At 40.5% G+C, this 72,089-nt stretch overlaps 1 protein-coding gene and 1 long non-coding RNA gene across 7 annotated transcripts in view; one reads left to right on the forward strand and one right to left on the reverse strand.

Annotated features, from left to right (window-relative positions):
- The window catches only part of LOC138165482 (uncharacterized), a 23,254-nt gene extending 18,379 nt beyond the window's left edge, over positions 1–4,875 (forward strand). The window contains exon 3 of the long non-coding RNA XR_011169368.1: positions 4,125–4,875. This is a non-coding gene — a long non-coding RNA (uncharacterized lncRNA). The remainder of the gene's footprint in view (positions 1–4,124) is intronic.
- A 14,574-nt stretch (positions 4,876–19,449) lies between these two features.
- LOC138165481 (cell division cycle 7-related protein kinase-like) lies at positions 19,450–46,905 on the reverse strand. Of its 6 annotated transcripts, none has more exons than XM_069093850.1 (12): positions 46,744–46,905; positions 45,838–46,012; positions 39,326–39,409; positions 37,700–37,835; positions 33,953–34,046; positions 33,717–33,859; positions 32,680–32,769; positions 31,770–31,863; positions 30,770–30,948; positions 25,384–25,466; positions 22,742–22,891; positions 19,450–21,245 (listed from the first exon to the last, which is right to left on the reverse strand). In XM_069093850.1, the coding sequence occupies exons 2-12, from the start codon at positions 45,929–45,931 to the stop codon at positions 20,872–20,874; spliced, it is 1,521 nt and encodes a 506-aa protein (XP_068949951.1). In that variant the 5' UTR covers positions 45,932–46,012; positions 46,744–46,905; the 3' UTR covers positions 19,450–20,871. The 6 variants fall into 6 exon arrangements, with proteins under 6 accessions (XP_068949951.1, XP_068949947.1, XP_068949950.1 ...); XM_069093846.1 differs by having other exon boundaries at positions 31,770–31,865; positions 32,523–32,769; XM_069093849.1 differs by having other exon boundaries at positions 31,770–31,865; positions 32,631–32,769; positions 46,744–46,904.
- Positions 46,906–72,089: the final 25,184 nt, after the last annotated feature.

Genomic DNA, 72,089 nt, shown 5'->3' on the forward strand with positions numbered 1-72,089 from the left:
AATGAGAGAAACATATCCTTACCTCCCTTTCTATCACCAGCACCCACCACAGTGCCTTATGCCTAGTCAGTGTTCAAGAGAAAAAAAGAGTTTGGTGGATCAGAATGAATAGAAGTGAAACCACATTAAAATTAGAACCAGGCACATGAAAGGTGTGACTATTCTTAGCATTTCAGAAGGCAGGAACCCATAGGGAGAGAAATCCAAACTTTGGTCTTTTGCTGGCCAAGGAGAGGGAGCTGGCAGGCTGGGAGATGACATCAGTAGGTGACCAAAAGTCCATGGAAAATTTAGCAAATGAAATTTGCCATTGGGGTCTGAGTTTGGAGGTTCTGAATAGTACTTCCTTAAAAAAGATACAGGACAAGAAGATATCTAAGGTCCTGACATGCTACAGCAAACCAGATTCTGCCAAAGCTGACTGATGACGTAAGGAGCTGGTGAGAAAAGAGATTTGAAGTAATAACACATATGTGTCTGAAAAAGGGTTTCAACAAAGTTGAGTCAAATCCAGGGCTGATGGTTCTGTGTGTGGTAGGTGCCAGCAGCACACTTGAAGGAAATGTTGGTGGAACACAGCTCAGATGCAGAAGACTGATCCAGAAATGAAGTCAAGATTAGGAGGGTGGAGGCAAGGAGATGGGGTGGAGAACAGGGCATCTGCAGACACGAATCAAAAGGCCTAAGAGACTATAATATTGGCAGCAGCCTCCAGTAAGGCTTGGCCAAAGACAGTCAAGGTACACAGCCACAGGAAGGAGAATGATTAGAGAAGTTACTACAGACATCAGCTTGAAGTCCAGCCACATGGGCTCCTCTCACAGGCCAGTCATTGTTCAGGGAAGTTCTCTGATCCTTGGTAGGTTAGATACCTCATAAAGACTCAAAATGAGCTCTGGGTAGGCAATCTGGATATACCTTAGAACTTCCCCAGAAATAGTAGGGGAGGGGAGGCAAGGGCACTCAGATGAGGCTGCTAAGGAAGGTGGATGGTAAGTAACCCAGCTGGGAGATGGAGAGCTCGGCTTAGAGGAAACCTGACAAAGGACTGAGGGCTAGGCAAAGTGAAATCATTTAAGCAAGTCATTTCCTATTCTTCTTTAAGTCGTTCTTGTCACTTCTCTGCTATCCCAGGATCAGTGAATATATTGATGAATGATTCTCAATTATGAATTAATGTAATTATCCAATAATCTAATCAATCAATTATCCAACAAATCATTCAAAAGAGGTATCATAGTATATGGACACATTCCCTGATCTCAAAGAGCTTTTGGGGAATAATATGAGCTCAATAACAATATGAGGTGTAACAGGGAATACATGATTTACCATAGGGATGAGACAGACAGTAAGTAAGATGAATTTCTTTCCAGTCATAATGTTTATTGACCATAAGAAAATATTAAAATAATAAATTGGCTGATTTGTTTTACATTTATCTATATGGTGGAAAGCACCATAGTGTAATGAATAAAACATTAGATTTGGAATCGAGACTTAGGTTCAAATCCCTACTTTATTGCTTACTATCCATAGTAGTGAACAAGTCATGCAAACTCTCTCTGAGCCTTCAGTTTCCTCAGCTTTAAAGGAGGGGGCAGAAGACAAGATATTCACTGAGGTGCCATTCCTTTTCCAAGTCTATGATTTATGGAAAGGAATTTTTAATTATTACCACCTTATTACTACACTAACTAAACACATATTTTTTCCATTGTAAATCTGTCATGAATGAGATCCTAAATCCCCCTCCCCCCCCCACTCTCACTGTGGGAGAAGAGTACAAGGAAATGAACCATTGAAGATCAGTCGGATAGAAGGTTGAAATGGTTAACTGTGTCATTGTAGCAGCAAGCACCCCAAGCGTCCTCAGAGTTGCTGCCACCACAGGTTCTTAGATCTGCTTTGATAAAGGAAAGGAACTCAAAATGGGTTAACAAGCTTACTTTAATCAGTCAGACATATACCGTTTACCTTGTTCAGGGGAAAAGGTCAGCACCCCGAACTTCAGAATATACAGACAGAATTATCAAGACAGAGAAACAGATCAAGTAGACAGCTTTCCAAACTGTCCAACCATTACATCCATACCAAATCAACATCTGGATTTTTCAAAGCCGAGGCAGGGTTCTCAACAACAGCTTCCCAGAGTTTCATCTGATCAAATCACAGAACACTTCTCAAAGTGAGCCCCCAAAACAAAGCTACACATCAGGGCTTATATAGCCTTCTCCTGGCTCAGAGAATATAACAACCTTCTAGACCCACTGGCCAATCACAAAGTATCTACTGAAAAACAAGCCTCCCAGCCCAGGCTCCAGGTGCACTTTAGCCTAGGGGCAGGGAAGATCTTAAACATTTACATTCCCATTACAGTCATGTACCAATATTGAATGAAGGTATTGTCTGTAGTCTAAGCTCTGTCAATAAGCTTGAAGACTTGGCTAGAACTGAGGCAGAAAGCAAGAGCTTGGTGAGAGGCACAACAGGAGAGGTCTGCTGGGGACCCTGGCTAAGACAAGGATGAAACTGGTCCATATCAGGGGACAATTAAAGTCCATTAATTTCAATGCTGGAAGGAACCAAATTGTCCAAAAAGAACTTGGTCCAGCCCTCAAGGGTGAAACTACAAATCCTAACAAGGGGCAAGTTCTGTTAGCTGATCAAGGAGAGACTGTCTAAGAAATGACCACCCCTGTGCATAATTGAGGTAGGGTGGAGACAGAGGTCATAGGAATTGAGAGAGCTGAGGAACTGGGAATCTAAAGCATTTGTGATAGAATCAGAGAATATTGATGTTCACCTTGCTGCTGTACCCTAAAAACCTTGCCAAGGGTCTCCTTGCCCTTTGACTTGTAGCTGAAACCTCCTTTATGTGTTGTCTCCCCATATTAAAGCTTGGCAGGTGTTGTAGTGGATAGTCCCTGGAGCCATGCTCCTGAGTTCAAATCTGGCCTCAGACATTTGCTAGCTGTGTGACCCCGGGCAAGTCACTTGACCTTGTTTGCCTCAATTTCCTCATTTGTAAAAAAGAGTTGGAGAAGGAAATGGTAAACCACTGCAGTATCTTTAAGGAAAAATCCCCAAGTGGGGTCACAAAGAGTCAGACAAGATGGAAACAATAAACTATAAATTAAAGCTTGGGCTCATCATTGACTCTTCACTACCTGGACTCTCCTCCATCCGAGCTGTTGCTAAGGCCTGCTGGTTTCATCTTGGCATCATCTTTCGAATACAGCCCCCTTCTCTCCTCTGACACTGCCCCGACTCTGGTGCAGGCCCTCAATGCTTCACTGCTGGGGGATCAGCCTGCCTCAAATCTCTCCCCAGCCCATCTTCCGTCACTAAAGCCATCTCCTAAAATGTTCTCATACCTGGAATTCTCTCCCTCATCTCCACCTCCTGACTTCTCACCTTCCCAGAAGCTTTCCGCACCTTCCCTTTGGTGATCATCTCTGATTTACCCTGTCTATGCCATGTTTGTACATAGTTGTTTCCATGGATTGTGAATTCCTTTAGTCTGTGTTGTTCAGTCCAACTCTTTGTGACCCCATCTGGAGTCTTCTTGGCAGAGATACTGGAGAGGTTTGCCATTTCCTTCTTTAGCTCATTTTACGGGTGAGGCAAACAGGGTGAAGTGACTTGCCCAGAGTCACACAGCTAGGAAGTGTCTGAGACAGATTTGAACTTGAGAAGATGAATCTTCCTGACTCCAGGCCCAGCCCTCTATCCACTATGGCGCCCCCTAGCTGTCCCTCCTCGAGGATAAGGACTGGTTTTTGTCTTTCTTGTGTCCCCAGGACTTAGCCCAGTGATTGGCCCACATAATAATAATGCTTATGGACTGACTGAAGTAAGGCAGGGGAAGAGGAAAAGGACTGACAGTTCCTCCATGTGTGTTTTTTCCCTCAGTGTTCCAGATGCCTGAGCTAATACTCATGATGAAAAACCACAGTCTTATTTGTACCTTGCTTGTCCCTTTAGCTTTTGTCTTTCCAGTCTCCCCAAAGGCGCATGTCTGAGCAGGGTGGCTACTGATGTTACCTCCTTGGTTTCTGTCCCAGTTATGCTGCTGTTCCTTGTGTTCTGGGGGAAAGTCTCAGTAACCCCTTCCTCTTCAGTGTTCTTTCTCCAGAGCTTTTCCTTTTTAACTGCCATGCTAGCAGAGAATTCTACCATCCAGTCTCAATCCCACGACAGCTTCTTCTCTTACTGAGCTGGGGAGATGCACAACATGGTACCAGCAGCTTTGGACCCCTTTCAAGGTCAGCAATCCAAGCTTTCCTGGGAGGATCTCACATTGGGGAAGAGGCAGAGTATCCTGGAAGTCCAAAGATGGTGACCACAATGATTTTTAGAGGAAGGAGTGAACTTTAAAGGGATAGAGCTGCTATTATTTAATAATAGAGAAGAGTTCCAGAGGGCACAGATGAAAATCCATGAAGATAGGGACTGGGTGATATGATTTGAGAATATATCTACCATGAAGTATTTGGATGGTCTTGATACAGGAGCTGAGATACCATATAATTTACCATTTTTAAAAAAAATAAAAGCATTAAAAGTACTCAATCACAAATTGGGAAAAGTGGAACAAATTATGGTGTATAAATATAATGGCATGCTATTGTTTATGCCATAAGAAATGACAAAATGGACAGTTTCAGAAAAACCTGGGAACACTTGTCTGGACTGATTCAGAACCGGGAGAACATTTATGTTATAACCACAATATAGCAAAACAACCTGAAAGACAACTCTTTTCAACTCAGTGACTGACCATGATTTCAGAGGACCAATGATGAAGAATACTACCCACTTCCTGATAGGGATGGACAAAATATGCAAAATAAAACATCTATTTTTGGATGTGGCCAATGTGGAAATTTGTTTTACTTGACTATGCATATTTGGTGCAAGGATTTGTTTTTCTTTTTTTCTCTTTTTCAATGGAAGTACAAAAGATAGAAAATAAGTGTCAACTGAAAATAAAGCTAGTGGAGCGGCCAGGTAGCACAGCGAGAAAGAGCACCGGCTCCAGTGTCGGGATGACCTGGGGATTGAATCCGGGCTCAGATACTTAGTACCACACCCAGAAATAACTGGCTGTGTAACCTTGAGCAAGTTACTTAACCCCAATTGCTTTAAAAAAAAAAAAAGAAAAGAAAGCTAGCATTTACATTTCATGGTTTACAAAATGCTTTACAGATTATTGCATTTGATTCTCACAACAACACTGGGAAGTAGATGCTATCATTATTCTTATTTTAAACAAATGAGGAAACTGAGGAAGACAGGTCGAATGACTCGCCTAGGGTCACATAGCTAGTTAATGTCTGAGGCTGGATTTGAACTCAGGTTTTCCTGACTCCAACCCTTTATCTTCAGATATATAAAGAAAACAAACAGGATCCTTAAAATGCAGATAGGCAATGCATTAAGCCATTCTCCAGAGGGGCCCCAAAGGAACAGGACAGAGGATACATGGGCATGTTTTAATGAGAGCTGAAAGAAGGGGAAAGATTGAGAGCTTAAAGACCTGCTTAGTGTTACTTTGTGCAGATCCTGGACAGCCAAGGGGAAGTCTTGGGATGAGGAGAGGGTGCTGGGCAGAGAGAGGAGAGGGAAAGAAAGCTTTAGAAAGAAACATTATTGACTTAATGATTTTTCCTGAGGCTAGTTCTCATAAGGGGGTCCTAAAGAGCAGGCCAGGTATAGACTACTTGGGAAGTGACTTCATCAGGTGAATCTAAATGCTGGGCAGATGTTGCCTTCACACTGAAGATCTAGACACTCCCTATGGGCAATCTTCCTCTATCAGTTTATATTTCTTGGAAGAAGGGGGTTGGGGTGCAGGGTAATTAACACTGTCCACATGCCTTCCTGGAGTCTCTTCTTAAATGCTGATTCAGTCCTTTGGAGTCTTTATGATTTGAGCGATAAGGTCACACTGATAGAATCCCACAATCTCAGAATGGAAAAGGTCGAGTCCAACCTTGGACTTGAACAAAAATCCTCACTACCAACTATTTTGATCCAATTGTTCTTAACAAACTATCTTAGTAAATACCTATTTCTAAAAGCTGCTTAAGTCTGACTGGCTAATGAAGCCAAGGATAGCAGGGGCAGCAAACCAGATGGGGTCTCGTAAGGGATAGTCCTGGAATCTGCAGTAGCCCTCGAGGTTACCCCCAGACCCTCGAGGGCAGAGTAGCCAGCTGCCCTCTGGAGCCCCAGGCACCAGGAGCGTATATTGAGAAATAGTTCCAGAGGGGCTTTATGAGTGAATGATAACTAAAAGATCTTGTGTGAAGGGTTTCTCTAAGGACCTCAAAATACTACATAATGTCACTTACTCCCCTCAGGTACTTTTGAGGTGGAAAGGAGAAATATAATTAAACCCTTCAAGTGTGTTATACTGGGGAGCCCAATCATGTCGCGTCAAATACTGCAGCATACTGTGCTCTTACTACATACAATATGCTAAGAAGGATGCTATTCTTGCTCCCTGGTGCCAATCTTTAGACAAGCTCTGCAAGTCACTTTCCTCATTCTTTTAATTTTTTTTTTCTTTTTGGAGGGCAATTAGGGTTAACTGACTTGCCCAAGGTCACAAAGCTAGTTTTTGTGTTAAATGTCTGAGGCCGGATCCGAACCCAGGTCCTTCTGATTCCAGGGCAGGTGCTATATTCACTATGCCACCTAGCCACCCCCATTCTCTCTTTTAAAAAAAATTTCTTTTAATATATCACTGCTTGGTCTATTTCCAAAGAAAATTGGGGAAAAAGGAAACGAATCTATATGTTCTAAAAGGTTTATAGCAGCTCTCTTTATGGTGGCAAAGAACCAGAAATTACAGGGACGCCCATGAACTGGGGAATGGCTGAACAAGTTGTGGTCTATGATTGCGATGGAATACTATTGTGCTATAAGAAATGATGTGTGTAACTATTTTAGAAAAACATGGAAAGATTTGCATGAAATGAAAGATTCGCATGAAAGAGAGAAATGAACAGAACCATGAGATTATTGTACACAGTAACAGCAAAATGTTGTCTTAAGAATGACTGAGAAAAGTCATTTTTGTCTATTAGAAATACCCAAATGAGCTGCTATCCACCTCAAGAGAAAGCACTGATAAGCAGAACAATTTTACGTACATACAAACACACGTATTTATTTGTCTAAAGGTAGGCACCTCTAAGGCAAACTAGGGGAGGGGAGGGAAGACACAAAAAGGAATTTACATGATAATTTTGTTGTATATTTGAAAGGAATAGCAAGTTATACCCAGCAGATCTGCAGTTTCATGTGCAATCACCTTTTTTATTGTACTATGTTACGGAAATGCTTATTTTATTCGATAAATTCTACTTTGCTTATTCTCACATTGAGAATACAGAGGCACAGACTGGTTAAGTGACTTGTATGATATCACACTGCAAGTCAGTCTCTGGCCCGAGGCTTGAATTGAATCAGGTTTCAATGTGGTTTCCAATGGACTTATTTCACTGGAGCGAGAGGAAAACTGAGAGGTGGATGAGGAAACTGAGGTAGTGTCGTGAAGGGACACACAAGGTCATACAGGTGCTGAGTAGCAGAAGTGGGATTCAGTTTATTCTAATGTTAAATCCAACATTCTTTACACTATACCTAAACCCTGCGGGGGTGGGGGGGAGGGGGGGAGGCAGGGAGAGCAGTGAATTGGATGAAGCTGAATGTGTTAGAAACCAGCTCCTTTCCCAAAAAAACACACAAACCTTCCAAAGCAACACCCCCTGCCTCACAACCATTTCCCTAAAGTTTACATCCAGCGGAAAGCCTCCTCAAAGCCAATTGGCAAGGGGTTCATTCTATACATAGAGTACTGGCAAGGGTTGAGATTCATGCGTAACTGTACGTGACCGGGTGTGTAAAGGAACACCATGTTCTTATTTCCACCCACTGCAGCCCAGCTGCCAATTTAAACATCTGCCACCCTCTGAAAGGGCCAATGGGAAGGCTTCGGGGACAGTGGGCTTAGCCAACACAACCTTGACACAGCTTTGGGAGTACTGCATGAACTTGGCCTGGAAGGAAACGGAAGGATGCCAGAAGGAAACTGGAACCCAGGCTGTGCTGCTGCCCAGACTACCTAAGGCATTTTTTTTCCAGTCCTGGAGAAGCTTCTGCACATCTGTAGGAAAGGGAAGGAAAACCACCTTGAGATTGCTTCTGGCTGGGATGAGGACAGAGTCCTGAGCTGATATCATCGCTGTGCATGGAGAGATGACTGGAATGTTTATAAATTCAGGGCTGTTGTTGAAGCACACAGTGGAGCGACACATTTTGACATTGAAAGAAGAAATCATAGCCTGGTTCCCAGACTGTATGACCTAGAAGAGCACTAAAGGGACAAATCAACAAAAGAGATAATAAATCTTTCTCAAATGTATGGTTTGGGACCTAGAATTATGACCCATCCTGTTGGTCTTCAAGGTTAAGAAGGAGGGAAATTCTCTGTATTCGGTGAAGTCAAACTGGTGGGAACAGAATAGCTAGACTTGGGTAGGAGGAAGACAGTGGATTTTAGGTAGAAAGAATGAGTGGGTGAGTTCCCACTTTTACCACCTGATAATTGACTGCCAAGAAAAAAGGTGGCCTCTTTCTTCCTAGAAATCTTTAAGAGGAAGTACAATTACGGTTCAGCCTTTGATTCCATCCCTTCTGATTTCCTTTGAGAACCCACCATTTCATTCCCCACTTCCACCCGTTTCTTTCCCACTTTCTCCCTCTCCCAGACAGTTGTTTCTAGCTGTGACCCATCAAATATCTTTGTCCAAATGGTATGAGTCTGGATTCAGAAGAAAAATGGCTTCACTGATTGATCATAAGGGAGAGGTTAGCCCTTAGCTTATAATTGCTAGCTTCAACCATCCCCATCAAATATTAATTTCACAGAAGATCATCACAAATAGCAAACACTTATCCACTTATTTAAGCAAAACTGCAAACAGGTATTAAAGAAGTTTCATAGATTAGAATATTCCAGGAAATAGCCAAGAGTAAATGAGCTCAGTAGCCAGGAGCAAGATTAAGATTCCAGTTTAAACTAAGGGAGATAAGGCACTCTTCCCCTAAAGAAGGTCCTCTTTCAGGAGTCTCTTGAATCGTAAGCATGGGAAGAAAGTTCTCATTCAGATCTACCATTCCCAGCATTTTTCTTCTTATCTCCTCCAAGGAGTTCTTCCAGGAGGGTTTAGAATCAACTAAAGTAGGTCCCTTGTGGCAGGAGCCTCGTGTGTTCAGCTTGTCTCAGCAAGTCAAGAGTCCCAGCTCCATCTGTCTGTGCAGAAGCGTGCAAATGAATCCAGGGATTCATCACATAACTTTCAGAACTCTCCTGTTTGTCTGCGATTGCTCTGGCCTTTTAGTTTAATGATCTCTTGGTGATGAAATATGTCTTTTTTTTTCTCAGTTTTTATTCTTCTTGATCTTACTTCATGACTGAAAACTATTAGGCACCCCTTCCTTCCCTGGTTTCCGTGACATTCTTTGATCTGGGTTCTTCCCCTACCTTTCTGACTGATCTTTCTCTGGTTCTGAACTCCTCGAATCACTTCTAAGAGTGGGTGTTCTGAACCCTGTGTCCTAGACCCTATGGTAGTCTCCATATATACTCCTTCTGTGGGTGAGTTTATATACTTTCATGAATTTATTCAGTCATTGCCCCAATGCAAATGACTTACAGATCCCTGCCTGCCATTTCAAACTCAACAACTTCAAAGTGAACTTCTTAAATCTTCCCCTCACCCTAAAATCTCTATTTGAATTCACGGCACCAGCAGCTTCCTTATCACTCAAGTTCTAACTTTTGGAGACATCTTTGACTCTCTCTTTTTCCTCACCCTCAATCCCCATATCTAACCAATTGTCATACTTCATCCAAAGCTTTCTTCATAACATCTCTTAATAAGTAACTGTCTCTTTTCATTTAAACTGCCATAATCCTAGTTCAGGGCATCTAGGTGGTACAGTGGATAAAGCACTGGGCCTGGAGTTAGGAGGACCTGAGTTCAAATGTGACCTCAGACATCAGTTGTGTGACCCTGGGCAAGTCACTTAACCTTGTTTGCCTCAGTTTTCTCATCTGTAAAATGAGGTAGAGAAGGAAATGGCAAATCACTCCAGTGTCTTTGCCAAGGAAACCCCAAACGGGGCCACAAAGAGTTAGACAGAACACTACCACCACCACCACTACTTCTAACACCTGGAATGCCTTCCCTTCTCATATCTAACTATTGGATTCATCCCACTCTTTCCAAGCTTATCTCAGCTGCTACATCCTCCAGGAAAGATTCCCAGTTCCCTCTGGATAACAGAGTACCATCCCTCCTCAACTTCTTGTAGATCAGAGTCTTCCTCTCAAGTCTCTGTACCACTTGCTTTCCAGATATCTTGAAGACCCCTTTTAGTTCAAGATCATAGCATTATGCAACTCTGTAGCCTAAGGCAAGCCATTTAACTTCTCACCCTGTGGCTTTATCTGTAAGGCAATCACTTCATAAAGAAAGGAGAAGCATTTTTGATAGAGGGACAGGCAGGTAACTGGTGCTTTGGACTTGAAACGGCCATGAAATGCAATGCAATTACAATTTGTTAAGTACTTACTGTAAGCCAGACACCGTCTAGAAGGTGTGATTAGAGGCAAAACGAAAAGTCCCTGTCTTTAAAAACTTGCATTCTACTAGGGGGAAATGAAAACAAATGAATCAATGCAAAATAAATGGGGTAGGTGATTAACACTAACTTGGTGGGGTGGGGGGGCCAGGAAAGGCCTGGTACAGGAGGTGGGCATTTGTGAAGTGAGCTAGGGATTCCAAGAGAGCAAAACATGAAAATAAAATAGTGATGCTCAGAGTGTGCAAAATCCCTTCCCTTTTTTGGTTTTTAAATGTAAAAACAGAATGGCACCCCTTTTATTGGACGGTATGTGTTTGAAGAGAGGCAGGGTAGTATAGTGCAAAGAGAGCTGGCCTCAGAGCCAAGAAGAACTGGGATCAAGTCCTACTCCTTAGTACTGCGAAGTGGTAGAGTGAACAGAGCCCTGGACCGGGAGTCAGGAGGACCTGAGTTCAATTCCAGCTTCAGACATTACCTAGCTTTATGATCCTGAATAAATTACTTAACCTCTGTCTATTGCTGTTTCTTCATCTGTAAAATAGGGTAGTAACACCTACCTCCCAGGGTTGTAATGAGGATAAAATGAGATTTTTGTAAAACATTTTGCAAATCTTAAAGCACTCTTACTATTATAATATTGACCCTATGATCCTGGACAAGTCATTTAAATGCTTCCAAGGCCCCCTGCCTCTAAGACTATAAATTACAGGGAAGGTATTCTGTATTGTCATAGGGATCTTTCTTTCTGGGAGTTCCCATACCAGTGAAATCATGGGTCCAGACCAAGAAAACAAAATAAAATTTGATGGGATCATTTAGCCCTGAAGAGTTTTGAAAACAAAATAAAATGACAGACAAGATTATTCACAAAGAACTAGACTTTTTCTTCATAGAATGCAGACAGATGTCAACAGGAATGATACCATTTCAAACTATTAGTAAAGATTACTTTTATACAACAGAGAGGGAAAGAGGGAGAGAGGGAGAGAAAATGGCTAGTTTTGTTTTTAATCAAACTATTTTTATTGAGTGCTATAGAAGACAACTGTCAGCAAAATGCCAAAAAGGAAAAAAAAAATCATTTTGATTGTGTATGGAAGTATTGAGATGAGTGAATGGAGACAATCAGATTTAGCCGGATTTTTTTTTTTTAAGACAGAACTTTGTACTTAAAAAAAAAAAAATCAGCAATGAGAGACTCCCCAATGTGCACATCTGTTCCTGATAAAATTTCTTAAGTATGTTTCTAGTTGGCGTCATTTCTCCATCATACACCACAACCCTCAGTGAGGTTACAGAGGGCCTTTGCCCTGGATTTACACAGAGGGCTTGAAGGAAACTCCCTCACATACAATCAGCAATCCACCATGAGAACATAGATAAGCAGCAACATGCAAAATCTGATTAGAAAAAAGGGAGAAATCCATCTGACTTCCTTTTTATTTGCTAATTTGTGGTTGCTTCATAAAACACACACATGCGCACACACACACACCCAACTCAGACGCTCACCAGCTGTGTACCCCAAGCAGGTCCAATCATTTGACCTTTCCTAGCCTCGGTTTCCTCATTTGTAAAATGAGGGGGCTCCACTTGATGGCCTCTTAGGGTCCTGCCAGCTCTAAATTCATGATGCCGTGATTCCCTGCCAAGTCCAAACAAACATTGCATAAATCCCTGACTGTTCTGGTTTCAGGATGTCCAGCACTTGTTCTCAGGTTACTTAGCTCATCCTCTAGGCTAATCTGTATTTCTTCATTGCTCCTTGACCTATGTAGGTTCAGGGCTTCCACTGCCTTTTGCCCTATTTGGAAGCCTGGGAGTATCACACATTAGATCAGTACAGCAAGCACATAGAACACACTGTGCCCTCAGTAATATCTTTAATCCACCTAAATATTCATATACTTGACAATTTTTCTGCCATCTTTCATGCTTTGCCATAACTCATTTTCCTTAGCTATATGTACACCTCCCAAGTTTGTTATAAGTTTGGTTACTCATCCTTGACTTTTCTTCTATGCAGATTTTTTTAAATGATAAGTTATTAACTTGAAATGCATATTATAGCTTCATAGGTAAGCCCAGGGATGAAGTCAAGCTTTCTTTTTCCATTATTGCTTTTCTATTGCTGCAAGTCAATATTGGGCAGTCTAAGCTCTCTCTCTATATATTATTTATATATGAATTAATATATTTGTTATATTATTTATTATAACATATTATATATAATATGTTATACTAAGTATATTGATTAAATATATTAATATAATACTAATATATCATACCAGTGCTCTCATTCATACTTACACATGGGGCAGGAAGGAGAAAGGTGTTCTATTGCTAAACCAGGCTGTTTCTCATGCCTGGGACGCCTTCCTGTCTCTCCTCTCGGAATCCTTACCTGCCTTCAAGGCTCAGCTCAAATGTTACCTTCTAAAAGACGTGATCCTCTTTCCTGATTCTTCACCAGAGGTTGTTAACTCGGGGGTCTGTGAACTTGTTTTTTAAATAATAATACATCTTGATAGTTATATTTCAATATAATTTGTTTCCTTCATAATTCTATGTACACATTTTATTTTATGCATTTAACAACCTTCTGGAAAAGGAGTCATGGGCTTCACCAGGTTGCCAAAGGAGTCTAAAACACACTAAAGAGTCAAGAACCCCTTTTATAATTGTCGGCGTCCCCCTCCCCCAATCACTCTGTATTTGCTTATCTTTATGCATTATGTACTCTCCATTAGAGCGCAAGCTACTTAAAAAAAAGGCTGTTTTCCTTTTTGCTTTTTTTGGGGGGGGCAGGGAGGGAGGGAAGGCAGGGCAATTGGGGTTAAGTGACTTGCCTGAGGTCACACAGCTAGTTTTTGTGTTGTGTCTTGAGGCCTTATTTGAACTCAGGTCCTCCTGACTCCAGGGCCTGTGCTCTGTTCCCTAAGCAACCTAACCTCCCTGCCCTTTTGGTCTTTATAACCCTAGAATCCAGCAAAGAACCTGGCATACAGTAATCATTTAATAAATGCTTGTTGAATGCCTAGTTGGTAGACATCTTTTTGCTTTTTTAAAAATTTGTTTCTCAGCCTATTATTCAGCTCATTTTCTATTTCTGTTTTAGCTCTTTTTATGTCATATCTCATATTTCAGAAAGAAGATGGGACCTGTATGATTCCTTGTTGAAAAGCTTTCTGTAATTTGACACACAGTAATAACCATTTCAGATGATTTCTCCAATAAATACAAAGGTGAAAATGTCCACTTTCCAGAACAGGATGACAATTCTAATATACCATCTATCATCATTAAAAAGCAGCAACCTGCCTTATTAAGAATGCCAGGGTGGGGGCTTAGGGGGAAGTTATAATTGACATTTTTGCCTGTTGTCAGATGGTTTTCTTTTAAGACCACAGACGGCAAAAAAGGAAAGGAGAAAGAAACAATGCATCTGGAAATACTGGCAGACAGTACTGCCTGCCAAATTTGGACAGTTTTTTTTAAAAAAGATAAATAACATTTCAGTGACATTCAGGGCCAAAATTACATAAACAGCAGAAATTACTAAGACATAGACCCCAGAGTTTTGTGGGTCTCAAAACTTTATGCAATCAATATTCTGACATCTACTAACTTTTTTTCACTCAAGTGACCGATGCCAAAAACTGTAAGATATTATCACTGGCGACTTTTGCTCTGATTTTGAAATAAGTTTGAATCTTTGGAACAACCATTTTCCAGTTGCATTTCTGTTTGGGTCTTTAATATGGCAGAAATCAGTACCTTATAAGGAAAAGTGTCATTAAAATGGCTACTTTTAAAGCATCACTTGTAGATGTTTCTATCAACAATCCTGCATATCTAGGCTTAATACATTTCAACAGAAACTATCTCAAACTAAGCAATTTAATCTCCAGGATAAATAACAAACAGAAAAAAAAATCCTGACAATGAAAAATCATTGAAGATGCATAATACATGATGTCAGAACTTGATCTTATTGTTCACCTTTTCCTATAAATGGGTTTTGTGCTTCAGGATTGTGAGTCTATTTTAAGGAGTTATTTGCCATTGGAGAAACGAGACACTTGGTGTCTCTGTGGTGAATAAAACTTTAAGCAGGTGTCTGGGATGGAGAATGGAAGTGACCTTAAGCATAAGGAAAAGGGTGAAGGTTCAGCCTTTGGAAGATTCACATCTGGAAGTTCCATTCATGATCCACATTGGAAGGCTTGTCTCATTTCTGATACACACAGTACCCATTAATTCAGAAGCAAGCTACTTGGCCAGTGGGGGAGCATCGAATCTAATGGAATATGGGGAAAAAAGTAGTGTTTCTGAAGTCATAGGTGCTGAGTGGGAAACCTGGCTTTGGTATTTGCTACCTATGTGACTTTATTTAATCTTTCCTAGATTTCAGTTTCCTCATCTACAAAATGTTGGGATCGTACCAGATGTTTTCTAAGGAGGAGATAAGGCAAGAGAGGAGAAAGGGCAATGTCCCAATGTTCAACAAAAAGGAGAAAAACTGAGTCTGAACTGAAGACCAGTGAGGTTGACTTTCATTCCTGGGAAAATTCAAAATAGATCATTAAAAAGAAGTTTAGTTAATATCTAGTAAAGAAAGTGGTGATTACTAGGAACCATCATAGTCAAGAACAGGTTGTGCCAAGCTAACTTTATTCCCTTTTTTGGAAAGGGTTAGAGGCATCATGATATCATGAATAGAAAACTGAGCTGGAAGGCCTGAGTTCAAATCCTGCCTCTGACACATACTGGCTGTATGACTTTGAACATAACTTCTCCATTTTCTGACCTCCTCCCTAAGACTATAAATGGCAAAGAAGTTGAGTTTCTTCACCTGAGAGTTCCCTGTACCAATGAAGTTCCTGTCTGCATCCCTTCTAACCTGGTAGATCAGGGCATGCTGTTGACATAATTTACCTAGATATTAGTAAAGCATTTCAACTGATCAGAGTATTTATTAAGTACCTACTGTGTTCTATGTACAAAGGATGAAACAATACCAATTCACAAAGACCTTACATTCTAATGGGGGAGTCAAGAATACTTAATGTAAATATTTACAGGATCAGATGAAGAAATACAAACATGCAAAGCAGTTCATTTGATAAAATACCTTACACTATTCTTGTGGAAAATATGGCAATATAAGCTACCATGATCACAGTTAGATTCAGAACTGGTTGTCTGGCCAAAGTCAAAGAAGGGTCATAAATGACTCAATATGAATTGAGCATGGGGAAAGGGTTGCTAGGTGGTGCAGTCAATAGGGCACTAGGTCTGGAGTCAGTTCTGCGTTCAAATCTGGCCTCAGACACTAGTTATGTGACCCTGGGCAAGTCACTGCACCCTGTTTGCCTCGTTTTCTTATCTGTAAAAATGAGCTAGAGAAGGAAAAAGCAGACCACTTGAGGGTCTTTGCCAAGAAAACCCCAAATGGGATCATCAAGAGTCTGAAACAATGGAACAACAGCAATGAACTTACTGGTTGCCCAGTGAAATGCCCGGAGGATCTGGGTTTGAACCTGTGTTCTTTAACATTCTAATCAGTGATTTGGCATACTTATGGAATCTGCAGAGGGCACAAAGCTAGGAGGAAGGAAATAAGTATTTGTTAAGGGTCTGCTCAGTGGCAGACACTGGGCTAAGTGCTTCACGGCTATCTCATTTGATCCTTACCAACTTTGCTATCATTATCCTCATTTTATAATTGGGGAAACTGAGGCAAACTGGGTTGTGGTTTTTTTTTTTTTTCATGACTTGCCCAGGGTCACACAGGTAGTGTGTCTGAGGCCATAGTTGAATTCAAGTTACCTGATTCCAGACCCAGCGCTATCTATCCACTGCCCAACCTAGCTGCTTGAATACCTAAGTAAGCTAACACACCAGATGACTGAAGATAGTAAGATTTTGACAAGCCAGATTATTGGACTGAATCTAATAAGAAATTCAGGAGGGACAGAGGTAAAGTCTTAGACTCAAGCTCAACTTCCCAAGTACAAGATGGAGAAGGTATGGGGAGACGGCATGTCTGAGAGATCTGGGGATTCTAAGAAACCATAAAGTCAGCGGTATTATGGGATATGTACCCCCCCCCTCAAAAAAAGCTAATGCTTTCTCAGTCATAAGGGCATACTTCCAGGAATAAAAAGGGAACAGGTCTATGTTCTGCCTGGGTCAGAGCACACCTGGAACACTGTGTTCTGTTCAGAGGACCACATTTTAAGAAGAGTAGAGAGCTCCCAGAGGAGGAACTTTCTTCTTTTTGTATTCTCGGTGGTTAGCACAGTGCCTGACTCATAGTAGGTGCTTAGTAAATGTTAATTGATTGATTACTATCGATTGAAGTCCAAAGTGGTTCAAGGAATGGGGGTGTTGAGGCTAGAGAAGTGAGGGTGGACAGAGATGATGCACGTGATCGATCTCTTTAAGCATTTGTTGAACTAAGTGCAAGAGATTGGACATGTTCATTTGTCCCCAGATGGGAAAATGAAGAATAAGTGTAAGATGGAGGAAATTTCAGCTTAATGCACCAGGAAACTTCCTCTTAGTGAGAGCCATTGAGAAGTGGAATGGATTGCTTCTGGAGGTAACGGATTTCTCCTCATTGGAGGTCTCCAAGTGGAAGTTGGCTATCACTTGGACATGTTGTAGTGGGTATTCAAATTCTATAATTCTGTCCCTTTGAACTCAAGATTGTATGCATTAATAACAATGTATATCACATTTTAAACAAGGCTTTCCCTTTACCTTAATTTCTATCCTTTCTTATTCATTAATATCCTGTTCTAACAATGACGTCAATGGAAAATTGAAAGAGCACTGGTGAATTTTAAACTTGAAACCCCTACTCAGATTTTGCTCAGTCCCCTGAGGTGGTGGGGAGGTTTTATTTTATCTAAAGCAGCAGTCTTCAAAGGGAAACCATGAGTCCTTGGGGTGCATGGCTTGACCCCCAAAGGGCATGTGATCCATCAGAGAATAGGAAGTTGGTCAAATCCCACACTCCCTCAAATATCCAACAGTGGACTTATCTCCATCACCCTACCCCCTTCAAAGTAGCAGTCCCACACTCCTCCCCCAGTGCTTTGGCCATGTAATCAGGACAGGCAGTCTGTGTGTGACCCAAAGACCTGAAGGGGTAAAACTCACCCCCCTACCGCCATCACAACAACTCAGTGCTCTGAGGCAATGGTCAGTCAGAGCCCCGAATTTTCATTTTGGGGGGTGGAAAAAAATTGCATAGAATGAGCAGGTAGTGAACTGATTTATGACTTTGCCCTCCTAACCTGCTCCTCTTCCAAACAGCCCGATTTCCTCAGAGAACACCACCAGCCTTCTAGCGTTCCCAGTTCACAACTTTCCTATCCCCTTGTTCTCTTCAAAGTTTTATTGCTATTTAGTTATGTCCAACTCTTCATGACCCCATTTGGGGTTTTCTTGGCAAAGATACTGGAGTGGTTTGCTGTTTCTTTCTCCAGTTCATTTTACAGATGAGGAAACTGAGGCAATCAGGGTTAAGTGATTTGCCCAGGGTTACACAGCTAGGAAGTGTAAAATTTTAAAAGGCTGCACCTCTGGTCATTCATGATAAAGTGTAGAGCTAACGGAGTAAGATAATTTTTTTTAGCAAAGGTCACAAGCTGAAAAGATTGTTCTGTTTTAGAGTAAGAGGCCTTGCAAAATTTGTATTTTAAATAAGTTTGTTAATTTCACTTTGTTTTAGAGGCAATTGGGGTTAAATGACTTGCCCAGGGTCACCCAGCTAATAAGTGTCTGAGGCCACATTTGAACTCTAGTCTTGACTCCCAAGTCCTGTATTCTATCTACTATGCCATCTTGCTGCCAACCTCCCAAATGCCAAATCTGATGGCTTTTTCTCAAGCCTCATTCTTCTCTGCTGCCTTTGATAACCACAAACTATCTTCTCTCTCATTCTGCCTATGTAATTCTCTCCACATCACTCATGTGTCATCTATTAAAAAAATAAAAACCTCAAAATTCTCACATCCACATGCTTGAAGAAAAAATTTGGAAACAGAATTTTCTAATCCATTTAAAAATCTTCCATTTGAAGTTTCAAAATATTTTACCATTATCTCACTTTTAGAATTTGTCAATATAGTATATATACATATTTTATAAAATGTGTGTGTGGTGTGTGTATATGTGAGAAAGGAAGGGAATAAGTATTAAGCACCTACTCAAACATTTGTGTAACTGATAAGGCGTGAATAAAAATATCTGGAGATCATTGGTTTAGTGTTAGCCTTTTCTTTAACTCTTTGTTGTCCCTTACCTTGTTCTGCAGTAAACATCCCTAAGGTCCAACGCATCTTTCCTATTCTGTGCTTTGGAAAATCTCCTGTATTTAATTTGCATTTCACGAACCATCAAGTGTATTTCAGCCAATTTTACTTTCTATTCCCCGTCCCCTCTCCCCCCATCAAATTAATCCCAGATATTTTTGGAGTGCTCAAAATAACAAAAAGCTCAATTTAACAAACGTGTAGCTTTTTTATTCATTCAACAGCTATTTATTGAGTCTGTGGGTTTTATTTTAGGGACAGGCCTTGCTTCAAGTCTGAATCTTCTGTGCCCTTGAAAAAGAGCAACCTCCTGCTTCTGAAAAATGCCTCAAAAACGTGAGTGAAGAAATGAACGAAATCCTCATCACTGCAACCTGCTGCCTGACTAAAGGGAGGCTCACAGGAAAAAGGCAGCAGGGGCAAGTACCCTTCACTTCCAATAAATAGTCCAGCAGCATTATAAAAATACTAAAAGTAACTCTTTATTAAATAGACATACAAATATATAATTTCACATTCAAAGGTGGTTTTTTTTTCTCAAAGAATTACCGCATGAGAAGACGTTAAGACCAATAAGGTGGTAGTTTCTGTAAACAACCCCCAGAGCTTAGTCATCCATTTGGGAACGAGACACATCCCCTAAGCTGTGAGTAAGATAGTCATTTCCTTGTTCAAACAAGGAAGGTTTCCTTCTTTCTCGTGGAGGTCTCATAATGAAACAAATACAAGGTAACTAGCAAGTGGGTAAATCCTGTGGATTCCTAAGCTCCAGCAGCATCCCTATCTCGTAACTCGGTGTGGAATCATCCACACTGGAACATAAACAAAATGTGCTGGGGCAGCCAGGTGGCTCAGCAAGTAAGAGCACCGGCCCCCAATGTCGGGATGGCCTGGGGATCAAATCCAGGCTCAGACACTTAGCACCACACCGAGAAATAACTGGCCATGTAACCTTGAGCAAGTTACTTAACCCCGATTGCTTAAAAAAAAAAATGTGCACAGATATGGGGTCCCTTCTGCCCTTCCCACCGGGGCCACGTCAGCGTTTCTCTTCACCTTTTCCTAGGTCATATGCCACTGGAGCCACCATATGTCAGAAGCAGGATAATGAAAACGTAGATGTCTGAGGCCTTTGGCTACCATCAGAAGAAAAAACGATGAAACTCAAAGGTTTTCATTGTGGTCCCATGGTCCTCCCACTTGCCATTCTGAGTTAACTCACTTCACCTCTTCATCTGTGATCACCAGTTTTGGACCTACATCTACTTCCGTCCATCACTAATGAATAACATACCCTGAGGTCCTGGTGACAAGTACCATATACACACCAAAAAGAATGTGTAATCTTGGGCATAGAGTAAGAAAAAACATTCTCAAGAAAAAGATGGCAATTGCCATGAAACACTTCCACAAAACAGAAAAATTATGACAATTTAAAATTGATATCTTACCAAATTAAAATTTTCTTCTTACTGACTTTAATTTCCATGAAAGGTGACCACGAATAAAGAAGCTTCACAGGCCAATTTCAGCTCAGTCTTTCAAATGAAAAGTTAACTTGCGAACCAATTAAATGCTTGTGTTCCTGTGACCTGGGTGTTGGAGGAACCACTTCTATCTCTACTCCAGTGGATCTGACCAGACAAGTCATGTGACCAGTCCATGGAACCATCCACAATCACTTCAGGGATATTTAAGTTCTAGCAGTTTTCTGATAAATGGCATAAAGACGATATGGAAAACATTATACTTGTTATGAGACCAAATTTTCCCCCATTACCTACTAGGGTCTGGTGTCTAATCAAAAGCTTCAGGGAATGACAATGAACTTATTTCCCATTAGACAACAACCAAATAAATGCCAAACTAAGTGTGGTGATCACAAACTCATCTCTTTGAAGAAAGGATGGACCAGTGCTTCCTGGGCAGTGATTCTTGTCGCTGGATTTAGATCTAAGAGTTTATCAAGCAGGTCATAAGCTTCATCAGGGACTCGATCCCAGCCTTTCAAACTGGCCTGATGCTCATTCATGGGAGTTTCTGAGACACCCCTGCTATCTTCATGAAGTGAGCTCCCTGGATGCTCCATGTGGAGAGGCAGCTTCAGTTTCTGGTCAGTTCTCAATGACAGAGTAGATTCATGAGCATGGTCATCTTGCTTTTCAACATCCAAACTGGGAGTGCCCCGAAGCCTCTCACAGAGGGTTCTGAGATTCTGCGCGGGGATTTCTTTGCTGCATAATACTGATTTGCCTAAAAGAGAAAATTGTCTCTAATTATTTGGATATGCCAGGACCGTTTCCCCCAAGGAAAGCCCATGTATGTAGCACTATTCAGGACGTTTACAAAGGAAACAAATACTGAATGAAGTTTAAAGAAGTGCATTGTAATAAGGTTGAGTTCTCTCTTCAGGGGGCAGGAGGTGTTCAGTGTGGGCTTGAATCATGCCTGACACCTATTAATTGTGTAACCATGGGCAAGTGTTTACTCTCAGGGTCTTTGCTTCTTCATCTATAAAATGGAGATGATGTCTGTAGTAAATACTTTACAGGGTGGTTGTGGGGATCAAATGAGATAATGTACATAAGTCTAAAAGAACTATATAAATGTCTAATTATTATTATAAGGAAGTAGAAGACAAGGTCATAGAATTATTAGAGCTTTAGAGCTGGAAGGACCTCAGAGGACATTTAGTACAACTCCCTCATTTTACAGATGAAAAAACCAAAGCCCAAGAAAACAGCAACTTGTCCAAGTTCATCTACATAGTATCAGATGTAGAATGTGCTGAAGGCCTAGGACTCCTGGGCTACAATAGTGAGAAGGCTTTATTAAGACCAATGACTTCCGAAAATCTCTTTGCTTTAAATCTGGCTGTGTAGACTAAAGGGCTACCTGCCTCGTACCCACCTGGCACCAGAGAACTCTCATAGATCTATAGGAACCCTGGCTTAGGAATCATTTCATCATATTCTCATCAGTCATCAATGATCTCTTAAAAACAATGAAGGAAGGGGCTTCTGTTCTCATCCCTAAGTAAAACTGAAGTCTGATGGATAAAAAGAATGTCATCATGCCATGCTGACAGGTCAGCGCTGTCACTTTGATAGTAAAAGCATGCTACCCACACTTTGCTCTGGACAGGCTCTCCCATATCCTAGAGTTATTCCGTGACTGGTGGTCTTACATTGGCTGAACTGAAAAATAATTTCAAACAGAAGATCTAGGAGAACAATCAGGAGGCTTATTTTATCCAACCCAAACAAAATGATAAACATTCATTTGAAGGCCTGCTAAGTCCTGTTTGCACCAGAATACTAAGAAGTTCAGTTTTGGGATGCTGACTCCCAAAATACAAATAAGCCACATTTAAGTGTAGAATACTATGTGCAAGTTACCTTATACAGTACAGGATATTTCCAAAAATATTTCTATTGGACTAAAAGTCTGCTCATAACTGTAGTGCAAATTTCTATATTTTATGTTTGTTGAACAAAATACACGCATTCTCCATTTACTTCATAAATGATCGGCCTTAGAAAAACAGTGGCTGTACCTTTTCAAAGATAATGGAATCTTGGAGGTTGCAGTTTCATGGCTCTTCATTTTATTTTCAACTTGTGGAAACTAAGATTTTACCTAAAATTACCTAAAATTGGGTATATCAAAACATTTTCAAGAACATGGCATATGCTAGGTTTTAAAGAATCATGTACTAATTTATTATCAGATAACTTAAATCTGCTTACCAAAAGTCTCAGCAGCCTGGATAGTTTCCCTGGATCCACGAACTGCCATAATCTGAGCCAAAGCAGTCAAATCATCACTTGCTTTGTAAAATGGATATCGCCCACTAAGCAAAGAGAGGAATATGACACCTGCAGACCACATGTCAATTGCTACAAACCAAAAAGAAACTTAAAATCACGCCATGATTTTGTCATCTGTATCCTCAGCTTAAAATACAAAGACACTTAGTTAAAATACAATCAATATTCCATTAAAAAATGATTAGCAGAAATCTGAAGGCGATCGAGGGGGACTTGAATAGATCAAGTTGTATAACCTGGAGAACACCTAAATTGTATAAAACAAACAGCCACTAGGGCAGAGATGCACTCCCCAGAAAAATGCCGTCTCTATATTGTTTTCACAATGGCACCCACCAGGTTGATGCTCAGCAGACCATGGTATTCCAAAAAAGATTCACGACCAGATAGTTATCACCAGGAGACACTGTTATTAACAATGTGGGGTTTTGTGTCTTTTTTAATAGCAGGAAGAATGTTGTTTCTGTTATAAAAAATAGTGTATTTTCAAGATGGCTAAAATGTGTTGTAAAAGGAGTGATTATGTTTGATCTTAATCTTTCTGGTTTATGTTCCATGAATTTCTTACAAATTTCTAGTGTACGCTCTAATATATTAAACTACCATTACCCAAATAACCCTGTGTTTAATTGAAAATAGTTTCTGCCCTCATAATTCACAGACCCAGAGCTGAGAAGATCCTTAGAGGCCATTGAGGCCAGCCAGAGACTGACCCTCTTGACTTCCCTAAGGGTCATGCAGCAAGTGACAGTGGGGAGATTGGAATTTGGACCATCAAACTTCAGAGCCAGATGCCCTTCCCTTGGACAGCACTGCCCCTCACAGCCAGTGCAATCAAATGCAGGTCTGCTTTTTAATCTAGACTTCAGTTTGGGGCCCTGGACTAAAAAGGAACCCAAACAGCTCCATATTTTCCAAGTATTTGGCTCTCTCTTTAGGATTCAGTTAGCGAAGCCTTAAAGAATAAATATTTTCAGTGTTTCTCCAACCAGGTCATTTTGTCTTTGTTATTTGCAAAATGTTGGGTCTTTGGGGCAGCCACGTGGTACAGCAGATAAGAGTACAAGGCCCAGAGTCGGGAAGATCTGAGTTCAAATCCAGCCCCAGACACTTGCTAACGGTGACTCTTAAGTCACTTAACCCTGTTTGTCTTAGTTTGCGCACCTATAAAATGTGGTAAAAGCAGCAGCTCCCTTCTAGGGTTGTGAGGATCAAGTGAGAGAGATATCTGTAAAGTGCTTATTAACACAGTGACTGGCACAGAGCAAGCATCACCATCACAGCAGCCTGCAAAATGCACCGGACACAAGTTTCTTTTGAGTAACTGGCTTAAAATGCAATGCAGGGTGGGCTGTGAGTGAGCAGGATCAAAGAAACTAATGTACAACAAAGAGCTTTTCAAACCTTAATTTCTATATTACTTGTTTGGAGGCATCATGATTTAGCAGGTTCAAATCCTGCCTCAGAGCCTTCCAAGCTGTGTGACCCTGGACAAGTCACCAAACGCTCTGTGTCTCAGCCAAGGCTGAACTCCAGGCCCTCTCAAAGGGGCCTGTAAATCTGTAATTGCAGAATCTCATTGGATGTCACTGAGCTGACCCACTTGTGCATATGGAAGCCAAAAAAAGACTGGCATCGGAGGTTCAGTTCCAATGCCACTGATTGTGTCCTTGGTCAACTCCCTTATGTTCTTTATCCAAAAAAATGGGGGTTATTCTGAACAACCTGACTTGCAAAATCAACATACGGAGTGTTTTCTAAATCCTAAAACAATACAGGAATGAGAGCCATTCATTTATTCACAGCTATTTTTCTATGGTAAAGGACAATACTCTTTCTTAGCAGGGGTTACCATCTAAATGTCTACCCTGGAATCTTAGAAGGGAATCAAAAACAAAGTAAATAGTGTAGAAAATATTGGAGAAAACTGCACTATTTCTTCTAAACCCCACACAGAACCTTCTATTACACAGTATATTTTTAAAACTACACCAACAACAAAATGAACCAGTCAAACCTGCATATTTTTCAAAACTACCAATCAGAAGAAAACCTGAAGTCTTTTTTTTTCCTGTTTGGAGGGGGGGAAGGCAGGGCAATTGGGTTGAGTGACTTGCCCAAGGTCACATGGCTAATGTTAAGTGTCTTCGGTTGGATTTGAACTCAGGTCCTCCTGACTCCAGGGTCACTGCTCTATTCACTGTGCCATCTAGCTGCCCCCTGAATAGTCTCTAAACCAAAATTTCACTTGTTCTGAATTCTGGATACAAACGTATTAACTTTTAATGTGAGGGCCAACTGTTCTTTTCACTGCAATCAATTTGTCAACAATATATTTCATGAATTCTATACAATGATGAAAAAAATTGTTATTAAGTACACAATATCTTTTCTTCAGAGATAATTTATTTAACAGAACTAATTACTTATGTAACTTAATGAAAAGCAAAAGGGGTCAAAATCCTAAATCACAAAATAATTCTAGTAAATACATAAAAAAAGAACCCAGCTAGACAGTAACAAATGTGGTGAACAGGTGTTTGATTTACAACATTACGCACCTGTAGTTTGATTAGGACACTTGGTCAAGACCTCTGGTGCTCTGAATCCTGGTGTACCAGCTCTGGGGGCAACTTGCTGCCGCCTGAGAAAAGAGAAAAAGACACTTCCAAATTAAGATTCTTGCAGTCTCAATTCCCACCTATTATTGTAAAGGTAAGTCTTCTATTACTGTACAATCTGTTTTCTAAGATTTCGTTCTCTTTTTAGAAGCATCTCAGATACTCAAAGCAGGCAGAACACAAATACTCTTCAATCTGGGAGGAAAAACTAACTCTGGTTATGAAATGTTTAAAAGCTCATTAATTAAGGTGAACACCCCAAACTTATTATTTTTGATTTGACGCAAACTAAGTCAACGTGACTAAGGCACAATCAGTGAACAAACGGTCTCATTCAACAGGGTAAGTAAGAAAGCTAGAGGAAATGTTAGTCTACTTAAGGAAACAAATTGAAGGAATTCCAGCCCAAGCCCTATGTAGTCCATAAAGAATTAGCTGGCCAACCAATCCCTCACTGACGTGCTCTAAAATTCTATGATATTTCTAATTTGTATTTTAGAATTGTGTATCTATAACCGGTTTCATGATTTGTGAATATTTTTTCTCTTTCTTGGGTACATGATAAGTTCCATGGGAGTAGAAGTTATCCCATAATTAACACTGTATCTCTTCCTTCTGCCCAGTACATAGTGAACAACTAAAAAATACTTGCTGAATATCTAACAGTATTTGCTGAAAATTGCAAAATGAAACATTTGATTTCTTGTGGTATAACTTATACTGATTTTTAACTAAAGCAAAGTAATTAATTCCTTATCATTCAATATGTGCACTCTTCAGGCCTCTTGTTTCTCTTTCCCCTGCTGCTAGCTTCCTGCTCACCTGTTTTATTATTCTACTAGAAAATGGGTAGAAAAAACAAGAAGAAATGAAGCTCAAATTAATCCACTTTGTTTCCTGTAAAATTCAAATGATATTCTGTCATTACAGATTTAAATTATCCATTCTTGCTTTGGTTTCCATTTCAAGAACGGTAGAGAACTTTGCTATTTGTGGCAAAAACAAAATATACAATGAAAAGAATACAGAAATACAACAGCAGTATAGGTTGTCAATAAATGTGTTGAGGAAAACTGAAATGGATTGTTTTCATAGTCCTCAAATAAGTGAAAGAAAAGATCCAGTTACAGTTCAATTTAATAAATACTGCTTAGATGCCTGTAAGGCACTCTCCCGGATGCTAGGGACCCAAAACCAACAATAAAACAGTCTCTGCTCTCAGAAAGCTTACCTTCTAACTATGGAAATATAACATCTACAAATAAGAATAACAAAAAGCAATGTAAAGTGGGGAAAATCTCTACTAAGTGGTAGAGAGAGAAGGAATACCCCATAGAGGAGTATTGTTGTTGAAGATTAAAAGAAGCCAAGAATTCTGAGAGGTGAAGAGGAAAAGACAAAACAATCCCGGGATGGGGTGAAGGTCAGAGAGGAAATGTCACATTCAGAGGAGAGCCAGCAATGCAGCACTTATACAAGGGAGCAGAAAGGCTGGAAAGTTAGGATAACTAGTGACTAGTCCACATCTGCTTCCCTTACCACTACCCTCAGGATGTCAGGAAGAGACCAAAAGCCTTCAGCACATTGGACAGACCTCCCACTGGAGCACATGACAAAAGTCACAGATGATAAGGAAGCAGGAATGGGCTGCAGTCAGCACTGTTGGAGCAAATACCCACACAGATGAGATCACAGAGCCATGGCAGTATGAGCCTGCTACAAGCAGGGTAGTGCAGACAAAGGCTCCCCAAGCAATTTATAATCTACTAGGCAAGGAGGACATGTTCACTTTTATGGTCACTTCCTAGATACAAGATAAGAACCCACAGAATCTTAGAGATGAGAAGAACCTTAGATGTTATCAAATCATTTTACAGAGAAGGAAATTGTGAGAGCCCAATGTTCCTTCCACATATGTATGTCATAAAAGACATACGAGGTGCTTTAGAGTTCAAAAATATGTGAAATCACTTCTGATTAGTCTGATCTAAATAAAAGATGAAACACTTGAGCTCAGTCTTAAAGGATAGACAGGACTGAGAGGCAGAAATGAAAATGGACAAGAACATTCTGGGTGTCCAACGGCCTGCAAATTACTGCTACCATTATGGGTTAATAACTCACAGGTCAGAAAACTGAAGGTGTGTTTGCGTAGTGGTGAGTAAACTAATTTAGTCAGAACACAGAAAAAGGTAGGCTGGGGTCAGATAATACAGAGTATGAATTTTTTCTTAGGCAATGTGAAACCAAGGGAGTAACATAATTAAAAGGGTACTTCAGAAAGTTTGTAAGTCTGAGCACATGACAACAAATCACAATAGAGGACTAACACAGGAAAACTGGTATCAAAGCTCTCATTTATGGTGGATTTATAGGAGAATAAGATTAAGAGGCCACACAAGATGGACACACTTGGATGGGCTGCAATCTTCACCAGAGGGAGTACTATTTATGTCAATCCACTGAAATAACCAAGTATACAAGAGGAAATGGAAAGAGACAAGACTGGAGAGTAGGAATTCAGTTATTATGACTGCTGCTGTTAATACTAACTTACATTTATATGGCATTTTCAAGTTTAGGATTTCCTAACTTAACAATAATTGTGAGAGGCAAATAGTTAGGAAAATACCATGAAAGTCCAAAGAGAAGGAATAAGGGCCTGCATGAGGGTCATGGCAGGTAAAAGAGAGAGGAAAGAATTGAGAAGCTCCCAGTGAGAGAAGAGAGGAGGGAGTCAAAGATAACCAAGATAACACCCCACTCAGTCTAGTCTGCTACACTCTACCTGCTGGGCTCTAGCTAACTCCCTGCTGTCCATCTCCACCTGGATGTGCCCTGAGCACTGAACCCAGCTAACCCACACCTGCCCCACCCCCAGAGGCACCTGCCATCTCCAAAGCTGTGAATCCCGTGGTCATTCTCAGTCTTCCTCCCCTGTGGCCATCAGTAGTTTGTAACACTGCTGATCACCCCCTTCCTGGAAACCTCTTCCTTTGGCCTCTCACAGAACTCTCTCCTGGTTCTCTCACCCTTCGGACTGGGCTTTCAGGCCCTTTTCCATGCAGTTCCTTAGTAACCTCCTACTCAAGTGTCTTGATCCTATTCTCTTTTAATTCTTGAGAAAACAGAAATGGAATGAACCTCAGAAAGGGAATGGCCTCTATTACCCCTAATAAACAGCTGTCCAGCCTACACTGCAAAGCCTCTTGGAAAGTCACCTGCATCCGGCACATGGGCGGGCGAGCCCTGAAGAAATGCATGTCGACTAAAAGGAACTCGCTACTTCTCAAGGCAACTCGTTCCAATTTTGTTGGGTTTAATGTTACATTAAAATTTAAGGAACTTGAGTGTCCGGCTGCGTTTGTGTGTATTGGGAGAGAACTGCAGTGGGCATTAGGCTAACTACTGGCTTCTGCTAATTTGCAGACGTCAGTATGCCCCTTCTGGGATGGATCTGTTCTCATGAAAATGACCAGTGCTAATCAGAAGGGCTGGAAATAGATCACTCAGCCCCAGCATGAGCTGTGAGCACAGAGCCCAGGGAATTTCACAACCTGAAACTGTCAACACTTTCTCACTTGGTGATCTCATCAGCATTCATGGGTTTAATTATCATCCCTGTGCAGCTGGACTCCCATCCCCATAGATCTAGTGCAAGTGTATCTCCCAAACTCCAATCACGCTGAACATTCCCCCAGATACCCTGTCAACATCAGAAGCTCATCTTCTTCCTGAATCCTCCTCAGCTAACCTCTCCAATTTAAGTCTGGTCCTTAGGGCCTTCCACAATCTAGCTCCAGTCTCTTTTCCAAACTTACTTCACCTTATCACCCTTCACAAAATCTGCGATGTAGCCAAAATGGCCTCCCGGATCTTCCCCACCCCCACCGTTCATCTTCTGCCTCCAAAGCACTCGACCAGATGCCCCCCACCTGGAAGCCTTCCTCTCGAATCCTGCTCCTCCTTGGTTAAGCTCAGGTGCCCCCTCCTCAGGAGCATCTCCCCTCATTTTGCTCCATTCCAAGTTCACTGCACTATAACTGTTCAATTACCAATTACATACTTTGAAAAATGCATGCACATGGTGCATCTCTCCTCTCCAACAGAAAGCAATCTTGTGCAGGGCAGTTATCACTGGTCTGGAGCTTTAAATCAGAGGCATCACACCGGCCCCCACCAGATTCCAATGTAACAGGGACATGTTTAACAAAAGAAGTGAAAACACAACATAACACGGATGATGCTAATTTGTGGTTTTCTAAGTCGATGTGCAGCAGAGGGACTCCTTTCTATTTGAGTTTGAGACCACTGATGTAAGAACCTGAGGAAACATTCAGTCCCAAGCCCTCATTTTACAGATGGGGAAACTGAGGCCTAAAGAGTAAGTGACCTGCTCCAAGATACAACTGAGCTGGGATTCAAATTTAATGTGATTCTTCCACGTCTATCAACCTATCGGAGAAATCAGATTATTACCTTGGCTTTCCTTCACCTGGTAATATCAGCAAATACTATATCATATTCCCAGTCTTATTTCACACTACTCTTTCTTGTTCCAGTACGTGCTGGTTACTTCCCAATTTTGTCCAGTTTTCTGCCCTTGTGAATGCGCTCCGGGGAATTTCCCCATGCCTGGCCCACTTTCCTTTGCCATCTCTGGCTATTCCAATGTCATCTTCTGCACAAGACTTTCCTTCGTCCTCCTTAAAGTGCTCAAAGCTTTAAAGCCTAAAAGCTTAAAGTGCTCTCGCTCACCTCACGCTTTCTTAAGGACTTATCATTTTGGACTTCAATTGTACAATATTCCTCTACTTCATGAAAATCTTATCCTGTCCCACTTTTCTACTAGGAATTCTGGAGTTGTTAAAGACTAGATGACAATTTATCTCCAAATAACTCCATCCTCCCAGGTTCACAGAAGGGCCCAGCTTTTCAGAGCAGCATCACCTGGTTTTAGTTATTCTGTGTGAGGGGAAGGGACATGAAAGAGGAAGGCAGAAAATCATTATGTCAGCAAGTCAACTGTGAATTTCTATGGTTCCAAAAAAGCCATATTCTCCTTTCAAACTATTTGCATATAACAGCAAAAAATGTTTTCCTAATAGCATATGCATGTGAAATGAACACCATATGAAAACGGTCATCATTTGTTTGTCTTGCAAGGAATCGCTCCGCTCCTGGGGCAGCACAGGGGCAGCACTGAGACCTCAGTACTGTGTCCTCTATGTTCCTTACTATGCTGCCCACCAAGCTGCTGCAGACAATCTCTAACCTGCCAGATGCCCAAGCAGGGATTTTTTACAACACTCTTCAACCACGTTACCTTGAAAGGCAAACACTGCAAACTTGATCTGTTGCGTAACAGTCACAGGTCAGGTTAGCTGGGCAAGTGCTAGCAGTTTTCCTCGCTAGGTTACTGGTCACAGTTTTCGTAGAAACAACTTTCTTTTTTGTTGTTAACTTTCTAGATGTGACATCCATCGGTTTAGGTTGCTTTATGAGCTGTAAAGAAACACTTTAAAGTTACATTGTTGTCTAGTTTTGGATGTTTCTAAGTATTATATCAAAAGTACTGGTGCCAAAATATAACTTCTAAAGTCACAATGTGAATACCAGGTTATGACTACAGATTACAATGCAGCCCACTCTGGTCTGATAAAAGATTTTAAGTCTTTCAGTTTCATAAAATCCATTTTTGATGATGACACATTATTTAAGTCATACTTTGAACTATCACATTAGGTTACATGAGCAAAGGGCCACTCTCATTTTCTTGGAGGCCTTTGTAACTCTGATAGAGGGGAATAGGAAAGGGAATATTCTCGTGTCTAGCTCCATTTCAGAACCACAGACTGCACAAAGAGAATGGGTTACTAGCTTACAGATATTACTAATGTTAATATCTCGAACCAGGAGCTTGGGCCAATTTTTGAAAATTTAATATTTACAACCATAATCTTTTACATTTTTAAAATGCTATTTTCCCTGCTCTGTTACCAAATTTCAAGTAGACCACTTGAAAATATAACCAGAAAAAATGTACTATCAATTAACCAATGACTATTTACTTAGTGCCAAATGTAAACATGGTCTATGAAGAAAGCAGCTTCACTTTAACTGTAGCAACAGCTAGATACCAAACCATCTGAATCACTTCATGAGTAAAATGCAAAATAAATCTGGAGACCTGGCAGTCTGGGCCAGAGATCCAAAGCAGCCATCTCTGGGGCACAACAAAATTCTAGCTTTTTTCACAATGACTAACACCAGGTCTAAGTCCCTAAACTGTTGGTGTGTGTAACTCATTGATCGGCATTACTTACTTTCACGGCAGGGCTCTCATGTGAAATGGAGCTTTGTATATTGAAATTTCTTTCTCCCAAAACAGAGCGCTGGACAGAAAGGCCTACAGATCCCTCCTACAATACCAACAAAAACAAGGACAATAAGGATTATATCTGTAATACTTTCTGCCAGCTTTCCTCTGCTATAGTTTTGAAAGAGTTAAGGGACAAACAAAAACAGCTGCAAGCAAGTCATTTTGAGGCACCAAAATACTTCTGTGAAAGAAGAGAATAGTCTGGACAGAGCCATTAACCCCTGACAAAGAAGCCCCCAGCCCCCTAGTGGACCCAAAGAAGGCCTAAAATCCTTTGCATGGATGTGAGCCTTTGCTGTGAAGCTAAAATGGAGATAGACACTAGAGAAACGTTCTTTTCTGCATTTGCTGCAAATACTGTTTCTTCTTTAAAAGAATCCTTACCAATGTTTTTTACGACAAGTGGGAAAAAAAATCAAACATTTTGTTTCATACAGAAAACATGTGACTTCGTACTATAATACACGTGACCAGAATGTGGCTTATAAACCTGGGAGCTAAATCTCAAATGTCATAAAATAACAAAAATAATTCACTACAAATCTTATCAAAATGCTGTCAGCTGAAGACACATACCAAATGTAAAATAATCACCAAGTATTGTTTCAGTGTTATATCCCCCCCTGTTGGATGAAAAAAAAATACACTTTAAAAACAGTACAAAGTTATCAAAAACAAACAAAAAAAGGGGTAGAACCTTGCCATCTTTTCCTTGTTTAGTCTGAATTTGTGCGTGTGAGTAGGGCCTTTTAACAGCTGTTTGAGTGGATGACTGAGATAGCGCTTTTGGTGCTGGGACACTCACTGAAACCTTGTTTGCCTTGACTATGGGAGCTTTATTTTGTGAACAACTTTCCTGTTGGGCTTCCGACTGGACCAGTTTGAGTAGATCTACTTTTGTATCACGGGTTCCTTGGGCCAAGCCAAAGTCTACTAAGGCATACCTACGAAACAGAATTGGGCACACAGGTTAGCTTTGCAGCAGCTCAAACAACAGAAGTGTCAGCAGTAATATGACCTATTCTATGTTTATCTAACCACATCTGTAAAGAATCAAGCCACTATCAAGTAATCAATACCTGGTCATATTTCCTTTCCTGAAAAGGGGGAAGAAGTTTTCCTTAGCAATATCACTTAAGAATTCTATCATAAGCCATGACAGAGACCTTCGCTCAGAGGGGCTCCAGAAGCACGCTCTTCGTCTGCCTTTCTCAATTCTAAAGCCAAGAGTGAAAGCATAAAAGGGGTGAATTCTACCTAGAGGTCTGATTCTTGGTTTTCTGATGATAGCAGCAGAATCATAAGGTTTCTAGCTTGCTGTCATACTAGGAACTTTCCACATTAAAAGCTTTAAAAATATGTAGTCTAATACTACACAAAAAGCTGAATCTGATTCTGATTTAAAGAAAGTAGAATGGCAAAAAGCAAGTCAGATGTGTGCAAAAATCACAAACGAGAAATGTTCTAGCCTTGCTGTCATAAACAATGTGTTATGATAATCACATCATTTATCAGCACACAGAAACATGTGCAGCCTGTAACATACTCTTACCCAGCCAAAGTCAGCATCAATAAAATAAACAAAAAATAAGCCCCAAGTTGAAAACTCTCACCAATCTAATAATGAATTATTTACCATTAAATCCAGTTTTGAACACTGGAGCTGTTTCTTCTTAAATTGTTTTTTATTGCTTTGAGTATAATGGATAATTCCTTTTATAGACACAGACTGTTTCACTGTGAAAACTTTGTTTTCTCACTAAGTTTTCAACATGCATTTTCAAAAGCAGTATGTCTCCATTGCTGCTACAGACCTTTACCTAGAAAGTCAGAGCCCACATGGGACATCTTGCCAACACCTGGACTTTATCTATTCACTTTACACACTCACTTTTTAAGGCGCCTATTGTATAAGAAGTTGCTGGGCTTGACATCTCGATGGACAATCCCAAATTGATGAATGCGTCTCAAAGCTTTAAAAAGATTAAACATATATTCTCGAACTTCTTGAAAGGAAAGAGAATTCAAAATTTCCTGAAACACATGTTTTAAGAAATAAAAATAAATAAATGATTATTCTCCAATTAAAAAACAAATTGTTTAAACATAAGGAACCCTAAGACTCACCAAAAAGGATTCATGTTCCAGATACGGCATTGCAATAACCACATGATCGTTTTTTCTAAAGCAATACTTAACTCCCATGACATTATCTTGCCCCCTAGAGGAAAAAAAAAAAAAAGAAAAATCAGAATGCTGTACAACCTTGTTGGATGTTTAGAAATGGAATTTTTTAAAGCATAAATTATATTTAAAGACTAATGTGAAATAAGAAGCACAATGCATTAGGCAATGCAAGATTAGCTGACATTCAACCTTTATCAATAAAGATGTGGCCAAGGTTGGGATTTAATGGAACTACAACCAAGGTGACATGTCCATGTTATTCTTTTTTTTTTTTAAAGCAATTGGGGTTAAGTAACTTGCTCAAGGTTACATGGCCAGTTATTTCTGGGTGTGGTGCTAAGTATCCGAGCCCGGATTTGATCCCCAGGTCATCCTGACACTGGAGCCGGTGCTCTTACTCGCTGAGCCACCTGGCCACCCCCATGTTATTCTTAACAAGTCACCTACTCTTTACTTCAATTCTCCCCACTTTGCTTTCTTCTTCACTTCAGTTCTCCAATTCCTACTCTGAATTAGCAGCTTATAGGAAATCACAGGGCCCAGCTTGGTGCTTTCCCCAATGAGGAAATGCCCCCTCCAGAGGGCATTCTTTTCGAGGAGCTTTGAGGCTCAGGAAGTTACTCAAGGAACCAGGAGGTGATGTGACTTGCCCAGGGCCCCACAGGTCTTCCTCTCTGAAGGACGGTTCTCTATACCCCAAAGCCTCTCACAGTAAACCATAATACATAAAAACAAATTTTTTTCTTTTGGAAAAAACTATGAAAGCTACAAGCTAACATAGGTATTGAAAAGAAATTATAAAATCCAAATACTTGTATTTAAAAGACTCTCAAGTGTAGTATTTTAAAGCCTAAATTCTCAAGGTTCATTTGTTTATCATGTTCACAGTAATGTGACAGACACACTGGGGACAAGGAAAGAAGCACCAATCTCAGAGAACTCCAATCTCTGAGAACTTCCCACCCGGTGGCGGGGGGAGGGAGGAGAGCTACCTGGAGAAGACATAGTCAAGGCAGAGGGATCCGTGGAGATGAATTAGACTATACCTGGGGACTCTGAGTACATCAGCTTCAGGAGAGTAACAGAAATGAAGCCAGAATGTGAGCGTGAAGGAGGGAAAGGAAAGACAGGAAATAGGGGAAGTCACAACCGGAGAAGCTAATTCAATTAAGGCCAGAAACTGCCCCAATACATCTGGGGTGTTGTATGTGCTCTGAGGCACATCTGGTTTGAAAGCACTATTCAGATCCCTCATTTTCACATGAAGGTGGCCTGGGTGGCGCACCAGCTCTGAGAAGTCCTATCAAACCAAAAAGGCTCCGAGGCTCGACCCAGTGACAGAAGGCGCCTGCTGTCTGCGGACCCAACTAGATATTTGTCTAGCATGTTGTCTATCAGGTGAGGGATTCCAGGCTCACTCCGCTAAGGCGGCTGCTGCTGCACTACAGAGGGGCTGATATCCACGCTGGTGGAGGGAGTACGTGAATCCTGGCTTTGTCCTGGCAAGCTGGAACGCCACCCGGAAGGGGACAAGTAGGATGTAGCAAGGAGGCCTAATGTAAAGGTCAGTTAAAGAGCTGGAACAGATAATGAAAGCGGAAGGGACTAGAGCAAGTCAAGTGCCTACGATGTGCCAGACACCGTGCTATCCAGCTGGGATACAAAGCAAGGCAGAAACTGTCTCTGCCCTCAGGGAGCTCACAGTCTAACCGGAGAGACAATATGCAAACAACCAGGCTCCTACAAGATATTTATGGAAGAGACAGAAGGTAATCGCAGAGGTTTCTCTGCACCAGCAGCTGACAGCTGCCTTCAAGCAGTTAAAGAACAGGTTCTGCCTGGTCCCAAAGGACAGAACTAGTAGCAACAGGTACAAGCTGCAGAGAGGTAGACTGAGGCTCAACAGAAGAGAAAACATGCTAATAATTAAAACTATGCAAAAGTGGCCCAAGGCTGCCTGGGATCGCTATCTCAACAACGGCCTCCCAACAGAGGTTGGATGACAATCTGTCGAGGATGCGGTGGACGAGGATCCTGTTCAGGGAGAGGCCGCACTACCCAGGCTCTGAAGTCCTCAGAAGAAAGGTTTCCGAGAGGAGGGAACTGGAAGCAGGCTGTAAAGGATGAGCCGAAGAGATGCAGAGGGAGAAGGTTTTTTTTAAAGGGCAGAGGTTTGGAGGGACGGGAGGAAAAGACAGTGAAGATACTGAGTCAAACGTTCAGCACAGAAGAACAGCAGGACTGAAGGTTAGAAACACCGACTGGGATCAGAATGTAGACAGAGCTGAATGCCAGGCTGAAGAATGTACACTTTTATCCTATGGATGATGGAGGGTCAAGGAATGTTTTCTAGTCAGGGAATACCCGAGTGAAAGCACCCTCTAGCAGCATTAATTTGGGGCTAATAGACATGCAATGAATTGGAGAGCAAAAACATTGGGGACAGGAAGGCCAGTTAGAAAGGAATTTGGGGATAAAGTGAAGAGGTCTGGGAATGCAGTGGAAATGAAAAGAAAGCTGAGCTTAGGAGGGAGGAAGAGCCAGGAGCTCATTCATAAATCAAATATAGAAAGTAGAAAGGAGGCTCAAAGATGACTTCTCCTGCTTTATCCTGGATGAGCTGGGGAACAGTGTTGTGAATGGAAGGATACCGATTTGTAATTCAGGGTCAGATATGGTGAGTTTAGTGTTATAAGGACATCCCATGGAAACATACACTGCACAGCTAGGAGAGTTTGGGTGAGAGGCCAGGGCTGAAGACACAGATCCACACAGAGTTTTAATATTTAAGTTATGAGAATAGGTTGTCTATGGGAGAGAACATAAAGGGAACAGGACCACATCTTGATGGATATCTTTCATTAAGAGGCAGGAAAAAGAAGAGCAATCAAAACAAGACTGGCAGGAGAAAGGAGAAATCCAAGACCCAGCACCACTGAAGCCACAGGAAGATAAGGTGACTAACAATGTCAAATGAAGCAGAGGTACCACAGAGAATGACAGCTGGAAAAAGGACTTGGCCAGAAAGCTGCTCTGCATGTGACTTTTGGGAAGAGGGTCAGTACAGTGGCAAGGATGAAAGCCAGGACACAGAAGAAGTGTAATGAAGAAACAGAGACAGAGGATTTAAGTCACTAATTTAAGAAACAGGGTATTAAGAAGGTGGATATCAGGATCAAATAAATACTGTTTTAAGATGGGAAGATCTGTACTCGTCTGAAAGTGTAAGGGGAGAGAGTAAAAGATACCAGGAAAGGAAGGAGAGAGGACTTGAACTATGCAGTCAAGTGAAGAGAAAGATGTAGCAGACAGCCCACTTCCTATGGCAAAAGTAAAGGCAAGGTGATCTGCTAGAAATAAATAAGAATTCACAGTTACGATTTCACCATTTTAAAATAACTGATTTATTAATTCTTGCTTTAGGAAAATAAGGTCAGTGACCATTAAGGTCATGTTTAACCCTCTTTGAACAGCCTAGAACTGAGATCTATCACTGCAAAAAGCAACAGTGACTGTGTGCAAGTTGCCAACCTCGACACCAAGAGATGAGATCCAAGGGTGCAGGGTCTTAGAGGGTATCATGCAATTCATAACCAGGCTCCTGGTCATTCATCCTTGTTGTAGCCTCCTCAAAGATCTTTTCTAAACTGCAGTTAATGTAACCCAAGGAGATTCTAAATTACCCACCCAGCCACAGTAAGACACTGGAGTTCAGCAGCAATTCTTATAGGATGGCTTGTAGGAATTAAGTGTTTCAGAGCAATTTTCTCCTCAGGTCCCATTTTTAACTGTGCAGTGGCCAAGTAAACAGAGCTGAAAGTACCTGCGAAAGGTATTAAAAAATCTTTAGTATCTGGTTTTTGCAAGCATAACAAAACCCTACTAAAATGCTAAATTGCAAAAGATATTTTAAGTACACAAAATTATAACAAACCATCCGTTTTTAAAGTTGGTTTTATCAGTAATGAGCCTATCAACAGATTACAGTAAACATAATGAAAAGTAAAATATGGCATATTTCCATTCTGAATAAGTTCTTCCTTCCCCTAGACTGCTTTGGAGTGTGCTATAAGTTCCCATAAACCTCTGCAAATCTATACAACTAGGTTTATATCAATATTTCCAAGGTTAACACCAATATTTCATTCTAATGGTTTGATAAATTGGGATGTTTTAGTTTTTTTTCCTAAAGACAACCACACGGGTTTGATGGCAAAATTAAGAATGATATTTAAAAATCTAGTCTTTTGGACGGCTAGGTGGCACAGTGAATAGAGCACTGGCCCTGGAGTCAGGAGGACCCAAGTTCAAATCCAGCCTCAGACACTTAACACAAAAACTAGCCATGTGACCTTGGGCAAGTCACTCGACCCCAATTGCCCTCCCAAAAGCAAAAAAAAAAAAAAAAATCTAATCTTTTAAACAGAATTCTCTACCCTAATATTTAGAAACTAATTACAGATATCATGTTCTCATTTTCTAATCTCATAGTCCTGCCACCTTCACCTCATGCTCTAAGTATTTATTCTTCACCCATTCATTCACTAACACACTTTTTACTTTCTTAACCCTTTTCAAATCTGCTTTCCAGACTGATTCATGGCCCACTCCCTTTCCCCTGTAAATAGGTTTCCTGATTCATCCAGCATCTCTTTATTTTTTTTTTAAGCAATCGAGGTTAAGTAACTTGCTCAAGGTTACATGGCCAGTTATTTCTGGGTGTGGTGCTAAGTATCAGAGCCTGGATCGATCCCAGGTCATCCCGACTCTGGGGCCGGTGCTCTTACTCAATGAGCCACCTGGCCGCCCCTAAGCAATTGGGGTTAAGTAACTTGCTCAAGGTTACACACAGCATCTCTTTAAATAATTACTAACATTATGCTATTGTTACTATACAAACTCGATTTCCTTTGTTACATCATTTTAGGTTTTATGTTAATATGACAAAAATGTTTTAAAAATTCTATGACATTTGCATATATTAAACAGATTTGTGTATTTTGACTTAATAGAGTGCTCATTAATGTACTGGAAGGGAACACTGAAAGGATACACATAATTCAGTTTCATGTATTTAATGTGTTTCATTCCAACTTAAAAGTAAGCTAATAAAAACTCTTTAAAGTAAAAATTCAACTAAGTGACAAAACCTGTTACTATGTCAAAGTTAATAATATAACTTAATTTTCTTAACATTTAAAAAGGAATATTAAAGGGAATATCTTCAATAAGAAATAATGGGTACCAGAAACATACACATCTGAAAAAATATAGGAATCATTTTTTTAAATTCAAAATTAGTCCCAGATTTACCTTCTCCAATTTTATCCTCAATCTTAAACACATTACCAAGCTGTGGTACTGCTTCATATAGTTTCTCAATATCTTTTTCAACCCCTGTTGAGGAAATAAACATTTGAAAGCATTTATAGTCACACTCAATTAACCAAAGTAGATTTACTACATATTTCCTGAAGTTAAAGAAGCCGGTGAAATGAATCATAAAACCCAAGTGCTTAGATATACAAACAACAACAGTTTACGAAACTGACAGGAAATTATATAAATTTATGTTTACCCAAATGTAACTTACGCAGGCTGTAGAATTTTCATACAAAATTTACAGTTTTAGAATTACACAACTTCAATCTCAATTACTTTTTGATCAGCTAAACATAATCACACCACCATTACTTTGGGTCCGGCACAAAAGAACTCAGGTCAGCAAATAACCAAGGACATTTTGTGTTCTTATCACTAGATGGCGTGACAAGGACATGATACATTCTTGGAAAACTGAGCTTCTTTCCCTGAAATGTACGAGCTCTTGCAGATTCAGAAAACCGTTCCCATCTAGGGTGCCCCCGATGGTACCTTTGATGAGTACTACTAGTGCTCAGCAGGAGCTTGAAAAATTTCCCAAGCAATGTGCATTGTAAGAACTGCCAAGATGGTCTTAAAGGAATTTAAGGCCTTTATACCAATTACGATATAATGAAAATCCTTAGCAGGAGTAAAGAAAGACTGTCATAGGAAGACATTTTTTTTTTCAGGCAACCAGGGTGACTTGCCCAGGGTCACGAAACTAGTAGATGTCAAGTGTCTCAGAGTCGATTTGAACTCAGGTCTTCCTGACTCCCAGCCTGATGTGCTGTCCACTCCACCACCTAGCTGCCCCCAACATTTTTAGACCTGCCATTATAATATTTGGCCCAGGAATTAGAAAGCTTTTAAAGCTGTCATGATAGTTTGGAGTTTGGGAAAACGGTAGCAAGGACGTGCATCATTCATTTGAAACACTCTGACCATTCTCCAGGCACAATTTTATAGAATTCTAATATGCTGGTAGAGTAGCCAAAGGTGGGTGCAGGAACAGACGAGAGGATATAGCATGGAGAATGGAGCCAAAGTCCAGGCAATACTAACAAACAAACGGTGGCCTTTAAGGATCACAAAGCCAAAGGGACTTATGTGCTCATCTCTAATATGTGAACATTCCCTGTGTTACTAACATTCAGCCTGGAACTGAAAGGTGGATTCTGCCATTTTATGTGGTTCTAGAAACAATAAACTCAGGTCCTAAGTAGGAAATAACTGAAGGAAAAAATCTTCCACAAGCACTGACATGCGGCATTACAACTGGTAGAATTCAATCCAACAAAATATATCAAGTACTTATTGTGTTCAAGGCATTGTGCCCAGAAGGAAAAAATACAGTTCTCAGGCCAGAGGAATTCTTTTAATCTAACAGGGAGAAGACAATAGCTAAATAAATAAGGAGACTACAAGGTAGAATGGGATATGGGTGAAGGAGACATCCAGATAAACGGCCTAGTAATTAATATCACTTTAAGAGGCAAAGTTTCTAGAGTTCCTCATGCAAGGCAGAGAATCCGCCAAAGAAGTATCCCTAAGTCTGGATGGGATGGGACCCATGATAACCTTCTATAAGGCCAGCTTTTTCATTTAAAAAGAAGGTGGGAACAGGGAGGGGAACTTAGTAGCGTTGTGCATTAAAAAGATATATTCACGGGAGAAAACCTAGGAATCCGAGGGGAAAGCACAGTGGAAAGAAACTAAATAGAAGCAGAAATGGATGAATAATTAAATACTCTGGCCTACCTGGACTGAGAATAAGCAGAAAGGAAGTTTAGGGTATACCCTAACCTCAGTATGGCACAAAGCCAGGACAATACCAGCATGAACTTCAAGGGCTGAACCTGGAGTCAGGGAAACCTGGGTTCAAACACTGCCTCAGACACTTACTAGCTGAGAGACCCTGGGCAAGGCTGTCTGCCTCAGTTTCCTCATCTGTAAAATGGGGGAAATAACAGCACCTATCTCCCAGGGTTGCTGTGAGGACCAAATAAGATGATATTTGTACTTTGCAAAAAGTACATGAAAGCATTATATACATGTTAGCTAATTTTTCTCCAGTGCCTAGCACATAACAAGCATTTAATAAAGGCCAGCTGACTGAGTGTGTCAAAAACAGAGAAGCTGCTATTTTTTTTGGACTGCCTGAACAATTATTTCATCTTTCAAAAGGCAGAAAAACCACCATGGGTACTGGTTCTGGACTTGATTCTGATCAATAAGGAAGAACTTTGGGTCAAAGTAAAAATAACAGAAGCCCTGGAAACCAAGGAGCTCTCTTCCGTTAGGACTGGTGAGAGGGAAGCTAGGAGAAGTCTGGCGTGCACTCGCAGTTCCCAAAGGGCTCAGAGGAAGGGTAACTAGGAGGCCAAGCCCCACAATGCCACAGGGCAAGCCAGCCTGGGGGGGCAGGAAGGGAGCAAGAGTGCAATGCTGGAGACAATCACCACGAATGGGAAAAGGTGGGTTTATCCAAAAAGACCAACGCAGACAGATGCAGAACTCAATGGCCAATATCACTTTTTAAAAGACACAAAGATGGAAGCAAGAAAACAGAGGATGAACATAAAAGCCTAGAAGTGTCCTATACATGTTGTCAATAGTACTTAAAGCCCAGAAAGAGTTGAGTTTAACAAAGAATGCTAACGTTAACAAAGGTATTAGTTTGTTTTTTAAAGCTACGTTAGGGATCAGAAGAAGCATTTTAGCTTCTTCTAATTTTAGCATTTTAGCTTCTTAGCTAATTTTAGCTAAGCTTCTTTCTAATTTTAGCTAATTTTAGCTAAATTTTATTTTAATTTTATTTAAATTTAATTTTAGCTAATTCTTTCTAATTTTAGCTAAGCTTCTTTCTAATTTTAGCATTCTTTAGCTTCTTTTTTATTTTTTTAAATTTTATTTAAATTTAATTTTAGCTAATTCTTTCTAATTTTAGCATTCTTTAGCTTCTTTTAGCTTCTTAGCTTTAATTTTAGCATTTTAGCTTCTTCTATAATGGATAAAGCTGCTATTTGGAGCAGACAGAATGAAGCTAAAAGCTGGAGATAGAAGGTAAGGCTGCTCGTCTCTTGTTCTGCCTGTTTTCTCTGTGAAGAATAATGATCTTGAGACCCCAAAGGACAGAATAAATACAATTAAGAGGAAACTGAGAGCACTAGCTGTCCTTGAGTTTAAATCCCTGGGCCCAGATAAACTACGTCAAGGGTAGTAAAAAAAAATTGGCAGATGTCAGTGAGTTATCAATAAACATTTGTTTAAGCACCTACTATGTACCAAGTACTATGCTAAGCACTGGGGATACAGAGGCAAAAGCCAGTCTCTCAAGGAGCTGGAAGAAGCAAAGACCAAACACACATATATATAAACAAACTAAGCACACAGGAAAAGTAGGAACTAATTAAAAGAGGGAAGACCCTAGAATTAATAGGATGGTGGAAATGCTTCCTGCAGGAGATTGGATTTCAGCCAGGCCTTGAAGAAAACACTGCTCTAAGCATGAGGCTGGAGGAACAGCTAGAAGGCCGTGTCACTGGATCAAAGCCCTGTAATTTCATGGACTAGGGACTAGCTGATCCCCTAAAGAAATCCCTCCTACCACTGCAGATCAGCAACTCTGAGTCCTCCAGAGAGGCTGGGGGCACTGACAAGTGAAGCCCCCTGCCTGAGGTCGCACAGCTAGCAGGGCACCAGTGGGAACTGACTCTAACAACCACAATGTCACATTAGATGCTAAGCTACTTGAGAGAAGGGGCTGGGCTTGTTTGTTTGCCTTTCTTTGTCTTCCTAGCACTCAGCCCAAAGATGGCACTCAGCAAGCACTTAATCAATTCTTATTGACCTACTAATACAAGGTGGGAGGCATGACTATAGACAGCCCTCAGTCTGAGAAGGACATGACAAGCTCCCAATACCACCAGGGGAATCCAGCACGCAAAAATCTAATAGCAGAAAAGCTTCGTGGTGCCCCAGCTAACTCCACTTGGCCCTGGGCAGGCTCACCTAGGTGACTAGGCTCCATGCTGACTACCACGTGTTGGAGACACTGAGAAACCGGAAGGAGTCCAGGGGAGAGTGACCAGGACAATACAGAGTTTCATGATCACTCTCAGATCTTGTTAAACTGTTAGCTCCCGGAGGATGGCGGTGGTCTGTATTCTCTGGGGGCAAGACCAGAAGAGCCTCCCAAGGAAGTCCCTGACAGATCAGAAACCCCCAGGATGGGAATTTTAAAAGCTGGAGGAACAGCAGTGACCAGAGCAGTGGGCAGCTCCCAGGTCCCCAGTGTTCTAAGGTAGTCTGAGATACCTTAAATGGCCTGAAAGATTCAATGCTCTGAACCTCAATGATCCAGGTGGACATACTCCAGAAGTGGAAATGAGTACAGAGAGAGACCAAGCAGGGTCAGCCACACCCACCAAAAGCAAAGGAGGGGCTGGCTGGAGCTTGGTCAAGCTGGAGAGGTGGGTGAATCAAAGAAAACACCAATCAAAAAAGTAATTGTTATAAATCTAGAGATCTCCAAAAAGGATTAACAAGTAACTTCATTCACAACTACAAGCAGTGATTCAAATGAAAAAGTGATCTTTCCACAAAGATTACAAGAACAATCAGAAGAAATAAAGCAAGGGATTTAAAAAATGAAATATGTGTTGGAGGAAAGATATGGAAGCAGAATAAATACCTTAGAAGAGAAAATGGTAAATCTTATCCAAGTAACAGGTTTCCCACTAATCACTGACTCCAGGAGATAGAAAAAAATATCAAAACACACAAAAAAATAGAAGAAAATGGCAGATATCTGATATCAAAAACAACTGATCTGGAAAACAGGTCAAGGAAAGATAATTTGAGAATCAATGAACTCCTTGAAAAACATGACTAAAAAAAGCCTAGACACTACATTTCAAGAAATCATATGAAAATCTCCCACATCTATTAGAAGCAGGGGGCAAAGTGAGAGCAGAATCCACCAATGTCCTCCTGAAAGGAACACCAAAAGGAAAAGTTCCAGAAATGTGCCAGACAGAGTTCCATGTCAAAGAAAAAATTATTGTAAACATCTGGAAAGAAGCCATTTAAGTACCAAGGAACTATAGCCAGGATCATGAAAGAGCTGGCAGAGAAATTAATATTCCATAATACTAATAACAATAACAGTAGCTAACTTTTACATAGTGCTTACTATGTGTTAGACACTGGGCTACCTGTTTTACATTTATTATTTCATTTGGTCCTCACAACAACCATGACAGAGTAGGTGTTAATTATAAGCCCCATTTTACAGATGAGGAAAGTGAGGCAGATACAGGTTAAGTGACTTGTCCAGATCACCCACCTAGTAGTATCTGAGGTCTTCCTGACTCCAAGCCAAGCACTATCCACTGTACTAACCTAACACAAAGAAATTCAGAAAGCACAGACAAGCAGGCAGTTTTGAAAGTAATGTATGGAATTAGTATATACTTTTTAAAAAAAAAGTGGTGTGAAGTGAAAATTCAGTTTCACATATAATCTGTGTTCTGCTATGTATGTAAAAATGCTTTTTTGGGATATTTAACAAGTTCATAATTTAAAAAAATTAAAAGGATAAGACCACCGTGGACTAGAATGGTTTCAGCCTTAAACTCAGTTTTGATGGATGTATTAGATCACAATCAACTGTGACTAGCCTAGAGAGTTTTCCAGGCAAGAATAAGGGATAACCCTCTTTGAATGGAGAAAGTTAACCTGAAAGTGTAGTTTTGGAAACACTAAATTAGCCGCTGTGTGCCAGATGGATCCAGGCAGCTAGATTTGTCAAAAAGCCATTGCAACAAAGGCAAGGGCAAGCCCTAGGCTGGTGTACAGGAATGATGGAAAACAACCTAAGAAAAAGCATAGAAGACCTTATATAACCTGTTAACCAGCTTATGCGATGGGGGGAGGGGCAGAGATCCGGCGGGGCCTGAAGGCAAGTCCGAAGAACAACCCATTGGGAGAACAAGGTGGGACGGAGGTAAGGCGGGGCAGGTCAGAGCCTCTGGGTGTCGGCACCACAGCTGTGCCTGCAGCTCCTTTCCATGAGCATGAACCGGCTCTAGGCCGCAGACCTGGAAGCCTGGGGTTCTACACAAGAAGGTTTCGCTGTCAATAGCAGACCTTCAATACCGCTAATCACAGGGCGGGGCTCAGCGCTACCGGCGATCCCGGCGGCTGCGGGAGGATCGGCTTCCCGTCCCTGGACCCGCGGCCGCCGGGCCGCCGGCTCGAACCGGGCTCTTGGCAGCAGGACGGAGCGTGACCTGCGGCCAAGGCCGGCCTCCCCCCGGCCCGGCCGGCCCCGCTCCCGAGGCCTCCTCCAAGGGGGCAGGCCTGCCTGGGCTCCGGGCCGGCCCCCCCTCCCCCCCCCCCCCCCCCCCCCCCCCCCCCCCGCCCCCCCCCGGGCCCTCCGGCCCGCACGTGGCGCTTACCCGGAGGCCGGTGGCTCTGGCTGCATCTTCGGAAGGGACCGTCCTGGTGTGGCTGGTCCTGCCTGTCAGGCTGCGCCCCCGCGGACGCCTCCATGGCAGGGCCGGACCGAGGCGCTCCCGGAAGCGGGGTCCTCTCCGGCTCTGCTCGCGCAGGACAGAAGCGGGGCGTCGGCACCTGGGGGCGAAGGGAGGCGGGGTGACTTGTAGGGGGCCTCCAGCTCCGTGACTCCGTGCGTGTGTGCGCGCGTGCAAAGGGAACAAAGGTCGGCTGTCCGGGATCGGGCGCCCTCCGGCCCGATCTCCTCAGTTTTACAGATGGGGAAACTGAGGCTGGGAGAGAGGAAGACTGTCCCAAGGTCACACGGGGAGTTTCAGTCCTCCCAGTTAGGACGGGCAGGGAACAAGGCGGGGGTCGTGGCTGGTGAAGGGCTGGAGGGGACCTTAGGGGTCATCTGGCCCAACCACCTCATTTTACAGATGAGGAAACTGAGGCCCGAAGTGAGGACGCGTCTTGCCCAAGGCCTGCCCAAGGTAATAAGGAGCAAGGTCCTGAGTTCTGTAACTTCTGAAGACCCTGGTGAAGGGTCAGGGAGGGGCCTACGGGTTCGGCCGCAGGGCCACAGGGCCGGGTCCGAAGGGAATAGGGAGAGCGATGGGAATGAATGAACCGCCAGTCCGGGCTCCCCGGCGCGCACGCGCTCGCGCATGCGCAGACAGCCATGGCGCCAGCAAGCGGGGAGGGCCGCCCTCCAGTGCGCAAGCGCGTCGCTTTCCCGCCCGAGGATCGAGGATGGCTGACTGAGGCGGGAGAACAGAAGGAAAAGGGGACGGGCGGGGAGGTGGCTGTCACCTCCTTACTTAATTCCTCCCTTCTCCAGGGTCCCCCCGCGCCTCCACCAGACTCACCCCAAACTAACGATCAGAAGCCGTGCAAGTTCCCCCGCCGGGTTCCGGGATTCCCTCCCGCCCCGTTCCAAGCTGTCCTCAGCAAGCCGGTGGGCGAAACGCGCCTGCGCGGCCTCTTCCCGCCTCGCCGCCGACCTCGCCGAATTCCAGCCGGGCGTGCGCACTGGCCTGCTTCAGCGCTCCCTACTGTTAGCTTTGGGAAAGGTCGCTCCCTGATGGCTGGGAAGTACTGGGGAGCCGTGGAGGGATGCAGGGAAGGCGTGGCAGGAGCTTGAAGAAAGAGCCCGCGTTGGCAAAGGAGGCAGTTCTTTTTCATAAATGAATGATCGGGCAAAATAATGGTCATTACCGAGCAATTTGGAAGGGCTACAAATAGTTTACCCAGCGGGCTGCTCTGGGCAAGCCCCTTAACCGCGGTCCAGCCTCAGTGTCGTCATCCATAAAATGGGGATAATAACGGCACCCGTCCCTCAGGGAGGTTGTGACGTCGTAACGAGATAATACTTGTAACTGCGAGCTACTCCAACCCACTTCTGGGCTCGCTGGACATCTTCCTAAGACTAAACTGGGCAGCAGGTTGATGTCGGAGGTCTCCGCTCCTGGAGGAATAGCAAGGAATCCAGGACCGGGCTCCACCCCTGTCCATTCCAGCATGGCAGGCCCAGGAAGACTTGGGTCTGAGTTCCCCTCTGACTAGGGCAAGTCAGATCCTCAGAGGTCCAGGCAGCTGTCCAAAACGGAAGTTACTGAGGAATGCTCCGCCTGCATTGATGCAGGCGGTTTCCATGATCAGTTTCCCTACACCCATAAATATCACAGGCCTGGAGAGAGAAAAAAGTTCAACACTAGGCTTTCCATCAGTGCCCTGTTTCCATGTATTTCCTCTAGTGAAAAAGGTGACAATGCTCCTGAAACTTGAAGGTTTTAGCTCAGTGCTTCACCCTTTTAGGGGCAGCTAGAACACACGGCCAGGAGCCAGGAAAACCTGAGTTCAAGTGCTGGTTCAGACATTAACAGCTGTGAGACCTTGGGCAAGTCACTTAACCGTGTTTGCTTCAGTTTACTTCTCTGTCAAATTAACTGGGGAGGCTGTTCTTGGCAAAACACTCCAGTATCTTTTCCAAGATAATCCTAGGAGTCACAAAGAGTAGGACACAACTGAACAACAAAAAACATTTCTATGTCCCGGACACTTTGCCCAGTGTGACAAAGCCCATGGAAGCCTTCTCAGGATAATGAGTTTTAAGTGCAAAAAATCTAATGCAAAGGATTACAAAGAAAACAAATTTTGAAATACTTTATATATGTATATATATGTAGAAATGTATATATATATATATATATATATATATATCTTTTTTTTAAGTTCCCCATCCCCATGTTAAGAAACCAGATTTTAATTCAAGACTTTCAAAAGTAAAAGTGTGAATAGTTATCTACTCCTGAATGAATCAAATACCTCTTATTAAGGCTCCTTGTCTCTAGTCTCTTCTCTTAAATCCACTGTATAAATTACTGCCAGATTTATCTTCTCCAAATACCACTTACTTTATGTCATTTCTTTACTCAAAACCACACAGTGACTCCCTATTAATGATCAAGTCCCAATCTAGCATTTAAGGTCCTTTATAATTTACTCCCACTTCATTCCATCTCAAATAGAATAAAGTCCAAACTCCTTTTACTGGGATTGAAGATCCTTCACAATGTGGTCCCTATTTACATTACCAATATTCCTCAATATCAGCCTTCTACTCCCTCCGAATTCTTTTTTTTCCTTTTGTTGAAGCTACCCTCTATTGTAGGGAAAAAGCATTATTAAACATTTACTATGTGCCAAAGTATGCTATTTCTGTATGTTTTTCCTTTGGTAAAAAAAAGAGAGAATATGTTGAATGTTGGGGATAGAATTATAAAGCAAAGACAGTTCCTGTTGCCAAAGAGTTGACATTCTAAAGAGGAAAACAACACATAGCAGAAAGTGGTTATCTAGCGAGTGAATAGACAGACTCCATTCAGGACCAATGGCATAAATGATTTAATCTTGGTTCTTGGTAAATGGGAGGATTAATCCCTTGGAAGGTACCTCCTGGTGAGGTAGTTGGTGAAAAGATTTTGAAAGGGGTGGTTGGAGAGGAGAGACAGTGATACAAGAAAATTATGAAAAGAGAATCAACAGCTTGGTAAAGAGGGCACAAGAAAAAACCCTGAAGAAAATAACACCTTAAAAATAGAATTGGCCCAATGGTTAAAAAAAAGGGGGGGGATGAAATAATTCTATAAAAATCAGAGTTAGGCAAGTGAAAGCTAATGACTCCATGAGACATCAAGAAGCAATACAACAAAGTAAAAAAAAAAAAATGAAGAAATAGAAGCAAATGTGAAATGTCTCATTGGAAATGCAACTGCCCTGAAAAATAAACCCAGGGAAGAAAAGGCTTCCCAATATAATCAAGAGTGAAGCAAGAATGCTCATTATTACCTCTATTATTAAATATTGTACTAGAAATGTTAGCTAAAGTAATAAGAGAAGAAAAAGAAATTAAGGGAATTAGAATAAGAAATAAGAAAACAAAACTATCACTCTTTGCAGATGATATAGTATTATACTTAGAAAATCCTAGAGAATCAGCTAAAAGCTACTTGAAATTATTAACAATTTTGCAAAGTTACAGGATATAAAATAAACCCACATAAATAATCAACATTTCTGTATATTACCAACAAAGTCCAGCAAAAAGAGATAAAAAGAGAAATTCCGTTTAAAATAACTGTAGATAGTATAAAATACTTGGGAGTCTACCTGCCAAGATAAACCCAAGAACTATATGAACAAGATAACAAAACAAGATAAGGTCAAAATAGGTACATGATTTAGACAGAGAGGGTGATATCATAAGTAAATTAAAAGAGGATGGAATATGTTACCTGTTAAATATATGGATACATGAAGAATTTACGATAAAACAAGATAGATAACATTACATAATACAAAATAGATAATTTTGATGACATTAAATCAAATGGTTTTTGCACAAACAAAACCATTGCTAGTTTTGATTAGATTAGATTTTTATTAGATTAGAAGAAAAAAACTTGGGGAAAAATTTTACATCTAGTTTATCTGATAACCTTATTTCCCAAAAACTTATAGAGAACTGAATCAAATCTATAAGAATAAGAATCATTCCCCAATTTGATACATGGTCAAAGGATATGAACAGGAGGTTTTCAGAAGAAGAAATCAAAGTTATCTACAGTCATGAAAAAATGTTCTAAATTACTATTGATTAGAAGTTAAAACAACTCTGAGGTACCATTTCACACCTATGTGACAGAAAAGGGAAATAACAAATGTTGGAGGGAATGTGGAAAAATTGAGGCACTAAAGCACTGTTGGTGGAGTTGTGAACTGATCCAATCATTCTGGAGAACAATTTGGAACTATGGTCAAAGGGCATTAAAACTGCATATCCTTTAACCCAGAAATACAACTACTGGGTGTGTATCCCAAAGAATTTTTTTTCAAAAGAGAAAGGACCTATATGTGCAAAAAAATATTTACAGCAAGGCTTTTTGTGGTAGCAAAGAATTGGAAATCAAGGGGATACCCATCAAGTTGTGGTATATGATTGCAATGTATTGTGTTATAGGAAATGATAACCAAGCAGATTTCTCCTTTTTTTTTTTTTAAGCAATCAGGGTTAAGTAACTTGCTCAAGGTTACACAGCCAGGTGTTTCTGGGTGGGTGCTAAGTGTCTGAGCCCGGGATTCAATCTCCAGGTCGTCCTGACACTGGAGCTGGTGCTCTTACTCGCTGTGCTACCTGGCTACCCTGAGCAAGTAGATTTCAGAAAAACATGGAAAGATGTATATGAACTGATGCAAAGTGAAGTGAGCAGAACAAGGAAATCATTGTGCATAGTAACAGCAATATTGTACAGTTGATCAATTGTGAATGACTTAGTTGTTCTTATCGATACAGTGATCTAAGACCATTCCAAAGAACTTATGATAAAAAATGTTATCCACTTACAGAGAAAGAACTGATGTAGTCTGAATGCAGATCAAAGCATGCCTCTTTTTACTTTATTTTCTGGAGGTTTGATTTTGTGAAGTTTGGGGTTTTTTTGCAACATGACCAATATGGAAATATGCTTTGATATGCTATAGCAAATTGCCTTCTCAAGCAAGGGTTAGGGGAGGGAAGGAGAGACTTTGAAACACAAAATTTGAAAACATTGATATTAAAAAATTATTTTTACATATAATTGGGAAATTTTTTTAAAAAAAAGGTAAACTCACATGAGAAAATCCAGAAAATGGGTCTTGGAGGGTAGAAAATATGAAGCTTTTGAGTGAAGATCAATGGAGGGAGAAAGAAAATGGATGAAAAAAAATTAAGTAACACGGGATAAATATAAGAACATGGCATAGGGACTCAAAGCATAGCAGGACCTGATCTAGATGCATTGGATAACTGAGGTACCTATCAATCCCAATTATTCATTCGGGCCCCATGTGGAATGCACCGCCTCCATAAATGAAAGAGCCAAATCCTCCAGGGCATAATTTTTGGCCAGAGTGGCATGGCGTCTGGTGAGAAGTTGTCTAAACTTGCTGCTTCCATTTCCTTAACACCCATTCACTTCTCAGGCCCATAAATTTGATTTCTCACTGTTCCATTTTCTAAAACTGCTTTCTACCCTCCAATATTATACTACTGACTTTAAAAATCTCTCTAAAATTTTCATTTAATGATTAACAAACTCCCACTTCATTATATCCTTCACTTCCCAGTGTTTCCAAACTTGTAGGTTATCATCAAAACCTATTCCCCATTTTCCACTACCCTATTTCTTATCCCCATATCCCTCAACCCACTTACACCAAAGTATCAACCAAACACTAATCATCCCTTCAGTGTAGCCTCTGGAATGCCTGTTCCATAGGTAACAAATTTGCTGACATGTAAAATCTTTCCCCCTATTTCTTCCATCTTCTGGTTACCACTGAGATCCAGCTTCTTCCTGATGACACAGCCTCCCTTTCCAGCACTAGCTGCATTCACTTATTCCCTCCAACTCACTGGTCAAGGTGGAGGAATTGGAATACTTCTTTCTTTTCATTGCCACATCCAGATTCTCCCTCTACCACTACAATCACTAAGTATTCTGTCCTCCTTTGAGGTCCAAACAATACATATTGATCAAAATATCTAATCAAAATATTGGTAGTTGTTGTCTACAGCCCTCCAGATTATTCCCCTTTCTTCTTCAAAGAGTTTACTACCTGGATCACAATTCTTCTTTCCTTTTCAATTCCTGCTCTCTTACTAAAGGAATTCAATACACATAATGATGTGCCCTCAAACATCCAAACCTCCCAGTTACTCAGTCTACTCATTTCTCATGACCTCTACCACATCTCAGCCACACACAACGATGGTCACACCCTTGATCTTTCCATAACCCACATATACACCACCTCCATGTTCAAGAATTCTGAAATTCTTTTATCTGATCACATACTCTAACTAAAGCTGTTCTGTAGGGTTCTGTCCCTCTATATACTTCTCCCTCTATACTTCACTTATTGACCACATCAACTCCAATGGATTTAATTACCACCTTTATTCTGGTGATTCTCAAATCTACTTTTCTGCTCCAGTCTTTCTGCTGACCTCCAATCTTGCATCTCTAGCTGCCTTAACAACATCTCGAACTCAATGTCCAATAGACATCTTAATATGTCTAAACCTGAACTCATTATCTTTTCTTTCAAGCCCACTCTTCCCCCTCCCTTCTCTATTACCATCCTCCCAGTCTACCAGCTCAGGATCTAGGTGTTACCCTTGACTCCTCACTCTCACTGACTCATAGCCAATCTGTTACTAATGTCTGGCAATTTTACCTTTGCAGCATCTCTCAAATACGCCCCATTCTCTCCTCTGACACCACCACCACTCTGGTACAGGCCCCCCCATCACCTCACACCTGGATTATTGCTATAGCCATTAGTGGGTCTGCCTGTCTTAAGTCTCTCCCCAGTCCAGACCATTCTCCATTCAGCCACCAAAGTGATTTTCCTACAGCATAGACCCAACCATGTCAACCCCCTATTCAACAAATTCTAGTGACTTCCTCTTACCTCCATGATCAACTACAAAACAGACTATTGAGCATTTATAGCCCTTTATAACCTAGCCCCTCCGACCTTTCCAGTCTCCTTATATCTTATTCCCTACCAAGTACTCTTCATTAAGTTACACAGGTCTCCTTGCTGTTTCTTAAGCAAGATACTCCATCTCTCAGCTCTGGGAATTTTCTCTGGCTGTCCCCCATGCCTGGAACCCTTTCCTCCTCTCCACCTCTCAGCTTCCCTGGCTGCCTTCAAGTCCCATCTAAAATCCCACCTTCTATAGGAGGCCTTTTCTCATCCCACTTAATTCTAGTGCTTTTGCTCTGAGATCATCCCTAATTTATTTTATATATGTATATATATATATATATATATAATATACACATACAAAATATATAATATATATAATATGATATCACATATTTGATAGATAAGTTGCTCTATTGGTTAAAATGTTTGGGGAGGGAATGCTCTGGTAAAATAATAATAACAACATTTATATAGCTCTTTAAGGTTTTCAAAGCACTTTCCACTTGCTACTTCATCTGGTATCACCACAGATTCACAATTATCATAGGGTCTCTGAGATAGCGGGAATCTAGTAATCTAGTTTAGATTACCAGAAGTAATCTAGTGAACCTGAAAACTGAAAAGGAATGCCCATAACCCCTCCGAAAAGTGACCACCCAGCTTCTGCAAGGATATTTTTGGTGAGGGGAATATTTCTTCCAAGGCAGCCCATTCCACTTGGGACAGATGTGACCGTTAGACATGTTTTTCTAATACAGTCAGTCTTACCTTAAGTCCCTTCTCCAAGAGACTGGCTCTCTCCTTCTTGCAAAGCACTTACATGGGGAGGAGCTATGTGTGACCCTTCCCCACTTTCTGGGAAAGTTTGAAAGTCAACTAAGGGAAAAAGAGGAACAAACCTAGTGATTCCCCACCCCACCCCACCTCCCAAAAAATCCAGGAAACAGAGCGCTAGAGAGCTGAAGTGGCATTTAATTCAGTCATGGGCTTTGTCTACTGGCCAATCAATCAATAGAAGTAAGTAACATGCATACATCATAATAGATAGAAAAAAAAACCACTCAGTAAATATCATGTATCTATACATAAAAAGCACGATGTAAATATTATTGGCTATTATTATGAGTATGTATTAAGCACTTACTGTGTGCCTAGCTCTGCACTAAATACTAAGGGGCTACAAAGACAAAAATAAACAGTCTCTGTCCTCAGAGAGCTTACCAATTGTGCTGAAGGAAATAAGATAAACGCACATAAAACAATACAAATCAATCAGCAAAGGTGGCAGCTGGGCTCTGGAGGCAGGAAGACCTGAGTTCAAATCCAGCCCCAGACACTTACTATATTTGAAACCCTGGACAAGTCACTTTACCTCTGTTTGATTCAGTTTCTTCATCTGTAAAATGGGGACAATAATAGCCCCTACTTCCCTGGGCTGTTGGAAGGATGAAATGAATTAACATTTGTGAAGTGTTTAACACAGTGCCTGTCACATAGGAAGTATTGTATAAATGTTAGCTGTTAAGTGCCTCTTATGTGTCATATAAGGAGCTTACAGTCTTGTTGGGGATGATACGGACACGGGTAGGTACAGACATATTACAGAATGTCCCAAAAGTCCTAGTGCACTTCTAAGCTTCCATCGGTGGTAAGACTTCAGAGCTAATCTATACAAAGTGATTGGGGCCCGGAATGGTGAGGAAGACACCAGAAAAAAACTTAAGGATTCTAAGAAATTGAGGCAGTGTATTCTATACCAGGAAGCAACTAGGTGGCTCTGAATAGAGCCCTGGCCCTGGAGTCAAGAAGACCTGAGTTCAGATCCAGTCTCAGATACTTACTAGTCATGGGACCCTGGGCAAGTCACTTAACCTCTGTCTGCTTTAATCCAGCAAAGAAGGTAATGGCAAACCATTCCAGTATCTTTGCCAAGAAAACCCCAGATGGGGTCACAAAGAGTTGGATATGATTGAAAAATGACTAAATAACAAAAATATCAGATATCTTCTATGACACAGGCCAACACCTTTGGTGAGCATGCAGTTCTCCCCCTTTATGGATAAGAATCAGAAAGCTATTAAGGAAAGTTAGCACTGATACTTTCTGTTCAAGGAATCTTATATGATTTGACATATTCATGCTAGGGATCTTGTTGGAGGCAACATTTACTTCTTTATTTGGTGATTCCATAAATATATGGAATTTATGAAATCATATTGTTTCCTAATGACAAACAAATGGACTCTTTAAACAAAATTTCCAGCAGTAGCAGTTGAAATCATATTTCCATGATCTTATGTTGGACAGAGAAAACACATCTGGAACTTGTCAAACCAGGTTAACTTTACAAGGTAATTCCTTATAGCAAGACCTCTGGTCAAATGCAAGCTTTCTCTTGCAATTAAATGCTTTCGAAAATCATGCATATTAAAAGCTGAGCATAAGCTGCTTTAAACTTTGTCATTTAGAGAGCACAAGGTGTGCACAATTAAAAAAAACAGTCTAACAATCGGGACAATAACTTTTCTTTTTAAAGTGTAAAACTCAAGTTGGAAACACTAAGAAAAATTTTTTGCTGTTTTTCAGTCATGTCCAACTCTTTCATGACAGCATTTTGGAGTTTTCTTGGCAAATATACTGGAGTGGTTTGCATTTCCTTCTCTAGCTCATTTTACAGATGAGGAACTGAGGCAAACAGGGTTAAGAGACTTGCCCAAGGTCACACAGCTAATATCTGAGGCTGGATTTGAACTCAGGAAGAGGCTTCTTCCCGATTGCAGGCCCAGTGCCCTGTGCACTATGGGGCCACCTAGCTGCCCTGTATCTAGGACTGTAATTTATGTACCTGCTTTCCTCTTCCATGTCATTCTGTGAACGTGATTTGACAATTACCCCTTTTTAAATTTTAAGTAAAAGGTAATATAAAAAGAGTAACCGTATTACTGCAACCAGAGAATCAAGCAAACTGATTTGCAGGGCAATGGCGGCTTCTGCCAACAGCCCCAGGGACTTAACTGGTTTCTCATTTGAAGTTTCCTGAAGGCAGCACATACAAGTGGGCAGAAACCAGACTCTGGACCGTTCTTTAGGCTGTCTGTTATAGTATTATGACAAAGGTGGGGCTAAGTTATTTTTGCAGAACTGTGAGTTGGAAAGAAGGAATGAGAGAGCTGGCAAGGTCTCTTCTACACCAAGGAGCAGGATTTTCTGGGAATCTGGTTTTCCTATAGGACTGTTCCTATGCACTGCTGCATCTTTCTGTGTTGTGTCCATGGGGAAACCCTATGCATCTGGCTATGCTGTGATCTGAGGTTTAGGACACCTGACGGCTGGGTCACAGTCACCATTACAAGATTGATGGCATTTTTTGAACTCTTTGCTAGTCTCTTAGGCACATCTAGATCAGAGGTCTTGGGACCTACAGGAAGAGACTGGAAGATTTTGCTGAATGACATAATTAATCAACCTGACAAGGAAAGATGTGGTAGAACCCAGTCTGAACTGGGCATGTCACTAGATCCAAAGAATATACCTTCTTAAGATTCAGAATGTCAACTTATGGAAAAAATATTAACAGTGATAAAAAGCCAAGACATATAAAATAGTGTCACCAGGTTGAGTTTTTAGTAGCTGACTGATGCTTGTTACCTTTTCTTAATGAGACATTTTTCCCAGAGTCCCTCACTTCACTCTTCTATAAATTCACACCACTTTCTTTGCTGCCCTGTGCAGTGATAATCTTTAGAAGTGACACCTGCCTCTTCTCTAGCACTAATGACACTCACTTAATGTCATTCATGCGTGCTATTTTTTCTCCTGTGACTTGGCCCAAAGGTCAGTAAGTAGCTTATCATAACCAAACTAGAGAAAATAGAAAATATGTGAGCCTGGGCTTTGTTCCAGGTTGGGAGAAGAGGTAGTTTGCTCCCACTGACATCATCTTCTCTTCCATTTTATTCATTAAGAAATGTGGTCTAACATATAAGATTAGAAGATTTAGGAAAAAATACTGGTATGATGAAGTCATTGAAGAATTTTATTTTGTTTAATATATTTTTTAATATTAAAATTTTCCTGTATCATTATGGAGCATGCCCAACACAGACTTTAAATGGAAGGTTTTAATTTTGCCCTCTTATACTCCTGTATGCTATTTAGACATCAAAGGTCCAATGAAAAAGGATTACTAGTTTTGCAATCTCAAATTTGTTTTTCTTCTGAGAGGAATATTCCTTCAGGTAATATTCTAAGACTATAAGCCTATATATGTCCCTGAGATAGAAAGTGGAATTCATGACTATGACAGGTTGCCTCTTAAGCAATACCCATTTGTTTTCATCCCCTAGGGAAGCCAAACTCATAAGCTGGTACTACATTAGGAGGTTTTCCCACCCTTATGGACCTGGAGGTGTGTCTAGGATCCTAGAATAAAAAGCAAGACTTAGTTGAGACAGCTCTTACAGACCCTTGTGAGTCTCATATTGTTTTTTAAATTTTTAATGGAATATCATAAAGACTTATCCCTGTCATATATGCATTGTTGTCTGGAGTACTTGCTTGGGAGCTTGGGACCCTTTTACCCATGTTTGTGAAGATCTAGACATGATCTATATTTTGAGAGTCCCTGAAGAAATTCTGTGTAGGGACAAAGTAAGCCAAAGAGAACAATTTGGAGGTCATCTTCCAGATTGAAATCCATCTGCATAAGCCTAGAACATGGAGTTCTGGGTTACTGCTTACAGTTGGATGGAGTATACTTGCCAGGGAATAAAGGGGTGGGAGGGAAGCAATAAAGATTATTGGCCCAGCTAAAAGAGGAAAGGAAAAGAAGGGAAGGGAAGGGAAGGGAAGGGAAGGGAAGGGAAGGGAAGGGAAGGGAAGGGAAGGAAAGGAAAGGAAAGGAAAGGAAAGGAAAAAAAGTTCCATTATATATTGAAGTTTCTACCAAAGATAGGGAGAAAGGAGAGTCTGGGAAAGAAAATTTGATACTAGCCCTTTGTAAGCAGGTCATGAGGTACTTGACTATAATCAATTGATTAATAATCATTTATTAATTAACTACTATGTGCTAGGCACTGGAAATATAAATAAAGAAGCAAAACCTATTTGTAAGGTGCTTACATATTAACGAGGGAGACAAATACATATATAACATATACAGAATAAATATTAAAATAAAAAATAAATATAAAATTGTTAAATTAAAGGTAATTTGGAAGAGAGGGTACTAGCAGTTGGGGGGAATCAGGAAAGAATGAATGTGGAAGGTGATGATTGAGCTCTATCTTGAAGGAAAATGGGTATTCTTTGAGGTGGCAGTGAGGAGAGAGGACATTCTAGGCCTGGAATGGGGTGACAGTGCAAAGCCAGGGAGAAAGGAAATGAAACATAATGTGTGAGGAATTGAAAGAAGCTCAATTTGGCCAAATTGAAGAGTATGGGAGGAGTAGAGATGTACAATATGACTAGAAAGAGATTGGGGGTCAGGTAGTGAAAGACTTTAAAAGCTACACAGAGGAGTTTACATTTGCTCCTTGAGGCAACAGCAAGCCACTGGCATTTCTTGAGTAAGGTGGTTGTGTGGAGAGATCTGCTTTCCTATTCTATAGAATGGTCTAGAGTGGAGAGAGACTTGAGTCAGGGAGACCAGATAGGAAGCTGTTGGTGTGATTTAGGGGAGAGGTCATAATTAAGATGGCAACTGTGTGATTGAGAGAAAAAAATTAGATTTGGGAGATATTGTGGAAATAGAAATTGTAAGATTCGGTGATTAATGGGATACATGGTATGAGGGAGAGAGAAATTGACAATAAAGCTGTTACAAACATGGGAGAATGGTAGAGCCTTTGACAGAAATGAGGAAGTCTGGGGGCTCGGTGGGGGAGATAATGGGTTGTTTTTAGACATACTGAGATCAAGATGAATGAAGGAATGATAAAACACTTATTGAGCAGTCACTACACTAAACACTGAGAGTATAAAGAAAAAAGTGTGCTAGCCACTGCTTGCAGGAGCTCCCTTGCTAACAGGAAGATGGTATAGAGACAAGGCTTTAGCCAAGTTAGGTGGAAAGGCCCAGTGGTTTGTAGAGTGCAGTAGCAAAGCAGATAGTAATGCATCATCTTTAGAGTCATTCTAGTAATAAAACCATATCCATTTTTTGATGGTGAATCATTAGACAATGTGAGGACTTTGTTGGGGAGGACTGTCTTGTCCTGGTCTTCAGTATCTGTGACTGCCAAAGGACTGGAGCCATGACCACAGTAGTTGCCAGGCTCAATCTCTACCAGAATTGCTTCCTGGAATGGGCAGGAAACCAGCTCATACTGGCTGTTGAGAGGTGATTGCTAAATTTTCAGTGTGAGCTTTTACATTGGAAATCCACAAATGCTACAAAACAGGGCTTGATTCATTGTTTTGTTGATTGTCCAGACTTAAAAAAATGATGGGGGAAATATTAATAATACAGAATAAATTTAAAATTAAAAAAAAATGCATCCTGTATACATTTTTCTCCAGAAAATTGATGGTTAGACATTTACCAGTCTGGCTAGGTGGTACAATGTATAGAACCCTGGGCCTTGAGTCAGGAAGATCTGAGTTCAAATTCTGCCTCAGACACTTGCTAGCTGCATAACCCTGGGCAAGTCCCTTCACCTCTATTTGCCTCAGTTTCCTCAAGTGTAAAATAGGGTTGTTGTAAGGATCAAGTGCAATAATATTTGTAAAGTGCTTAATTCAGTGCCTAGCCCATAGTAGGTACTATGTTTAATGTTAATGGGATATAAAATCTTCCCCCCCCCCATTAATAAGCCTCACATGGAGCCCATTAAGGGAAGTTTGATTAGGGGAGGCTTGTTTTTCAGGAAGGCCCACACCTTTTGTTACTTTGTAATTAGGCAGTGGGTTGCAAGGGTTGTGATGCCCTCTGACTCTGAAAAAGGGTATATATACTCTGAGGTTAGCATTTTGCTTACCGACTCACTCACTGGAAGAGTGTTCTTGTGATTTGACCAAATAAGACTTTGGGTATACATTAAGGATCCCCCTGGCTTTGAAAAACCCAGATGTTGGTTCTTCTCCCTCTAGTAACTATGTATGTATTACCTTGGTCAGACAGTTGAATCTGTCTATTGATCTGTGCTAATTTCTCAGATAGTTAGAAGCCCTGTCTATTGATCTTTCTTTCTTTTGTATTTTGCTTGTATTGTCTCTATTTTCTATATTTGGATTTTCTCTGAAGTTCAGAGTGTTGACTTTCCACCTGAACTAATGGATGAAATTAAAAAGATTGTTGACGCCTTGAACAGCTATCTTTCCTAATAAAGCAAATCTAAGAACCTGTGCTAGCAGCCATCCTGGGTATACCAATGTGGTAGCTGCTACATATACAAATACTTATTTTCTTCTCTTCCCTTTCCCTAAGCACCCTGCTTGTTTCCCTGAACTGTGATTGTGAGGGAACAGGCTAGAAGTAGGGTCAGATGCTCTGTAGGGCATTGGTATTCTCATGTCCTGGGCTATCTATACCATGGTGGTCTGGGAGGCATTGCTATCCTGGGGAAATTATAATAAACCCATGGGAACTAATAAAATCAGCAAGATCAAGAGGAGTATAGAGAAAAAAGAGAAAGGAAAGCCTAGGATGAGGCATTGAGAAATGACCAGCATTCAGGGATGTGTTATAAGTGATTAACCAGCAAAGGAGAAGGGAGACTCAGTGGTCAGAGAGGTAAGAAAAGGACCAGGAGAAAGGAGTGTTATGAAAACCTGGAGAGCAGAGAGAATTTAGGAGCAACGGGTGGTCAATAGTGTCAAATGCAGCAGATTTGGCCATTAAGTCCTCAGTGATAACTGGAGGGAGCCAAGGGTAAATGAGGGGAGAAGTGGCAGTGGTGAGCATAGACAGCTTTTTCTAGGAGTTTGACTGAGAAATGGAGGAGGGATGTAGGAAGATAACTTGAGGAGATGAGATTCTCAAGTCAAGTTAACAAGTGATGGAATTTCTTTGGTATGGTAGAAAAATGTATGAAAAATGAGGAATGTAACCAGGAGAGATGAAGTGAAGGCTGTTGTTGTTTTTTTATTTTATTTTATTTTGGTTTGGTTTGGTTTTAAGGATGGGAAAGACTTGACTATGTTTGAAGGCAGTAAGGAAGTAACTAGTAGATAAGAAGACACTGAAGAGTGTGGGGGAGGGATGATTGAGAAGGCAATCTCTAGGAGAAGAAGGGAAGGGATTGAATAAAAGACACATTAAGAGGGGTTGGCTTTAGCAAGAAGAAGGGAATTCTGAGACACTGGCTCAAAGAGGAATGAGTCAAGGATGATGTAAAAAGGTGTTGAGATGAAGAGGAGAGAAGAAGGAGCTCGTGTCAAATGGTCTCAATTTATTCAATGAAAAAGACAAGGTCTTCAGCAGTGAGAGCTTGGGAGGTAGAGTATGGGGGGATTGAGGAGAGAAGAGATTTCAAATAGCTTCTCTGGGGAGTATGATAGGGAATAAATTAGTAGCCACAGTAAGGGCCCAACTGAAGCTGTATAATGTGAATTTATAATGTTCCTACTGCGGACAATTTCATGACTTCCTCCAGCAGTACTGAAAAGATTATACTGACTGTGATACCTAGGAGTTGTGCACAGGAAAATTTTACTTTAAGTTAAAAAAAAATGAAGGTGAGGTTTTAGTTTTTAGTTTTTTTTATTATTAAAAAATAATTAAATGGAAAAGCATGTTCATCACTTTCTCAACTGGTCATGCTTATGGGAAGTCTTGCTGTTTGAATCATGAGGCTCTGGCCAGGACAGCCCAGCTCACCTGGTGGCAGCACACACTAATTACATGCAAAGTACTTAAGAGGAAATAAACATCCCCTTGAGTGCTGAGTTTGTGAACCTCACCCTGTAAAATAACTATAAATTTCAGATTTGGTCATAATTATTTGGGCTCATGTAAAATGAGATTTTTGTAGGAAAAGAAGTGCTGTACTTGGACCTAGGTAATTTGAAATGAATTACTGTAATTTAAAGGAAATCATTTTAAAAATAACTATGTTGTGGTATTCCAAAGATATACCACACTACCTTAATTACAACAACAAAAAAATTTACATTTATATAACCTCTTTTACCGAAAGAGCTTCCAACATTAATATGTTGGGGAAGTACATATTATGACTACCATATAGTTGGGGAAATGACAGCCCTTAGGGGCCAAACAATTAAATTCAAATGAAAGAATGACTTTCTCACAGCTCCTACTGAATGGAATGAACTTATTCCTTCCAGAGAGAAACTTTCTAGAGCATACTTGTATAAATTACAGAATCTTTTGTAAGTGATGAAGGAAACAGTAGTTCTAATTTCTTCACTCTGTGAATTCCAAGGTAAATTTATTCATTCAGCCCACAGATATTTATTAGATTCCTGTATGCGCAGAACATTCCGCTAGGCAATCCGTGACCTCCTGTTTTTTTTTTGTCCTTCGTTCTCAAAGAGGACCACGGCCTCTGGGAGGCAATGCCATGACAGAAAAATGAATCAGATTTAAGTGAAGGAGGTGTATTTGAAGTCACCAGCCCCCCTTTCTAGGTAAAGATCAGGATCCTGATAAAGATCAGGAAATGGCCCGGATTGCTATGGGAGACCTTGAAAATAAGGGACAAATACAGATAGCCCTTATATGAACTATTACATGATAAGTGCATTGGAGAGTCATATAACAAAGTACCATAGAAGATTCAAAGGAGAAGGTCATTACTGGTAGAGATTAAGGAAGGTTTCATAACAAGGAAGGTTGCTTAATTTGAGTTGAACTATAAAGGTTGGATAGAAATTTAGGAAGGGGAAGTAGGACATCCCAAGCACCAGGAAAGGCAAAGGTGTGGAGGTGGGAAATTACTAAGGAATGTTTGAGGGACAAAAGAGTGGTTCAATTTGGCTTGAACATAGAGTTTAGAGGTATAGAGTATTACCTATAGAATATGTAATCTGAGATTAGCCTGGAGCTAAACAGATTATAAAGTGGCAATGAATTGGGAAACACTTTACTGCCTTGCTCTGCCTCTCACCAAGCTCAAATCTATAATGAAGGCCTATTCTAGGGTGGTTTCGGGAGGAATAGGAAAAAGAAGAGACAGTGGAGAGAACACTGCAGTGATCTGGAGATGGATCTGGTCCAGATCCATCTTCTGAAGCTCACTGTTCATAGGACCTCAGGTAAGTGACAGAACCTCTCAGTGTCTGTTTTCTCATCTGTAAAATGAAAGGGGTGGACTAATGGTTCCTGAGGCCCCTTCCCGATCTATGATCCGATGATTCACACATTCTCATGCTAAAGTTTAAACTTTGACTCATGTCAAGATCAGTACCACATTCTGCTGAGGCTTAATCAAATTTAAAATATTATTTCTATATTTTCCTGATAAACTTGCATATATAATTCTAATTTTTTGGTACAACTATTCTAGAAAACATTTGAAACTATAGTACTTGTTTCTGTTTGCTATGTCCTTGGGTTACTCTTCACTTAAATATGCAGTGTTTGTCCTTTGGGACAAAATATTCTGTTAGTTCCATTAATCCAGACTGCTGACATCCAGTTTTATGGCTGGCAAAGGTCAGGTATAGTACAGTTCTGGAATCTGTGTTTTTCCCCCCAAAACCCTACAACATTTGTAGCAAAGGTAAAGGTAAATGCATTACCTAGATATGTTTAAAAATAATCAAATTACAATATAAATTACGTTGTAATTCATTTTAGGTGAAAATCTATAATATATCCTACAAATATTTTTTAGATGGCAATCATTTCCGTGGCCTTTTTATGTGTGGACTGTGTGTGCATGAGTATGTGCAAAAATTATGACTTTAAATGCTTCAAGGAAAAATATGGTAAAGTCTACCTGCCTTAAAGATGAACTATAATGACTGTATTTAAAATAAGAGTATAATAGGATGATCAGGAGAACTCCTGATTTTCTCTTATATTCTGGCACAAGTCCATCCTCCTGACTCTCAGTTGCCAACAATCTTCCCCAAAGTCCTAGTCCCTGGGAACCAATAAGCAGCTTCCTGTGTCATCCCCACAAAGCCCATGTCCCTCAGCAAAAGGCAAGAACACATATCCAGCTCCATGAAAAATGTGTGGGGCTATGAAACTAGGGGTTCTCTTGATCACCCCTGCTACAAGGGTAGAAAAGGTTATATGAAATCAAAGAGCTCTTTCAATGTACTTCTAGCATTTGGGATCATTCCTTTAATTGTTATTTTTAAAATAGAAAATTGGAACCTGATTCTTCAACTTATAGGATACCAGGTAGCTCTTGTAAATGTGCAGAAGGAATCTTTCTGCAGCTTTACCCTGGAAGATTCCCTCCTTCCCATATGGCTACTTCCTTCCTGCACTACTTTGTGGAGTTAGAATAAGGAAGTACTGTATTTTCTGACTTCGTTCTGGGACCTACATCTAGATGTCTACATTTTCTTTGATGAAATAAGAAGGGCTCTGTCCTCTTTTGGGGGACAGGCCCAGGCTGACCATGCTTGATTCCCCTCCTGGCTGTGCTTTCAATCCTCCAGATTTTGCTTAACACACTTACTTGTTGCCTTTCTATTTTATAGCCATTACGAAGAGACTTTCAGTTTTGGGAAAAGCAAACAAGATAAAGTTTGGAATCCTGCCTTTTTTGTCATCATTAAATAGAGGTTCCCATTTCTGAATTGGCATAAGCTATTCTTCCTTGCCTTTCCCTTCCATGTTTCCTACCTTTTTCTCTCCTTTCTTCATTTTCCCTGACTTTCTTTGACTCGTGAAGCAAAAAGAAAAGAAGAAAAAAGAGGGAAAGAGGAATGAATGAAAAAATGCAGGACAAGATTGAGCCCTCACATGCTTTATTAGTGAACATAGTGTCAAGGGAACTAAGGAAGATCCCCAGAATAGATGGACCATATGGGACCATGGGAATTTACGGGAGGACATGGATAAGAATCACAGAGGATGACCAAACACAGATGGGTTATATCCTGCATCAGCTGAGTGAATACCTGCACCAATGAGATTATAGATCCTCTGGGCTATCCCTTCCCCCAAAAGCCTTTACTCCTCTCCAGAAAAGCCTGGGGTGGTAGATAGGAGGAGAGAATAAATGCATCACTGGAGTCCACAGAGTAGGGTGTAATGGGTGTGGGAATTTGAAGATCTTCCCTGCCCCTTAATAGACCTAGGGGGGAGTTTGAAGACCTCCCCTGCTGTGAAGATAAACTCTGCCCTCTGATAGGCTGAATGTAATTACATGGAGCCTGTGATGGAGGGAATTTGCTGAAAAGTGGAGCAGAGACCACAGGAAGACTCCCTGCTGTGAAGATAAACTCTGATAGGCTGAATGTAGTCACATGGAGCCTGTGGTGGGAGAAGTTCACTGAAGGGAAGCAGAGATGTCAGGGGAGAGAGGACACTCAGGCAAGGAGTCAGATAGGCTTGTGAGTAGATATGGATCTTGTATTGGTTTGTGGGAAGGCTGAAGGATGCTGTAGCTCTCAGTGTTATTATGGCTTCTGAATATCTTTGGCACTATGATGGAATCGGCTAACTGGTTTGGGGTTTGGGCTTTCTTGTGTCTAAATAAATGCTTCAGTTCTGTCCTCTATCTGGAGAGCTTGGTATATTTTGCAATCAAACATCATGCAATACTTATAGTCACAGTCTTTATTGTGATTGTGGGTACTGTAAATATTGCATTGGCTCTACATGGGGCTATGATTAGTGGGTATTTTCCTCCATATCAAGTCCTAACTATTATCATTCAGCCATTAAATTATTGTTTAGACTATTAGAATTAGAGTACATGAACACTTTCAGATGATGGTTATGGATGCTGAAAGGTAAAATTAAAGCTGGAGATTTTTTTTTCAGTGTGTTTTTTCATCACTATGGAGCCATCTGGTTCTTATGTTATCCTCAACATCTGTGCCAGCTTGACTGTACTTATGGACAAACTGGATCTCATCATCCCTAAAAATGACAAGAAGTAGGCGATGTTCACATTGCTTAAAGCCAGAATGGAAATTTTTCTGAAAGCCAGCAATTTGGAAAAATGTATGGATCAGTGTTTCCTAAAATGAGATCTGGGAAGCTCTGAAGAGGCATGATTGTTTATGTTTTGAGGTGATTTTGAAAAGTCAAAAGAGGTTTCTATTGTGGGGGCCAAGAAGTATCACCAAAGAGTAGAACAAAGAAGAGAAAATGAATTAGAATGAATGGAAGAGTAGGTGAAAAGAAAACCCATTAATTATTTAAAGGGTGAACAAGTTCAGATGGAAAATATTGTGATGGTAAAGCAAAAAATTAGAAAGAGAACTTTGGTATTAGATAGAAGGATAGGAGGGGATGATCCTTTTAATTCAGTCAGATATTTTGAAAGGTTTGGTTTGAGAAAAAAAAAACCATCATAGGAGACACAAATATAATGAATGCAGAACACAGAGAAAATAGAAAGCAATTTTTCTTTTAAAAGAAAGTATTCAGAATAGTACAACTTTGCAGAGGTGGCTTGAGATTCAAAGAAGATTGTAGATGAAAATAATAACCAAGAAAGACACAGAGAAATGAAAATTTTATGAATGTAGATCAGTATCAGGAATAGAATTGGTAGAGTTTTTAGTATTTTCTATTATATAAGGAACACTTATTAAGCCCCGACTGTGTACCAGGTACTGAATATACAAAAATAAAAACTAAACAGTCCCTTACCCCAAGGACCTCACAGTTTGCTGGGGGACATGCCATGTATATAACTATGATAAGTAAACAAAATATTAAAAGTATTTTGGGTGGCTAGTTGGCACAGTGAGTAAAGTGCCAGCCCTGGAGTCAGGAGGATCCAAGTTCGATTCCGGCCTCAGACACTTAACACCCACACAAAAAAAACTAGCCATATAACCTTGGGCAAGTTACTTAACACCAATAGCCCTCCAAAAGGAAAAAAAAGTATTTTAAAGAGGGAACTAGTACTGACAAGTGGGGGAGGGAGAAACCAGAAAAATCTCATGTAGTTAGTGGGAATGGTGAACCAACAAAGGGGAACCGAGGATTGAGGAGAAAGACTGAGGAGGAAAGAAGAAAACCAAGAGTGTGCTACAGAAAGGTCAGAAAGGTCAAGAGCTAAACAGTGACCATAGTCTTGGCAATTTGAGAGATCTTGAAGAGAGCAGTTTCAGTTGAGTCATGAGGTCAGAAGCCAGACTCTAGAGGGTATAGAAGAGAGTGAAACAAGAGGAACAGGAAGTGCCAAGTACAAAAGTCCTTTTCAAGAAGGATGGCCGAGGAAAGGGGGAGATAAATAGAATAACTGAGGAGATTTTTTGAAGATGGAAGAGAAGTAAGTCCTTTTGTAGATAGCAGGGAAGGAAATGACAGCTAGGGAGTGACTGAAGATTAGAGAGGCAGAGGATACTAGTAGGGGCACTATTTTAGAAAAGCTAGGAGAAGATGGGTACATGTAGAAGGATTGCCTTTGGAGCAGAGAAAGGTCATGTCTTTTTCAGAGATTAAAGGAGGGAAAAGTTAGTTTTGTGTTAAAGAATTTGGAGTTGAGGAGAGGGGAGTCAAAGGAGCTCACAGTGAATGACTGCACCTTTCTGAGGCTAGATCTTCAGCTGAAAAGGTAGAGAAGGGGAAGGTAGTATAGGGTGCTTGAAGAGAAAAGAGAAGGTTTGGAATAACCATTGTGGTGAATGGATAGAGAATTAATTAGAAATAGAGACAGGTAGCTCAGTGAAAAGAGCATTATAACTGGAGTCAGGAAGACCTAAGTTCAAATCCAGCTTCCAATACTTGCTAGGTGTATAACCCTGATCACATAGCTCTTAACCTTTGTTTGCCTCAGTTTCCTCATCTGTAGAAGGGGAATACTAATATCTACCTCCAAAGATTGTTGTGATTATAAGAGATAATATTTGTAAAGCACTTTGCAAAACTTAAAATATGTAGTAGTAGTAGTAGTAGTAGTAGTGGTGGTGGTGGTGGTGGTGGTGGTGGTGGTGGTGGTAGTGGTAGTGGTAGTATTATAGTAAGAGTGCAGTTGACAATGTGCAGATGACAAAAATTCATAGTGCAGTTAGAATAGTTTTGTGACTTCTTGTAGGCTCTGTTCAACGGCACTGGAATAGAAGAGATGAATGGTGAAAATAGTCCATGTTGGGGCTTGACAAAGCAGAGCAGCCATATGACAAGAGAATAAGTGATTCAAGAGTAAAGGTTAATGTAGAGTTGAGCTGGTTCACCAAAGAAATGGAGGAGAGTCAAGCCAGAGCAGGGGTGATGGCCTAGGCAAATACTGATGGGTGGAAGGATTGGAGGTCTCAATGAGAACCAAGAACAGTTTTAGGAGGAATAAGGCATAAGGAGAGATAGAATGATAGGAGATTATGATCCTATAAAGGAATTTCAGATTTCTTGATAGTAGAAGTGTAATATTCATAGGTGAGGAAAAGAAAGGTCAAAGATATGACCTCTATGTGATATGATATGATCTCTATACAACTGAAGTATATTGAAAGAGTAGGGTTATGGGAGTTAAGTAGATTGAGGAATCTAGGGTTTCTAAGAGGTAGAGTTAAGGAGGGATTACATTCCAAGTGTGGCAGGCAACCAGAAGACCTGACCATTGGTATGAAGGCAGGAGGTGGATTGTCATGTATAGAATACCTAACAGGCCAGATTGACTGGAATAGATTATGTGAGAAAAGGAGTCATATGAAACAATCTGGAAAGGTTGGAGACAGATTAGGGATGGAATTAACTGTCAGACTGAGGATATTGTATCTATTCCTAGAGCCAATAGGGAACCATTGAAGTTTTTGAGTGACATAGTCAAGTTTGCTTTAGGAAGATGAATTTGGCAATTGTGAGGAGGATAGATTGTGTGGGGAGAACCTGGAATAGGAAGTTGAATTGGGAGGAATTGCAATAATCTGGGTGGAAGTTTATGAAGGCCTAGAGTAGAAACTATACGATTACAAAGAAAAGAATGAATGTGAAAGATATCATGGACATAGGATTGATACAACTTGACAAGTGATCATAGATGGAGATTCAGGAAAGATTAAGGATGGTTCCAAAGTTATGAAGCTCTTTTCTAGAGAGCTTCTATGGCTAGAAGAATAGTGGTTCCTTCAACCACAATATTGTAAATTGTAGATTCTTTCTAAAAATGGACATATTCTTGAGTCTCAGAAATTAGGGTTCTCACCAAAATGTCCAAATAAAGGGAAGTCCAGTTTTTATTTATTAAGTAATTTTATTTTACAAACTTCAATTATCATATAAAATAATCAACTTTATCCTGTGCCATATTGATTAGTGAGAGCTCACTATACTTGAACATACTTTATTCCTATCATCTTCCTGCCTTGTTTTCTACGAACTCAAATTCTAGAGACCATACCTAACAGGAACTAAGTCACTCAGTTTTGAAACTGACTTGGGAGAGACTACTATATCTAGCCAGCTCCATCCCAACCCATGCTTCCTCCCATTTCTTCTTTCCATTACTCTTGCTGCCCTACGCATGCTACTCTATTTCCACTCATCCCTGTAACTCCTTCTTGGTATGGGAAAAGTCATCAAATCAACTCTAAAATTATTTCTGGAAAGGGTGTGTCAATCAACTGCCCCCAATTGTTCCACTCACCATCCCTGTGACTTCTTAGACAAAATACCCTGCCCTGATCACCACCCCCCTACATGAATTGTATCCCCCATTAGAAGGTGAGCTCCTTGAGATCAAGGATTGTTTTGCTTCCCTATTTGTATGCCTGAGGCTTATCATAGTGCCTGGGACATAGTAATCACTTAATAAATGCTTTTTCATTCATTTATTTCTCAAAATTCATATTAAAGATACATACATTCTTAATGTTTAAGGTATATGTAAATGAAGTAATGTTTGATTAGTGTAATCTGACTTTTAATCTTTTTTAATCTTTATGTAATGAAAGATAAAACAAAACATTATGAACCTACAAGTTATGACCTGAATATTTATGATATTGGTTTGCATGGTAAAAAAAAAATTCACATTATATAATTTTTTCCTCTGACACTCACACAATTATTTCATTTATATGCAAATAAGAATACACTCTGTAGCCATTCTTCCTTGTAGGCTTGCTTTCATTATGCATGCCTATTAATACAGTTTTATAAATAACTTTTTTCCGTTCAAATGATAGTGGAAAAGTGAATAAAAAACCAAGCATTACAAGATGGGTACTAAAACTTCTGGTGTTCTTTATTAATTATCAGGGCATAGTTAATTATTCTATAATGTTTTAGACTTGAAATCAGAAGAACTTGGTGTGAATATTGGATGTATCTCTTACTAGATGTGTGACTTTGAACATATCCCAGAACTTCATTCTCTTCATCTTTAGAGTGGGAATAATACTTATAAAAAGGTATCCCATGGGGCTGTAGCAATAAAGAAAGCATTTTGTAAAATTCTTTTGCCTCTTTTTATATCTAAAGCACTTAGCACAGTAGTAGGTGTTTAACAAATGTTTATTGATTGATTAATTAAAAATACAATGCATTATACACATGTGAGCTATAATTTTTTTAAATGGTTCACAAATAAAAGATAAAACTAAGTTTAAGGAATTATGATACACTTTCCCAAGTCAAATACTCATTTTCCAGGATTGGGGAACAAATAAATTTTCTTGATTTTCTTTCCTAACCTTTTATAGGCTTTCTAGAGAAGCAGCTAATTGGTACAGTGGAGAGAGCAATAAAACAGAAGTACCAGAGTTCAAATCTGGTCTCAGACATTTACCAATTGCATGACCCTGAGCAAGTGACTTAACTACTTCCTGCCTCATTTTCCTCATCTATAAAATGGAGCTAATAATAGAACCAATTTCCCAGGGTTATTGTGAGGATAAAATGTGATAATCTTTGTAAATCGCTTTGCAACTTACAGTGCTATGGAAATGCTAGCTATGGGTCTATTATGATTTCCTTTTCTAAAAAAAATGGGAGCAATTATTAAATAAATGTAGTTTTGATTGGTAATGGTTTCTACATGGTAACTTTTTAAAATAAATGCTTTTTTTAGATGAGAACTTTTAAAAAATGTGAAATCCTACATCTTTTTAATAGCTATAAAAACTTGACAGCTATTTTTTTAATCAAAATGAAATCCACTCTTTACAATTTTAAGAGTTCACATATGCATTATGCAATAACCTCATATTTGTAATTTATTGCATTTCAAAAATGATATATTAATTGCTATTGTCTAGTTTGAGAAACTTGTAGAGCATGCCAATGAAGTCAACATTTTATGATCATGAATGCTGTCTGTAGAGAAATGGAACGATCCAGGATAATGTAATTTTTAATGAGAATAGTTTTATCAAGACAAGCACATAAAAATGATAAAAGAGCAAAATATTCGGGTGGAGAGAATTGAAACTCTCCAATATGGCGTTAGTCCTTGCTCATCAAATATTATGTCATTTAAAACCATTAGAAACAGTGAGGGATGTTTAATTATTCCAAGAGGTCGTACGTGGAGTGGATGAAATGCTCATAGTTCTTAGAGAAAACCAATGGAATGTGAAGGTTATTCTGACATCTCACAAAATATCTAGTATCATTTTTCAAAAAAAATTAAGAAATTCTCAGGAGATAATAGATTTTGCTTCAGGGAAACCTGAAGAGATGGTACTCATCATATAGCAAATATAAAAGAAAACTGAGAGTTTTATTGACTGAATGAAAAAAAACTCTCTATTGAGCTTTATAGTATAACACCCATTCTGGGCTACTCCTCCAACTTGCATTCATATTTGAGGATTGGATTCCCAAAGGGTACCCTATGAGTACCCACCCCTACTATTATGTCTCATGAGCCCCAACTGTTGTGATTTCCATGAACATTCATCAAATAGGCATAATTAGCTCTTAGCAAAGGTATTCTAAGGTACACATATTTTTAAAAATTAAATTAAAACTATTTTTAAATTAATAGAGCAAGTCACTTAATCCTGTTTGCCTCTGTTCCTCATCTGTAAAATGAGTAGAAGACGGAAATGATAAACCATTCGAATATCTTCACCAAGAAAACCCCAAATGAGGTCACAAAGAGTAGGACAAGACTGAAATGACTGA

The sequence above is a fragment of the Petaurus breviceps genome, unplaced genomic scaffold (genome assembly GCF_028583685.1).
Source record: "Petaurus breviceps papuanus isolate PSGF00001 unplaced genomic scaffold, PetGlider_PUasm1.0 209, whole genome shotgun sequence".
NCBI classification, from domain to species: Eukaryota; Metazoa; Chordata; class Mammalia; order Diprotodontia; family Petauridae; genus Petaurus; species Petaurus breviceps.

Coding starts and splice junctions, on each gene's coding strand:
- LOC138165481 (XM_069093846.1), bottom strand. CDS start 45,931: ATGGAGGCGTCCGCGGGGGCGCAGCCTGACAGGCAGGACCAGCCACAC. Junction 31,866..32,522: donor AACAAGGAAAAGATGGCAAG/GTTCTACCCCTT, acceptor TTGGTATTGTAG/GAGGGATCTGTAGGCCTTTC. Junction 21,246..22,741: donor CCAGGCTGCTGAGACTTTTG/GTAAGCAGATTT, acceptor TTTCTCTTTTAG/GCAAATCAGTATTATGCAGC.